This window comes from Hordeum vulgare, chromosome 3H, assembly GCF_904849725.1.
Source record: "Hordeum vulgare subsp. vulgare chromosome 3H, MorexV3_pseudomolecules_assembly, whole genome shotgun sequence".
NCBI lineage: Eukaryota > Viridiplantae > Streptophyta > Magnoliopsida > Poales > Poaceae > Hordeum > Hordeum vulgare.
In genome coordinates this window covers 325484622-325556486 of record NC_058520.1, presented here as the reverse complement: position 1 = coordinate 325556486, position 71865 = coordinate 325484622, and the positions used below count along the sequence as shown (strand labels likewise).

At 45.5% G+C, this 71865-nt stretch overlaps 3 protein-coding genes across 4 annotated transcripts; 2 read left to right on the top strand and 1 right to left on the bottom strand.

Moving 5' to 3' along the window:
* Positions 1-43633: 43633 nt before the first annotated feature.
* LOC123443748 (glyoxylate/succinic semialdehyde reductase 2, chloroplastic) lies at positions 43634-46897 on the top strand. Of its 2 annotated transcripts, none has more exons than XM_045120269.1 (12): positions 43634-43861; positions 43965-44058; positions 44271-44336; positions 45065-45140; positions 45242-45297; positions 45456-45540; positions 45677-45737; positions 45942-45994; positions 46086-46159; positions 46253-46325; positions 46401-46505; positions 46591-46897. In XM_045120269.1, the coding sequence occupies exons 1-12, from the start codon at positions 43756-43758 to the stop codon at positions 46756-46758; spliced, it is 1017 nt and encodes a 338-aa protein (XP_044976204.1). In that variant the 5' UTR covers positions 43634-43755; the 3' UTR covers positions 46759-46897. The 2 variants fall into 2 exon arrangements, with proteins under 2 accessions (XP_044976204.1, XP_044976205.1); XM_045120270.1 differs by having other exon boundaries at positions 43636-43861; positions 46089-46159.
* A 2875-nt stretch (positions 46898-49772) lies between these two features.
* Positions 49773-51631, top strand: LOC123443747 (omega-hydroxypalmitate O-feruloyl transferase-like). Its single transcript, XM_045120268.1, has one exon. The coding sequence runs from the start codon at positions 49916-49918 to the stop codon at positions 51197-51199; it is 1284 nt and encodes a 427-aa protein (XP_044976203.1). The 5' UTR covers positions 49773-49915; the 3' UTR covers positions 51200-51631.
* On the bottom strand, positions 51481-63986 carry LOC123443746 (ATP-dependent zinc metalloprotease FTSH 5, mitochondrial). Its single transcript, XM_045120267.1, has 7 exons — positions 63711-63986; positions 62049-62136; positions 54876-55136; positions 54011-54247; positions 53797-53921; positions 52823-53299; positions 51481-52747 (listed from the first exon to the last, which is right to left on the bottom strand). The coding sequence occupies exons 1-7, from the start codon at positions 63735-63737 to the stop codon at positions 51845-51847; spliced, it is 2118 nt and encodes a 705-aa protein (XP_044976202.1). The 5' UTR covers positions 63738-63986; the 3' UTR covers positions 51481-51844.
* Between the last annotated feature and the right edge of the window lie 7879 nt (positions 63987-71865).

Below are 71865 nucleotides of genomic sequence, written 5' to 3'. Positions count from 1 at the left end.
AGGAACCTGCATGCTAGCAACCCTACTGCTGTTGCACCTCAGAATCCAAACGATGTCTCTGTTTCTAATGCCGAAACACAATCTGGTGATGAACACGAGCCTAGTGATAATATCGATAGTGGTGTTCATGATGATGCTCAACCTAGCAATGATAAGGATGTGGAGATTGATCCTGTTGATCTTGATAACCCACAACCTAAGACTAGGAGATATGATAAGAATGACTTCATTGCTAGGAAGCATGGTAAAGAAAGAGAACCATGGGTTCAGAAACCCATGCCCTTTCCTCCCAAACCATCCAAGAAAAAGGATGATGAAGACTTTGAGCGCTTTGTTGAAATGATTAGACTTGTCTTTCTGCAAATGCGTTTGACAGATATGCTCAAAATGTCTCCCTATGCTAAGTACATGAAAGATATTGTGACCAATAAGAGGAGGATACCTGAGGGTGAGATTTCATCCATGCTCGCTAATTACACCTTCAAGGGTGGAACTCCTAAGAAACTAGGTGATCCCGGAGTGCCCACTATACCTTGCTCCATTAAAGGAAATTATGTTAGAACTGCTTTATGCGACCTTGGAGCCGGTGTTAGTGTTATTCCTCTCTCTCTTTATCATAGACTTGAATTGGACAAGTTGACACCCACTGAAATCTCTCTGTAAATGGCCGACAAATCAACTACTTTCCCTATCGTCATTTGCGATGATGTGCCAGTTGTGGTTGCCAACGTTACTATCTGAACAGACTTTGTTATTCTGGATATTCCCGAGGATGACGCCATGGCAGTCATTCTTGGAAGACCCTTTTTAAACACTACAGGGGTTGTTATTGATTGCAACAAAGGCAATGTCACTTTCTATGTTAAGGTAATGAGCATACGGTGCACTTTCCGAAGAAACAATATCGAGTACATTGCATCAATGCTATCGAAAAAACTTCATCGATTCTTATTGGGAGCTTTGAATGCCCTATACCTACTATTAAGATGAAGTATGATTTGCTTGTTGGGGATATGCACATCCCCATTGAGGTAACCTAGTGACTATTCGAAAATTCTCCGTCTTTACGCGATTCGAAAAAAGTTTGTCAAGGAGACTTGATCAACCTCATTGACGGATTTCTTTTGATGACCATGATGGATGAATCTGAGAGTCACAGCCCTGTGTTCCAAACCTTTACCTTCAGTTGCTTAGAAGAAAAATGATAGATTTAGCTTTAGTTTTTCCTGTTTTCTGCTTTTTGCGTCCCGTAGAAAAGTGTCCCGAAAATAAAAGTTCTTCAAATGCCGTGAAAATCAAGTATGATTTTTTCTGGAATTTTTGAAAAATTCTGAGATGGAGAACTAGTCAGGGGGATGCACCACTGGGCCACAAGCCCTGGAGGCTGGGGCACTGCTAGCAGTCCCCGGCAATGGCGCCAGAAAAGAGCTGCTTCCAGTTGCTCAACAATTAGCAATTGTCTTGCAATGGCCCACCAGCGTGTGGGATCGCGGCAGTTTTCGAGGTTAGACTATTCAACCCAAATTTGTTGGTTTGACACGATGGGAGTGAAAGGATATTCTCCAGTATTAGCAGTTGAGTTGTCGGCTCAACCACACCTGAAAGATTAGTATCTGCAAGCAAGATATAAGCAGCAAAGGTAGTATGATAGCAACGGTGCTAGGAAAGAATCTGTTGACGGCAGATTATTCCTAACTAAAGTATCAATGGCGCCAAAAAAGTATTGTAGCAGGTAGTAGCAGTGTAACGAGTAACAGCAGTGGCAAGGAACAGCAATAGTGACAGCAGTAGCAAGTAGCAACAGTAGCAAGTAATAGTAGCAGCAACAGTAGTAATAGCAGCAGAGTAAAGCAAGTAACAGCAGCAGTGGGACAAACTCGTAGGCAATGGAACAGTGATTTGTTGGATGACATTCATCATGCAACAGTTATAACACGGAGAGATATGTGGCTAGCTCCCGTTCGTCAATGTGATGTAGGTATGCATTCTGTGTGTAGTCATACGTGCTTAGGGAAAAGAACTTGCATGACATCTATTGTCCATCCCTCCCGTGGCAGCGGGGTCCAAATGGATATTGCGGGATATTAAGGTTCTCCTTTTAATAAAGAACCGTACCAACGCATTAGCACCTGGTGAACACATGAACTCCTCAAATTATGGTCATCACCGGGAGTGGTTCCGGTTATTGTCACTCCGGGGTTGCCGGATCATAAGACATAGTAGGTAACTACAACTTGCAAGATCGGATCTAAAACACACATATATTGGTGACAACATAATAATTTCAGATCTGACTTCATGGCACTCGGGCCCTAGTGACAAGCATTAAGCATGGCAAAGTAGTAACAACATCAATCTCAGAACATAGTGGATACTAGGGATCGATCCCCGTCAAAACTAACTCGATTACATGATAGATCTCATCCTACTCATCACCTCCCAGCGAGCCTACGAATAGATTACTCACGAACGATAAAGAGCTTCATGGAATTGGAGTGGGAAGAAGGTTGATGATGACGATGGCGACGATCTCCTTGATCCGGAGCCCAAAACGGACTCCAGATCTGCCCTCTAGGGCAAGAACGGGATGTGGTGGTGCCTCTGGATCGTGAAACGCGATGAACTCTTCTCTCTTGATTTTTTCCGGGACGAAAGGGAATAAATAGCGCTGGAATTGGGGGCGGCAGAGCCACGTGGGCCCCACAAGCCTGGTAGTCGCGGCCAGGGGGAGGTCGCGGCTACAGGGCTTGTGGCCCACTGGTGTGGCCCCCAGTGAGGGAAATAACCAGCTCCGGGATACTCCAGAGCGGCCTGTGGATGCCACTGTTGTGTGAGCTCCTCTGCCTCCCACTGATAAACTAGCGTCTGGTACTCGACTGGCGGCTCGGGCACGGGCACGTGTGGTTGGGCCAAGCCCCAATACGCATAGATGTCCGAGGGCATAATAATGTACCTTCCTGCATAAAGGTTGAACAAAGAAGGAGCAGGCAAAGTAATAGTCTCACGAGTACCCTGACTAAATACCAGGTTATAAATCATCCGTCTACTAGCATCTCTATCCAGAAAATCATGGCGAACCATGCTGTCATAATCCAGATATTTCTCAGGAAGAAGCATTTCTTCTTCCTCTCCCAGTCTAATGGGTATCTCAAAGTGTCTGGCAAGACGGGTAGCATAGATACCTCCATAGACGACACCTTTGGAATGGTTTGTGTTCAACCGCTGAGCTACTATAGCACCTAGGCTATAAGTCTTATTGTTATAAAGGCCTTCACGCAAAACCGCAAGGTCTGGAGAGCTAAGTGATCTAGCCTCCCCACGGCCAATCAAACATTTTCCCACAAATAATGAGAAGTACCGAAGCACAAGAAAATGTATGCTAGCAATTCTAGCACGAGACACTCCTCTCTCCTCTCCAACAGCAATAGTATCTAAGAAAGCCTCCAAGTCCCGTGGACGAGGATCATGAATATCCCCAACATAAGGTAATTTGCACACATTGCAAAAATCCTGTAGTGTCATGCGCTGGGGGATATCGTATAACATGAACTCAACCATAGGAGGATTCTTCCTCGGATAAAAGTTGAAGCTTTGAACGAAAATATTGGTGAGGAGGAGGTATTGTGGGCACTTATCTTCAACGAACGCGGTAAGACCTGCGTTCTCCACCAAGTAAAAAGTCTTCGTAAAGCCCAGCGACGCACAAAAATTCATCACTTGGCCACTCGCACGCTCGAACTTCTGTGACTCAAGGAACCACGTACTTGGGGTCGTTCTTCTCGTCCTCCTTGGGGTTACAGCTTGAAGAGCCTCTCAAGAACCTCCTCATCTTTCCCCTTTTCTAACTCTGAAAAATTCTGAAATTTTTTAGAGACTTCGAAAGAAAAGTGAGTAAGGATTAACCCAACTCGTAGCAACTACTCCTACTAGTGCCTAGAGACCGTATCATGCGCTAAAACTACTTGGGACCAGCTAAAATCAACATTTCAAGCTCAAGAACAGGGTCACCACGGTAGCAAGAATACGCGAAGGATAAAGCACTAGAATAGAAACTAATTGGACCAATGGAGGAGTCACTTACCAAGGAGTAATTTCCCCAAAACGGTTCAGAGAATGGTGCTTTGAACAAGGAGATCGAAAATCACAGCCAAATGAGCAAGAACACGGGTTTGAGCTACGAAACAATTTTTTCTGGAGGTAGAAGAAGAGGATGGGAGCTGGAATGAGTGGAGGGGGTCCCTGTGGGCCCCAAAAGCTTGGTAGCCGCGGCCAGGGGGAGGCCGCGGCTACAGGGCTTGTGGCCCACCGGTGTGGCCCCCAGGCCAGCTCTTAGTCCCAGTATTTTTCAAAAAATCCAGAAAAAATCATATTTTATTTTCAGGACCATCGAAGAACTTTTATTTTCGGGGTACTTTTCTGCGGGATGCTAAAACAAAAAATAGGAAAAAGTAAACTAAATCTATCATTTTCCTTCTAAGCAACAGAAAGTGAAAGCTTAAAACAGAGGTATGTGACTCCTTGATTCATCCATTTCATGGTCATCGAAAGAAATCCGTCAATGAGGTTGATCAAATCCCCTCGACAAAACCTTTTTGAATCGCAAAAGGAAACGAAGAATTGTCAAATAGCCACTAAGTCACCTGAATGGGGACATGAATCTCCCCAACAAGCACATCATACTTCATCTTAACACGAGGAATAGGGGATTCAAAGCTCCTAATAAGAATCGATGAAGTTTTTCCGATAGCATTGATGCAATGTACGTGATATCGTTTCTTCGGAAAGTGCACTGTATGCTCATTACCATTGACATGGAAGGTGACATTGCCTTTGCTGCAATCTATAACAGCCCTTGCGGTGTTTAAGAGCGGTCTTCCAAGAATGATCACCATGGCATCATCCTCAGGAATATCCAGGATAACAAAGTCCATCAAGATAGTAACGTTAGCAACCACACGGGCACATCCTCGGAAATGCCGACAGGGAAAGCAGTTGATTTGTCGGCCATTTGCACAGAAATTTCAGTGGGTGTCAACTTATCCAGTTCAAGTCTACGAGAAAGAGAGAGAAGCATAACACTAACACCGGCTCCAAGGTCACATAAGGCAGTTCTTACGTAGTTTCCTTTAATGGAGCAAGGTATAGTGGGCACTCCGGGATCACCAAGTTTCTTAGGAGTTCCACCTTTGAAAGTGTAATTGGCGAGCATGGTGGAGATCTCAAGATCTGGTATCTTCTGTTTATTAGTCACGATATCTTTCATGTACTTGGCATATGGAGACATTTTGAGCATATCAATTAACCGCATCTGCAGAAAGACCGGTCTCAACATTTCAATAAAGCGCTCAAAATCCTCATCATCCTTTTTCTTGGATGGCTTAGGAGGAAAGGGCATAGGTCTCTGAACCCATGGCTCCCTTTCTTTACCATGCTTCCTAGCAGTGAAGTCATTCTTATCGTATATCTTAGGTTGTGGGTTATCAGGATTAACCGTAGGTTCAATCTCCACATCCTTATCATTGCTAGGTTGAGCATTATTATGAACATCGCTGTCCATATTGTCACCTGGTTCATGTTCATCACCAGATTGTGTTTTTGCATTAGACGCAAAAATATCATTTGGTTCTTCAGGTGTGACAGTATTTGGTGAACTGACATGTAGGTTTCTATCATCCTTCTTCTTATTCTTAGGATGACTGGGTGTATCAGCATTAGTTCCTTGAGAATCTTGATCAATTCTCTTACGATGGCCTTCAGGATACAAAGGTTCTGAGTCATTTTGCCTCCTCTAGTAATGACTCTCACAGAGTTGTCATTTAATTCATTGAGCAAGTCATTCTGAGCTTTAAGAACTTGTTCTACCTGAGTAGTAATCATAGAGGCATGTTTACTCAGAAGCTTCACATCATTGACATTTCTGTCTACACAAGCACTTAAATGACTAAGCATACGAGTACTTTGTTCCAATTTTCTGCTAACATAATCATTGAAACTCTGTTGTTTGGCAACAAAGTTGTCGAATTCATCAAAGCATAGGCTAGCAGGTTTGTCAAAAGGAATAACAGTCTCATTGAATCTACGCAGATAATTCACCTCTACTACTTGTATCGGGTTATCGAGACCATGGATCTCTTCAATAGGCGGTAGATTTTTGACTACTTCAGATCTAATGCCTTTCTCTTGCATAGATTTCTTGGCTTCTTGCATATCTTCGGGACTGAGGAATAGAATACCTCTTTTCTTAGGAGTTGGCTTAGGAGGTGGTTCGGGAATAGTCCAAGCATTATCGTTGATCAAGATGTTATTCAGTAGGATCTCAGCTTGTTCTACAGTTCGTTCCCTAAAAACACAACCGGCACAACTATCTAGGTCGTCTCTAGAAGCATCAGTATCTCGTTCTTCTTAAGAGGGTAATCAGGCAAAGCATTATGTAGCTGGATGAGCCTCCCCCAAGCTTGTGGGAGACTCTCTTCTTTGAGTTGAGCAAAGTTGTATATTTCCTGCAAGGCAGCTTGCTTCTTATGGGCAGGGAAATATTTCTCACAGAAGTAATAGACCATATCTTGGGGACTACTCACACATCCAGGAGCAAGAGAAGTGAACCAGGCTTTAGCGTCATCCTTTAGAGAGAAAGGAAACAGCTTAAGGATATAGTAGTAGCGGATCTTCTCCTCACTAGTGAAAAGGGTGGCTATATCGTGTAGTTTGGTAAGATGGGCTACGACCGTCTCAGACTCATAACCGTGGAAAGGATCAGATTCGACTAGAGAGATTATCTCAGGGTCGACAGAGAATTCATAATCCTCATCGGTGATAAAGATAGGTGAAGTGGCAAACTTTGGGTCGTATTTCATCCTAGCTTTTAGAGATTTTTCCTTCCACTTGAGAAGTAATTTCTCAGCGTCATAGGCATCCTTACACGCAAGAAAATCCTCAGCTATCTCTCCCTCCATAACATAACCCTTAGGTATATCAGGCAATTCATATCTAGGAAAGCTAGATCTAGCACGAGCAAAAGCAGGTTCTATCTCAATAGTATCAGCAGTTTCAGAAGCATCACGAGCATTGGCAGTAACTCTAGCAATATGAGCATCAAGGAATACCCTTAGTGGCATATCAGGCAAAGTAGTATCTCTAGCAGTATCAAGCATAGCATCATCAGGCAAAATAGCATCTCTAGCATCATCAGGCAAGGCAGTATCAGGCATAGCATCTCTAGCAGTATCAGGCATAGCATCTCTAGCAGTATCAGGCATAGCATCTCTAGCAGTATCAGGCATAGTGGCATCATAAGCATCATCTATAGCAGTAGCATCATCTAGCACAGGCGACATATCAAGATTTCTAGCAGGAGGTGGTGTCGCAAACTTACTCATAACTGAAGGTGAATCAAGTGCAGAGCTAAATGGCAGTTCCTTACCTCCCCTCGTAGTTGAGGGCAAAACTTTGGTTCTTGGATCTTTTAGATTCTTCATAGTGATCAGTAGATATAAATCCCAAGTGACTCAGAGAATATAGCTATCCTCCCCGGCAACGGCGCCAGAAAAGAGCTGCTGGCAGTCCCCGACAATGGCGCCAGAAAAGAGTTGCTTCCACTTTCTCAACAATTAGCAATTGTCTTGCAATGGCCCACTAGCGTGTGGGATCGCGGCAGTTTTCGAGGGTAGAGTATTCAACCCAAATTTGTTGGTTCGGCACGATGGGAGTGAAAGGATATTCTCCAGTATTAGCAGTTGAGTTGTCAGCTCAACCACACCTAAAACATTAGTATCTGCAAGCAGGATATAAGCAGCAAAGGTAGTATGATAGCAACGGTGCTAGGAAAGAATCTGTTGACGGTAGATTATTCCTCACTGAAATACCAATGGCGCCAGAAAAGTATTGTAGCAGGTAGTAGCAGTGTAACGAGTAACAGCAGTGGCAAGGAACAGCAATAGTGACAGCAGTAGCAAGTAACGGCAACATCAAGTAATAGTAGCAGCAATAGTAGTAACAGCAGCAGTGGGACAAACTCGTAGGCAATGGATCGGTGATTTGTTGGATGACATTCATCGTGCAACAGTTATAACACGGAGAGATATGTGGCTAGCTCCCATTCGTCAATGTGATGTAGGCATGCATTCTGTGTGTAGTCATACGTGCTTAGGGAAAAGAACTTGCATGCCATCTATTGTCCATCCCTCCCGTGGCAGCGGGGTCCAAATGGATACTACGGGATATTAAGGTTCTCTTTTTAATAAAGAACCGGACCAACGCATTAGCACTTGGTGAACACGTGAACTCCTCAAACTATGGTCATCACCGGGAGTGGTTTCGGTTATTGTCACTCCGGGGTTGCCGGATCATAAGACATAGTAGGTAACTACAACTTGCAAGATCGGATCTAAAACACACATATATTGGTGACAACATAATAATTTCAGATCTGAATTCATGGCACTCGGGCCCTAGTGACAAGCATTAAGCATGGGAAAGTAGTAACAACATCAATCTCAGAACATAGCGGATACTAGGGATCAATCCCCGTCAAAACTAACTCGATTACATGATAGATCTCATCCTACTCATCACCGCTCAGCGAGCCTACGAATAGATTACTCATGAACGATGAAGAGGTTCATGGAATTGGAGAGGGAAGAAGGTTGATGATGACGATGGCGACGATCTCCTTGATCCGGAGCCCAAAACGGACTCCAGATCTGCCCTCCGCGGCAAGAACGGGATGTGGCGGCGCCTCTGGATCGTGAAACGCGATGAACTCTTCTCTCTTGATTTTTTCCAGGGCAAAAGGGAATAAATAGTGCTGGAATTGGGGGCGGTAGAGCCACGTGGGCCCCACAAGCCTGGTAGCCACGGCTACACGGCTTGTGGCCCACTGGCCCGTCCCCTTCGGTGGATCTTTGCGCAGGTATTTTTCATATTTTCTAGAAATATTCTCCGTAAATTTTCAGGACGTTCCGAGAACTTTCATTTCTGCACAAAAACAACACAAAGGCAATTCTACTGAGAATAGCGTCAGTCCAGGTTAGTTCCATTCAAATCATGGAAATTAGAGTCCAAAACAAGGGCAAAAGAGTTTGGAAAAGTAGATACGATGGAGACGTATCAGGCACCTCCCTGGCCGCGCCTACCAGGCTTGTGGGGCCCACGTGTCCCCCTCCACTTATTCCAGCTCCGAGCTCCTTCTCCTACCTCCCGAAAAAAATCATTTTGCAGCTCAAACTCGTGTTCTTGCTCTTCTTGCTGCGATTTTCGTTCTCCTTGTGCAAAGCCCCATTCACCAAACTGTTTTGGGGAAATTGCTCCTAGGTATGTGACTCCTCCATTGGTCCAATTAGTTTTTTCTCTAGTGCCTTATTCGTTGCGTATTTTTGCTGCCTTGGTGACCCTGTTCTTGAGCTTTGCATGCTAATTTTAGCTGGTCCCAAGTAGTTTTGATGCGTGATATGGCCTCTAGGCACTTGTAGGAGTAGTTGCTATGAGTTTAGTTGAGCCTTGTTCACTTTTCCTTTGAAGTCGCTGAAAATTTCAGAAAAGGGAGATTTTCAGGAGAAACTATCATGGTGGTTCCTCAAGCAAGAGGGGTCCCCGTCTCACGATTCGGGAACCCGATCCTTACCAACCGAGGAACGCACAGGTACAACCATGTGAATGGCCTTCTGATGAATTAATGATTGATGCAGGTTTCAAAGACGAGTTTGATACATTTGTTCACAATGTCGGACTCGAAGAATTCATCTCCGATAAATGTGAACAGTATACTACTCTCCCTGCCTGTTTTGTTCGTAGATTCAAATTTTTAGCTGGCTGTGACACATGTGTACTGTTTGATCTCTATGACAAATTGTATACCATGGATTTAGAGGATTTCAATAGAATTTGCAAGATACCTGATTGGGGTAGTCGCAATGATCCTCCTAAGTCTTCAGTTAGAGATTTTATCTCTAGTATAACTGTCGGAGAAACTAGAGATATTACGCAGGCAACCATCGGGAGCATTCATTTTCCTGCCTTGCATTACTTTTCCCTATTCATAGGTAGATGCATTAACGGCAAGATTGAGCATTGTCACCTCTACGCACCCGACCTTAGTATTCTTAAGAGCGCAGTAACGGGTGATAGAAGTTTCAACATGGGAGCTATAATAGCAAGGAGGCTGAATAATAATGCTAATGAAGGGGATTTCTTTGGTGGGATCTATGCCACTCGCATAGAAAGTTTTCTTGGAGTACCCATCCGCGAAGGAGATCCCCCGCTCCATACAGCTTTCCTTGATCATGCCTCTATGACACGATATCAGTTCCTTGAGAGGGATAATGAATCCCTCCTATAGCGGTTAATATTTAACTGACAGCGTGTATTCCATATTACCCTTCCTGCTCCTGCCTTCTTTGACTTTCAGGTAAAACGGAGATATTACATAACCAGAGGAGAGGCAGAGGAGTATGAGAGGGAGGCAAAGGTTGCTCGCCTTCGTGAGGCAGCTATTCAGGCGGCAGTTGCAGCGCTCCCATACAACCCCCATTATGATTTTGGGTATCGCCCGGACCATCCATGGGAGTAGACCAACTTAGGCCAAAAGCCTAAGCTTGGGGGAGTATGTGTTTCTCACCGACCATATATTCATGCTTTCACTTTGATAGTCGGTGTTCACACTTTGACACTGTATCATCCATGCTAGTTTATTTCTTTTTCTTGTTTTCTTCTAGTGTGTTTGTCTAGTTTGAGAAAACCCAAAAAGGTTTCTTGTTCTTCTTTTTCTTGTTGGGAGCTTTCCCGTGTAAATAGTTTTCTTTTTCTTTGGGTCAAGGTACAAGACCATGGTTACAATGTTTAGTGGCTCTCGCATGCATATCTGTTTATCTGTCAAAGAGACATATTACTCTGTCTTCTCCTTTGTGTTTGCTTGCAAATTCCAACGTAGTCCAATGCACGAGCACTCTTATTATTGTTCACATCATTCGGTCGTGCAAGTGAAAGGCAATAATGACGATATACGATGAAGTGACTGGGCCTGGAGAAGCTGGTATGAACCCGATCTATTTTGTTTTTGTAAATATGACTAGCTCATCGTTCCTGAATCAGCTTTGTTGTGAGAGAAACATGTTTGCAATGACAACTTAGAGATCATAGTTTCTGATGCCATGCTTAATTAGCTAGGAGCTTATAATGGTTTTTCTTGGATGCCAACATGAATCTCGAGATGATTATGATGTAGTATGATAGGATGGTATCCTCCTTTGAATGATTCAAGTGGCTTGACTTGGCACATGTTCACGCATGTAGTTGAAACAAAATCAACATAGCCTATATGATATACATGTTTATGGTGATTTATGTCCTACTCATGCTTGCACTCAATGTTGGTTAATTTCAATGCATTTTTATGACTGTTGTCGCTCTCTAGTTGGTCGCTTCCCAGTCTTTTGCTAGCCTTCACTTGTACTAAGCGGGAATACTGCCTGTGCATCCACTTCCATAAACCCAAAGTTGTTCCATATGAGTCCACCATACCTACCTATATGTGGTATCTACCTACCGTTCCAAGTAAATTTGCATGTGCCACTCTCTAAACCTTCAAAAAATAATCTGTTTTGCATGCCCGAACCGCTCATGTGGTGACAAGGGGCGATCAGTATCTTCCATGCTAGGCGTGTTATCCTCGATACGTGTTTATTCACTATAATTCACGAGAAAGGGGCCGATAATTGGAATGCCCAGTTCCATGCTCAAATCAAAAATATAATTGCAAACAAGACTCCCGTCGATTGTTGTTGGTATGGACGGCACCCGAGTATTCGGCTAGTCGTGGAATGTGATTGATCGGTGGTGGGGGATTCAAAACTTTACTTTTGTGTTTGAGAATCGCCTATAGTATGTGTAGCATGGAAGATGGTGAAAACTCTTGGTCATCGCGTCGATAATGAAGGCATGCTACCCAAAATTATTTATCTCTGTCTTCAAAGCTTGAGCTCTAGCACCTGTGCAAATCAATGCTTCCCTCTGCGAAGGGCCTATCTATTTATGTTTCTGTTGAGTCATCCTCTTCTTATAAAAGCACCAATTAGAGAGCACCTCTGTCATTTCTATGCTTTGCTTTTAATTGTTATTGAGTATGACTGTGACTGGATCTTCTTTGCCATGAATTACAATGTTCGGTCAGCCCTTTGTCTTTGAAGGTGCTCTGCATTTATGTTTTGCAGTCTCAGAAAGAGCTAGCGAGATACCATCTATTCATATTGCTTCATGATTGTTTTGATTGAAATGTTGACGTTTGAAACTCATTATTATTGCTCGCTAGTTGGTTATGCCATTGATATGAGTTTACCATGAGACCTAGATGTCATTGCTTATGTGTTTGCTTATGATCTTGCTGAAAATCCGAATATGAGTTACACATAATTGCAACAACAAGATCAAACAGAGTTCGTAGAAGTTTTTCTTTTGTCTCTTTCAGTTTGTCAACTGAATTGCTTGAGGACAAGCAAGGCTTTAAGCTTGGGGGAGTTGATATGTCTCCGTCGTATCTACTTTTCCAAACTCTTTTGCCCTTGTTTTGGACTCTAATTTGCATGATTTGAATGGACCTAACCCGGACTAACGTTGTTTTCAGCAGAATTGCCATGGTGTTGTTTTTGCGCAGAAATAAAAGTTCTCGGAATAACCTGGAAATTTACGAGGATTTTTTGTGGAATATATAAAAAATACTGGCGCAAGAATCAACCGGAGGAGTGGAGCGAGGAGCCCACGAACCCACCAGGCCCCCCTGGCCGTGCCTAGCAGGCTTGTGGGGCCCACGGAGCTCCACCGCCTCCAATTCCAGCTCTATTTAGTCCCTTTTGTCCAGAAAAGATCAAGGAGAAGAGTTCATCGCGTTTTACGATACAGAGGCGCTGCCACCACCTGTTCTTCCTCTGGAGGGCAAATCTGGAGTCCGTTCTGGGCTCCGGAGAGGGGATATTGTCGCCATCGTCATCACCAAGCTTCCTTCATCGCCAATTTCATGATGCTCTTCACCGTTCGTGAGTAATCTCACCGTAGGCTTGCTGGATGATGATGGGTTGGATGAGATCTATCATGTAATCGAGTTAGTTTTGATGGGGATTGATCCCTAGTATCCACTATGTTCTGAGATTGATGTTGCTACTACTTTGCCATGCTTAATGCTTGTCACTAGGGCCCGAGTGCCATGATTTCAGATGTAGCAACCCGACTCAAGATGAGTCAAGCCTCTGTGTATCTGTGCCATCCCTGGATCAGTATGCTGGCACACACTGTACATCAATGTATATATCAAAGTGCAATCACATGGAAATAGCGTAAAACTGATATATACCTTAAATATCTCAGGGGAAGCAGTCAAGGGAGTGGAGTCCCAATAAACACCAACGGCAAGTTGAGTGTAGACCGTAACCCTGAATCGTACTCTTACTCGCCGAAGAAAAATGTCTGCAACATAAAACGTTGCAGCCGTGTAGGTCAGCATATTGAATATGCCGGCAAGTCACATAAGAGAGGGGTGAAAAGTAATCATCTATACTATATGCATATATGGCAGGTGGGGCTATAAGTTTTTAGCGAAAAGCAAGTTTTCTCCTACATCAAGAGAGGCTAAAAGCAAAATATTACTACGCTATTGGTTGTTAATGAGATGGTTCCGCCAACCAGTTCTCATACCCAAGTTATCAATATTACCCTCATCAAGTATTTATAATGGTGTTGAGAATTTCAGATAACTTCGGTTCCTTTGGCTCAAGCTGTCCATGACCGTGGACACGGCTAATCAATTAGGTTTGAGTACTCTGCAGAGTTTTGCACACGTTCCCCACAAGATTTGATCGCCTTCGAGTATGTCCTCGCACTTCAGGGTGTTTGAAGACCGGATGATCAAAACATGGTCTTTCAACGGGTCCCTCTGAATCCCTGCCGGTGCCCATCCATTCCTACCGTTCTTCTACATCTGCTAGCACCGCCTGTCTAGAGTCGCCGCGTTGTCCAACCAAGCCAGAGCCCATAATGACCTGTGGCTGTGCAGGTAAGCCTTGGGTCTTGAAGCCTCCGTCCGTCTCTTCGATCCTGGGTGAAGCTTTCCGCAAGATGTCATGGCCGTATCCAGCATCCCGGGTCATCCACTGGTTTCTCCAGGGAGCCGATCAACCGTCCTTCACCCAGAGTTGCATTGCATCACGAGGTCTTGAAAATCTTGACTTAACCGGTCTTGGTAATTTATTTATCCTCACATCACTCGTGTTATGCACTTAACCAGAATCCCGTCTACTCAAGCATAGCAATATGAAATTTGTCGTCCCGGGCCAAGTATCGGGGTTGTTGTGTGCCTACCACATGATACTACAACCTATACTAAAATTTCCAAGTACCTACGCAGCATGCAAATGGGCAAAGAAAGGTGAAACTACCATGCATAGAAAGACATAGGAGATAGTATGATCAAAATGACTTGCCTGGCGATGTTGACGAAGAAGAATTTCTCGAGAAATAACTTGATAGACTACTCGTCACTCTCCGATGAAATCTATATAACAAACATATCATTCACATAAGCACTCATACTAGCAATCATTCTAGCATTCAAAACAAAAGAGAGAGTGAATAAGAATCCGAAGGAAACTTCAAATAAGACTAGGGAGTCTTCTACTACATCAAACACTAAATAGTTTTTGTCCAACGGAAAATAATAACAGGGAACTAAGATATAAATTTAACTAAGATGGAATAGAGTATTTTTCACAAAACTTTTTGAAAGTATTTCCAAACGGGATTTGAAACAGTGGAGAAACCAATTGCAAGTTATTAGGGAACTAGAATTGATTTCATGATAACATATAAAAATAAAAATCAAAACTTGTTACAAACCTACTGGTAACTAACAGAAACAAAACATAATCTTTCTGAAATATAAAAGAAAATAATTTAAAAACAATTATAGAAGAGGAAATAGCCATAATCCTAAAAGAGGTGAAACAGAAATTGTTTCACAAGAAACAATGAGCTAAAATACTCATATAATTCTGTAATTTTTACCACTGATAACTAAGATCACTAGTGATCAGTAGCAAAACGAATCAAATTAAAACCTACTTTTAAACTCCTGGAATAAGCAAAACAAGGTTTAAACTAAATCTGATCTAATTCAAATTTGCCAATTTCAAACATAGACAAATTATATGTTTTTAAAAACTACAGAAACATTGTGATCTACTGGAACAAGTTTCAACTCCACTGGAATTTGGGATCAAAAGCTATGATTAAAACAAGATTGGAACTTTCTCTGTTTTGGAATTAAAACAGAAAAAGAAAAACTGATTTCTAATTGGACAGGGTACACGTGGCAGCTTCTGGTTGGCCTAGGTGGTGTGTGCTGCGGGGCTTTCTAGCAAACGGCCGCTATGTAAGTAACACCTCTCGGCTAAATAGTAAGTGAAGTAAAACCGGCTCAGTTCTTAACTAAAAACCGAAGGGGTATTGTGCTTCTAATCACATGCGTTGGTTCAGATCTAACGGCTACCAGGGGGTGGGGGGTGCTCACCGTGGGGTGTTGCTGGAGCTCCTTCTCCGGCGAGGCAGAGAAGGTGGCTGTCGACGGGGAGGGCCCTCCGGCGGTCTCCGGCGACGACTGAGGTGACGGGGATGTTGCGGAGGAGCTCCGGCATCCTTGGGGAGCGACGGCGAGGCGGGAGAGGGTCGGGGGCGTCGTGCTCGAGCTCCTCAAGTTCCTGGTGGCGGCCTAACTCCGGCGAGGTTGGGGGTGAGGCGTGGCGGCGTCGAAACTCGGGCCTTGGGTGAAAAATGGGTTGGGGGCGAGGTGGTGCTCGTGGCGGCGTCGGTTGGGGCGGGGAGGCGCGGTGGTGATGCGGCAGTGTAGCGGGGAGGAGGCTCCAGGAGGTTTTCTCCGGCGAGGCTCTGTAGGGGCGGGGCGGCGTGGGGGAAGGGGGCCGAGGGGGGCTCGGGGTGCGGCTTATATAGGGGGGCGAGGGGGCGTGGGGAAAGGAAGGGGGAGGCGAGATCGGGGAGATGATCCCGTGATCCAGGGGGTGGCGCCATGGAAAGGGGAGGCGCGCTGGGGAAGGAAGGGGCACGGGAGAAAGAAGGAAAGAGGAAGAAGAAGGAAGGAAAGAAAATAAAAGAAGAAGAAAAAAGAGGGGGTGGGTGCGCTGGGTGGAAGGATCGGCGAGGGGATCTGGCCGAGAAAAACAAACGCCCTAGGGCGGTTCCCTATTAAAAGGAAAAAAGATTTCCTGATTTTGTTTTTTTTCTTTTAAAACAGCAAGGAAAAAATAATAAAAGGAAACAAAATAAAAAGATTTATATGGGGTATTATATACCAAATCGATCAGAAAAATATTTCCTAATTGATTATCATTTTTCCAAAACCAAAATAAAAACTTTTAAAATATGTTTTTTTTCAAAAAAATCCCTAAGGCTTTATTTTCTTTTTGGCAATTAATTTCCCCATAAAACTTTGGTTTTCTTGGCTCAAAATATATCAAAAGTGCCCCTGGTCATTTTGGAGGGTCATATTCCTCCTCTCTTTCTTGCTTGCAAGAAATTATTTTTCGGGGTATTTCTGGGGGAAGAAAGATAAAGAAGCAAGGGCAAATGTTTGAAAGAATTCAAATGCAAAACTCCGTTCAAATTCTTTATAATTGACGAAGTCATGTCATCTTCTCTCATTGCTTTTACTTGGGTGAATTTGAATTTACCGGAGAAGGGGAAAGTCATTTTATTCCCTCTCATTCAAAAGTTTTGAAAAGTTTCAATTTTCACTCAAGCTTCAATCACTCAATCAAACAAACAATCATTCTAATAATTATTTTAACATTCCGAAATTTGGGATGTTACATCACATCTGAACCTATTATGTTCTCGTCAATATATGTGTGTTCTTGATCCTACCTTCCAAGTTGTAGTCACCTACTATGTGTTATGACCCGGCAATCCCGGAGTGACAATAGCCGGAACCACTCCCGGAGATGACCATAGTATGAGGAGTTCATGTATTCACTAAGTGCTAATGCTTTGTTCCTGTTCTCTATTAAAAGGAGAACCTTAATATCTCGTTGTTTCCATTAGGACCCCGTTTCCACAGGAGGGATGGACAATAGATGGCATACAAGTTCTTTTCCCTAAGCACGTATGACTATATACGGAATGCATGCCTACATTACATTGACGAACTGGAGCTAGTTACATATCTCTCCGTGTTATAACTGTTGCATGATGAATAACATCCGGCATAATTATCCATCACCGATCCAATGCCTACGAGTTTTTCCTACTGGTCCTTGCTTCGTTACTTTGCCGCTACTGTTGTCACTGCTGCTACTGTTACTCTATCGCTACTGATGTCAGTGTTGCTACTGTTACTCTGTCGCTATTGTTGTCACTATTGCTACTGGTTCTGTTGCTACTGTTGCTATCACACTGATACGTCCATTTTGCATCATGCTTTCATATTGATATTTATTGCTTTATGGGTTGTTATATTACTTTGTGGTACCACATTCATGCCTTTTCTCTCTTATTTTGCAAGGTTTATTTGAAGAGGGAGAATTCAGGCAGCTAGAATTCTGGACTGGAAAAGGAGCAAATCTTAGTACTGGACTGGAAAAGGAGCAAATCTCCAAATTCCCTGAAAAGTTACGTGGATTTTTTTGGGATTATAAAAAAATATTGGGCGCAAGAAGTACCAGAGGGGGGCTACCAGGGCGCCACAAGCCCTGCCACCGCCACCCCAGCCCCTGGTGGCACATGTTCATCAGCACCCCTCTTTTGCTATATGAAGGGTTTCGTTCCAGAAAAAATCAATCGGGAGCTTTTTCGTGGTTTCGCCGCCGCCACGAGGCGGAACTTGAGCAAATCCAATCTAGAGCTCCGGCAGGACGATCCTGCCGGGGAAATTTCCCTCCCGGAGGGGGAAATCGTCGCCATCATCATCACCAACACTCCTCTCGTAGGAGGGGAGGCATCTTCATCAACATCTTCATCAGCACCATCTCCTCTCCAATCCCTAGTTCATCTCTTGTAATCAATCTCCGTCTCACAACTCCGATTGGTACTTGTAAGGTTGCTAGTAGTGTTGATTACTCTTTGTAGTTGATGCTAGTTGGATTACTTCGTGGAAGAGTTTATGTTCAGATCCTTGATGCTACTCATTACACCTCTGATCATGATTATGATTATGCATTGTGAGTAGTTACTTTTGTTCCTGAGGACATGGGATAAGTCATGCTGATAATAGTCATGTGAATTTGATATCCGTTCGGTATTTTGATATGTTGTATGTTGTCTTTTCCTCTAGTGGTGTTATGTGAACGTCGACTACATAACACTTCACCATACTTGTGCCTAGAGGAAGGCATTGGGGAGTAGTAAGTAGATGATGGGTTGCTGGAGTGACAGAAGCTTAAACCCCAGTCTATGCGTTGCTTCGTAAGGGGCTGATTTGGATCCACTAGTTTAATGCTATGGTTAGACGTTGTCTTAATTCTTCTTTTGTAGTTGCGGATGCTTGCGAGTGAGGTTAATCATAAGTGGGATGCTTGTCCAAGTAAGGGCAGTACCCAAGCGCCAGTCCACCCACATATCAAACTATCAAAGTAACGAACGTGAATCATATGAACATGATGAAACTAGCATGACAGAAATTCCTGTGTGTCCTCGGGAGCGTTTTTCCTCCTATAAGACTTTGTTTAGGCTTGTCCCTTGCTGCAAAAGGGATTGGGCCACTTGCTGCACCGTTGCTACTACTTGTTACTTGTTACTTTTTGCTTGCTATGTTTCACCTCGCTACACAATCACTTGTTACCGCTACTTTCAGTGCTTGTAGTTATTACCTTGCTGAAATCCATTTATCAAAGCCTTCTGCTCCTCGTTGGGTTCGACACTCTTACTTATCGAAAGGACTACGATTGATCCCCTATACTTGTGGGTCATCAATACTCTTTTCTGGTGCCGTTGCCGGGGAGTGAAGCGCCTTTGGTAACTGGAAATTGGTAAGGAAACATTTTTTTATTGTGCTGAAATTTATTGTCACTTGTCACTATGGAAACTGTTCCTTTGAGAAGTTTGTTCGGGGTATCTTCACCACGAATGGAAGCACGAGGAGTTGTTCCTCAACCTGAGGTACCTACTGAAAATATCTTTTATGAAATTCCTTCGGGTATGCTTGAGAAACTACTGGCTAATCCTTTCAGAGGAGATGTATCTTCACATCCAAACTTGCATCTGATCTATGTAGATGAACTTTGTGGTTTATTTAAGCTTGCAGGTTTGCCTGAGGATGAGGTAAATAAGAAAGTCTTTCCTTTATCTTTGAAGGATAAGGCGTTGACATGGCATAGGCTATGTGATGATACTGGATCATGGGGCTACAATCGGTTGAAATTGGAATTTCATCAAAAGTTTTATCTTATGCATTTAGTACATCATGATCGGAACTTTATTTATAACTTTTGGCCTCGTGACAGGGAAAGCATAGCTCAAGCTTGGGGGAGGCTTAAATCAATGCTATATTCATGCCCCAATCATGAGCTCTCGAGAGAAATCATCACTCAAAACTTTTATGCTCGGCTTTCTCATGAAGATCGTACCATGCTTGACACTTCTTGTACCGGTTCTTTTATGAAGAAGGATATTGATCACAAGTGGAATTTATTGGAGAGAATCAAACGCAACTCTGAAGATTGGGAGCTGGAGGAAGGTAAGGAGTCAGGTATGAATTTCCAGTTTGATTGCGTTAAATCTTTTGTTGAGACAAACACTTTTAGAGATTTTTAGCGCTAAGTATGGACTTGACTCTGAGATAGTAGCTTCTCTATGTGAATCTTTTGCTGCTCATGTTCATCTTCCCAAAGAGAAGTGGTTTAAATATCATCCTCGTGTAGAAAGCAACATAGACAAAACCAATCTAGTTGAGGAGAAAATCATTGCTTTTAGTGATCCTGTTGTTCCTTGTGCTTACACTGAGAAACCACCATACCCTGCTAGGATAAAGGATTATTCTAAATCTCCAATTGTGATACGTAGGGGTTACATTAGACCACTTGCACCCCCTGAGGAGATTAGAGTTGAACCTAGTGTTGCTATTATCAAAGATCTCTTAGCCGAAGACATAGATGAGCATGTTATCAAATTCTGTGAGGACTCCGCTATAATTGCTAAACCTCACGTGAAAGACAAATGCGGACCTGTAGTTGGCCTGCCCGTTGTTTCTGTCAAGATAGGAGATCACTGTTACCATGGTTTATGTGATATGGGAGCTAGTGTTAGTGCAATACCCCATTCTCTATATGATGAAATCAAAGATGAGATTGCACCTGCTGAGTTAGAACCCATTGATGTCACTATTACGCTAGCTAATAGAGACACTATCTGCCCTCTGGGAATTGTGAGATATGTAGAAGTCATGTGTGGTAAGACGAAGTATCCTACTAATTTCCTCGTCCTTGGTACTGCACAAGATAGCTTTTGTCCCATCATATTTGGTAGACCCTTTTTCAACACTGTCAATGCTCACATTGATTGCATTAAGCAGACTATCACAGTTAGTTTCGAGGGTGTGTCTCATGAATTTAACTTCTCCAAGTTTGGAAGACAACCCCATGAAAAAAAGTCGTCTGGTAGGGATGAAATCATTGCTCTTGCCTCTATTGTCGTACCTCCTACGGATCCTTTAGAGCAATATCTGCTTGAGAATGAAAATGATATGCATATGGAGGAGAGAGATGAGATAGATAAAATTTTCTTAGAACAATATCCTATTCTCAAGAATAATCTGCCTGTTGAACTGCTTGGGGATCCTCCCCCACCAAAGGGTGATCTTGTTTTCGAGCTTAAACAGTTGCCTAATACTCTTAAGTATGCCTATCTTGATGAGAAGGAGATATATCCTGTTATTATTAGTGCTCTCCTCTCAGAGCACGAAGAGAAGAAGTTACTAAGAACTTTGAGGAAGCACCGTGCTGCTATTGGATATACTCTTGATGATCTTAAGGGTGTCAGTCCTACTCTATGTCAGCACAAGACTAAAACTGATCCTGACTTTAAACCAGTTGCTGATCATCAAAGGAGATTAAATCCTAAGATGAAAAAGGTCGTTAGAAAAGAAATATTAAAGCTTCTGGAAGCAGGAATCATTTATCATGTTGCTCATAGTGATTAGGTAAGTCCAGTACATTGCATACCTAAGAAGGGAGGTATCACCGTCGTTCCTAATGATAAGGATGAACTAATCCCACAAAGGATTATTACTGGCTATAGGATGGTGATAGACTTCCGGAAACTGAACAAGGCAACCAGGAAAGATCATTATCCTTTGCCGTTTATCGACCAAATGCTAGAAAGGCTATCAAAACACACACACTTCTGCTTTCTAGACGGTTATTCACGTTTCTCGCAAATACCTGTTGCACAATCTGATCAGGAGAAAACCACCTTCACCTGCCCCTTCGGTACCTTTGCTTGTAGACGTATGCCTTTTGGCTTATGCAATGCACCTGCCACCTTTCAAAGATGTATGATGGCTATATTCTCTGACTTTTGTGAAAAGATTGTCGAGGTTTTCATGGATAACTTCTCCGTTTACGGGTCTTCCTTTCATGATTGCCTCAGCAACCTTGATCGAGTCTTACAAAGATGCGAAGATACCAACCTCGTCTTGAATTGGGAGAAGTGCCACTTTATGGTTAATGAAGGCATCGTCTTAGGACACAAAATTTCTGAGAGAGGCATTGAAGTTGATAAGGCTAAGGTTGATGCAATTGAGAAAATGCCTTGCCCCACAGATATCAGAGGTATACGAAGTTTCCTAGGTCATGTTGGTTTCTATAGAAGGTTCATTAAAGACTTCTCTAAGATTTCTAGGCCTCTTACCAACCTCTTGCAGAAGGATGTACCTTTTGTTTTTGATGAGGGTTGTGAGGAAGCTTCCGAAATACTTAAGAAGGCTTTGATAACCGCACCTATTGTTCAACCACCTGACTGGAACTTGCCCTTTGAAATCATGTGTGACGCTAGTGATTATGTTGTTGGTGTTGTTCTAGGACAAAGAGTTGATAAGAAGTTGAATGTTATTCACTATGCTAGTAAAACTCTAGACAGTGCCCAATGAAACTATGCCACTACAGAGAAGGAATTTTTAGCAGTCGTGTTTGCATGTGAAAAGTTCAGATCTTATATAATTGACTCCAAAGTCACTATTCACTCTGATCATGTTTCTATTAAGTACCTTATGGAGAAGAAGGACGCTAAGCCTGGGCTGATCAGATGGGTTCTCCTGCTACAGGAATTTGATTTGCACGTCGTTGACCGAAAGGGTGTTGATAATCCTGTAGCAGATAACTTGTCTAGGCTAGAGAATGTCCTTGATGACCCACTACCTATTGATGACAGCTTTCCTGATGAGCAATTAAGTGTCATCCACACTTCACATAGTGCACCGTGGTATGCCGATTATGCAAATTACATCATAGCCAAATACATACCACCCAGTTTCACCTATCAGCAAAAGAAGAAATTCTTCTTTGATTTGAGACACTACTTTTGGGATGATCCTCACCTTTATAAGGAAGGAGTAGATGGTGTTATTAGACGTTGTGTGCCTGAACATGAACAGGGACAGATCTTGCAAAAGTGCCATTCCAAAGCCTATGGAGGACACCACGCTGGAGATAGAACTGCCCATAAGGTATTGCAATCAGGTTTCTATTGGCCCACTCTCTTCAAGGATGCCCGTAAGTTTGTCTTGTCTTGTGACGAATGCCAAAGAATAGGGAACATCAGTAAGCGTCGGGAAATACCTATGAACTATTCACTTGTCATTGAACCATTTGATGTCTAGGGCTTTGATTATATGGGACCCTTCCCGAGTTTCAATGGGTACACTCACATCTTAGTTGTTGTGGATTACGTCACTAAGTGGGTAGAAGCTATCCCCACTAAAAATGCTGATCACCACACCTCTATTAAGATGCTTAAAGAAGTCATTTTCCCAAGATTTGGAGTCCCTGGATATCTGATGACTGATGGCGGTTCACACTTCATTCATGGTGTTTTCCGCAAGATGCTCGCTAAGTATGATGTCAACCATAGAGTTTCATCTCCTTATCATCCTCAGTCTAGTGGTCAAGTGGAGTTGAGTAATAGGGAGATCAAGTTGATCCTACAAAAGACCGTCAATAGATCTCGAAAGAACTGGTCTAGCAAACTTGACGATGCACTATGGGCCTATAGGACTGTTTATAAGAATTCCATGGGCATGTTACCGTATAAAATGGTTTACGGTAAGGCCTGTCATTTACCTCTTGAGCTGGAACACAAAGCTTATTGGGCAATCCAATAGCTCAACTTCGATTTCAAACTTGCCGGTGAGAAGCGGTTGTTTGATATCAGCTCGTTAGATAAATGGAGGTCCAAGGCATATGAGAATGCCAAGTTGTTCAAGGAAAAGGTTAAGAGATGGCACGATAAACGAATACAGAAATGAGAGTTCAATGTAGGTGATTATGTCCTGCTATACAATTCTCGTTTGAGATTCTTTGCAGGCAAGCTTCTCTCTAAATGGGAAGGTCCCTATGTTATCAAGGAAGTATATCGCTCCGGTGCCATCAAAATCAATAACACGGAAGGAAATTTTCCTAGAGTGGTAAATGGGCAAAGAATCAAGCATTACATCTCTGGTACTCCCATAAATGTTGAGACCAATATCATCAATGTCATAACTCCAGAGGAGTACATAAGGGATGTTTATAAGCCTGTTTCAGACCCTGAAAACGAAGAGGTATTTGTTTCGGTAAGAAATTGGACTCCGACGCTTTCCCAATAGGAAATTTCCTCCATTTTGGAATTTTTGGAAAATTAGAAAAATAAAAAGCAGTCCGGAGAGCGCACGAGGAGGCCACAAGCTTGGACACCGCCCCCTACCCCCTGGTGGCGGAGGGAGGGCTTGTGGGCACCTCGTGTGCCTCCCGGACTCTGTTTTCTTGCGGAGCACTCCTTCTAGTCCAGAAAAAATCAATATATACTCGCCCGAAGGTTTTGATCTCCGTATCGTGCAGTCTTCCTCTGTTTTCGTTTCGAGCCTGTTTCTGCCGCAGATTTAGAGCAAAGATGTCTCAGGAATCTGTTGGGGAGAATGATCTTCACCAAGTTCATGAGGAAGTAGATGTTGATCTGAAAATAGTAGAAGTCACGGAAGCCAGCGACCAAGCTAAGGAGAAAACCCAAGCTAGGGAGGAAGTTCAACCTATGTTCAACATTGAAGACGTTGAAGGAGTAGATTTTCTCCAACCCTTCCTCCACGTGCTGTCTCCATCCTTGATTGAACACTTGAGGTTTTGCGAAACAACTCGTGCTCGCAATATTTCCCTTTCTCGTGAAGTTGTTTTGCTAGAAAACCATGTCACAGATCTCAAAGATATAAATCAAAGATTGATAGCTCTCTTGGAATCAAAGGCGACAACTCCACCACCATCATCACCGAAGGAAGACAACTAAACATTGGTATGGGCAATCCCCTTTGCTTCTGTCAAGCTTGGGGGAGTTGCCCTGGTATCGTATCACCTTTATATCTTTTGCTTTTACCTTTGTTTTAGTTCTTTCCTTTTCAGTTTTTATTTCTTCTTTTAGAGGAATAAGTCTTTAGTGTTTAGTTTGAGTCTTTTGCTTTTGTCTCTCCCCCGGTGTATTCGAGCTTGCGAGCTATATAATAAAGAGTATCTTAGTTAAGGGCTTTGCTTTGTGCCATGATCAATGGTATGAAAAGAACGATGGCATGAAAGATCATGAGACAATCTTATGGAAAGTGATAACTTCACATATGACACGTATGATGATTGAAACTTGTTGAGAATAAATCAACATAGACCTCAGCCATTGTTGCAATTAATAAGAAGTAATAAGGAAAGAGGGTTCACATATAAATATATCATCTTAGAAACTTTTTACAATTGTGAGCACTCACCAGACTATTACATGCTTAGAAGTAGATGTTGGACAAGGAAGACAACATAATGAATTGTGTTTGCTTGGTTCCAAACAATGTTATATGATTAGAGATCCCTTAGCATGTGACGATTGCTTCCACCTCATATTAGCCAAAACTCCTCCACCAAGTGGAGATACTACTTGTGCATCCATAAACCTCCAACCCAGTTTTGCCATGAGAGTCCACCATACCTACCTATGGATTTAATAAGATCCTTCAAGTAAGTTTTCATCGGTGCAAGCAATAAAAATTGCTCTCTAATATGTATGATCTATTAGTGTGTGGAAAATAAGCTTTGTATGAACATGTGATGAGGAAGACATAAAAGCGACACACTGCATAATAAAGTTCTTTATCACAGGAGGCAATATCAAGTGACGTTCCTCCGCCCTAAGAGGACACGCATTCAAACCTCAAAAGCGCATGACAACCTATGCTTCCCTCTGCGAAGGGCCTATCTTGTACCTTTACTTTTTGCCCTTGTAAGAGTCATGGTGATCTTCACCAATTCCCTATTTTGCCTTTGTCTTGGCTACCGTCACATGCTTGGGAAAGATCTATATTCATATATCAATTTGGAGTTGAATACTCTTGCTTTATTATTGTTGACTTTACCCTTGAGGTAAATCGTTGGGAGGCAAAACTATAAGCCCCTATCTTCCTCTGTGTCCAGCTGAAACTTTGACATCATGAGTACCACGTGAGTTGTAACAATTGTGGAAAACAAAAAAGATGATTGAGTATGTGGATTTGCCTTACAAGCTCTTATTTGAGTCTTTCTGATGTTGTGATAAATTGCAATTGCTTCAATGACTTGGGACTGTTGTTGGTTACTTCTCGGTAAGGTTTTGGCTTCATGCTTTGCTTTGTGAAGGAATTGTTACTTTCCAATAAGAATCTTTATGATGTATTATTGTCCTATGTGTGATCATGATGCCCTCATGTCCGTATTATGTTTTATCTACACCTTCGTCCCTCAACATGTGGACATGTTTATGGAACTTGGTTTTCGCATGAGGACAAGCGAGGTCTAAGCTTGGGGGAGTTGATACGTCCATTTTGCATCATGCTTTCATGTTGATATTTATTGCTTTGTGGGCTGCTATATTACTTTGTGGTACCATATTCATGCCTTTTCTCTCTTATTTTGCAAGGTTTATTTGAAGAGGGAGAATTCAGGCAGCTGGATTTCTGGACTGGAAAAGGAGCAAATCTTAGTCCACTATTCTGCACATCTCCAAATGCCCTGAAAAGTTACGTGGATTTTTTTGGGATTATGAAAAAATACTGGGCGAAAGAAGTACCGGAGGGGCTGCCAGGGCGCCACAAGCCCTGCCACCGCCACCCCCTGGTGGCGGAGGGAAAGCTTGTGGGCTTCCTGACGGCCCACTAGCCCCCTCTTTTGCTATATGAAGGGTTTCGTTCCAGAAAAAATCAATCAGGAGCTTTTTTGTGGTTTCGCCGCCGCCACAAGGCGGAACTTGAGCAGATCCAATCTAGAGCTCCGGCAGGACGATCCTGCCGGGGAAATTTCCCTCCCGGAGGGGGAAATCGTCGCCATCATCATGACCAACACTCCTCTCGCGGAGGGGAGGCATCTTCATCAGCACCATCTCCTCTCCAATCCCTAGTTCATCTCTTGTAATCAATCTCCGTCTCACGACTCCGATTGGTACTTGTAAGGTTGCTAGTAGTGTTGATTACTCTTTGTAGTTGATGCTGAAAAGGATCGAGATGGACCTAGAGGGGGGTGAATAGGTACAGTTCCAAATTTTAATAATTACTTCGAAATTTTAGGCAAAAGTGCGGAATATGAGTGTAGGCCTAATAATTGCTACAACAAGGAGTAAGCTATTTAGAGTGAAGTAAGGCAAGCAGTAAACAATAATCAAATACAAGTACGTAATAAGGATTAACACAAGTAGAGAGTTAGGGTTAGGAATAACCGAAACTCCAAGAGAGACAAGGATGCATCCCGATGTTCACTTCCTTGGAGGGAAGCTACGTCACCGTTAGAGGGGCGGATGTTACCACGAAGGCACACCAACGCCACGAAGGCTCACCCTATTCTCCCTTTGAGATAACTCCACGAAGGCGTTTCTCAACCACTAGTGGTAAGCCTTGAGGTGGCTTCCAAACCTTCACAAACTTTCCGGGGGAAATCACAATGGTTTGATTCCTCTCTGAAGACTCCTACCGCCTAGGAGTCTCCAACCTCCAAGAGTAACAAGATCACAGGGATTGCTCGAAACTTGCTCAAATCACAAATCACTTTGGTGGGAAGGAGGAGAGGGAGACGATCTATCTTTTGATTGGAACAACACTCAAAGGGACTCACAAATGCTCTTGGGATCTAAGATTTGGTGTAGACAAGAGTGAGTGAGAAGAAAGGTGTTCTTGGATGTATTCTACTTGTGCTTAACACCCTCTCACGAAGTGGGAGAGGGTATATATAGTGGGGAGTGTAAAACAGCCGTTGGGGACACTTTAAGTCACACACGGTCCGGACGTCCGGCAGTCTCCGGATGTCCGGGCGTCTGCAAGGGGTCGGACGTCCGACGGGAGTCGGTCGTCCGAGGGCTGTAGATGTGACTGGAAACACTGTGAATTGAACAGCGACCGAACGTCCGGAGAAGACCGCAAATCCGAGTTATTCGACTCAACTTCTTCTGGTGGGAGGTTTCGGATTTCCGAAAGGGGACGGACGTCCGGCCCTCGGACATCCAAAGGGAGCCAGAAATCTGAGTTATAGAGCTCATGTTCTTCTGGTGCAGGGCTCCGGATTTCCGAAGCTGGTCGCACGTCCGGCCCTCGGATGTCCGGAGGGAGCCGGAAATCCGAGTTATATGACTCAAATTCTTCTGGTGGAGGGCTCCGGATTTCCGAAGCCTGCCGGTCGTCCGGCCCTCAGACGCCCGGAGGGAGCCGGAAGTCCGAGGCAATAGACATGTTTTGAGATAGGAGCAGAGTAGAGAATATGTGGTATTGGGTAGGATAGTGAAGATGTAGTATGAGCAAGTTCATCGCAAAACCTGTGATCCCCTCTTAATAGTGCGGGATCCCTATACTCAATAATAGTAAACTCAAAAGGATAGTCTACATCATCTTTTCTCAATCCTGAGCCTTCTTGAAAAATAAATCCCGATCTTGTCAGACCACCTTTGGCACATAAATCTCAATCTACTAAAGTACTTACCATCCTGAGATACACTCAACAAATAGGATTAGTTTCCTATGTATGTGTTGTCATTAACACCAAAAGTCGATTAGGGGCAATGCATGCACTTTCAGTCTCCCCCTTTTTGGTAGTTGATGAGAACATATACATAGGTCTCAAAAAGATTTAACATACATTATAGCCTAGGAGATATTTAGTACGGAGCTCCCCCTTAGTATGTGCATGATAAAATATCGGAGCTCCCTTTTAATGTGTTTATCGAACATATAATGGATCATCATGTAAAGATAATAGATCATCATAGAAAGACAATAGATCATCATAGAAGTAGTGGAGCAAAACATAATAGTCTATGATGATATCATAGCAATCCATAGCAATCACAATCATTCATAAGTAGCCATACATGAGTTTATCCATTACTTTAAGTCTCCAAAGACTAAAAACTACGATACATTACTCCCCCTTTAGCACCAAGTACCAAAAAGGGAGGCACCAACAGCACCAACCATGCTCAGAGCTCATCATCAGCATCATCCTCATCGTCAGGCAAGCCACTGCCACTAGCCTCATCAAGGAAATCAGCCCACTCAAGACCAGATGGAAGCCAAAGTCAGAAGGAGGAGCAGCAGGAGGGGCCTCATCATCACTCACATCAAGAGCGCCCGAGGCTCTCAGACGAGCCTTGAGGGCATTCTTGGAGGAGACTAGGCGAGAAACCACATCATGGGTTTGACCACACTGGAAGGAGACGGCCTTCATCATAGCAGAATGTGTCTTGCCAAGGAATTTGGCAATGCGACCGAGAGGAGCGGAGCTAGATGAGGGGGTGGCTGACCGGGCAGCAGTGCGGCGAGTGGATGTGGAGGATGGGGCTTTCTTGGGAGCATAGTTATCTGCCATGTGAGCGGGAATGACCCACTTGCGATGTGTGTGCGTGACAGCAACACAGAAATTAGCAACATGATTAATAAGAGACTGGATGAAGGGGGCATGAGGAAAGGCTCGCTTGTATTCAAAGCTAGCAAGCCGAATCTCATGCCATAGAAAGTGAGGCACATTAATTTTGCTCTTGGGGTGCTCGTATAAGTGAGACATGATGTCAATGCAGTAGCCACTGCAAGAGCCCTTATCACCCATCTTAGGATAGAGGGTGCGGATAAGACATTGAAAGATGATGAAGTAAGGTGAGCGCCAGATGGATACCTGGTTAAGATCCTTCATGCGTTCATCCGCATCAAGCTCGCTGAGTGGTTTGAGAAGATACCCACACGCCTCAATGGACTTAGGTGCATGGTTAGGATCATCCCTATGTATTTTGAAGCCGGAGTTGGGGAAACCAAGTGCGGCAACAAATGTATCATAAGAAGCTGTGAAGTGAACGTCAGAGGTGATCCAGCTAACAGTGTGGTTTGGAGCAAAGAAGCATGTGGCATAGAACTGGTGAATGGCAGCAGCATTAAAATCGCGATGAAAAGCAAACGGGGAGGCAAGCCCCGATATCTCAATAAGCTCAATGGCACCCGGGTATTTCACCAGGTGCATGCGAATATGCTCAAGATCTATGTAGAGATGAACAGATAGACCCTTAGGAACTATGACTGTAATAAAAAATGTTCGCCTGGACGTGTGTGCGGAAACGTGAGTCCGTAGAGTCACGTACGACAGCATATTGATCAATGTCGCGGTGGAAAGTGAGGTATGAAGACTTGGCAAGTGTGGTGAAGTTCGTGATTGCACGACCTAAAGTGGCAGGGGGTTCTAGTGAGATGCGACGAGCTTCACCTGCGGGCTGAGCAGGAGGAGGTGGTGGCATGTAGGACGCCCTGCGAGTCCCGGGCTTTGGCTTGGACCTCCGATCGGCGGGCTGGTCAGCAAGGTCCTCGGCGGCAAGTTCATCCTCGAAGTCGGGGTCATCACCATCAGAAGACGAGGGGAGCTATGGAGACGGAGAACGCCGGGCAGTCCATTTGAAGGGATGACGTGGCCCATCTGAGTCCGACCCCGTGCTAGTAGGGGCGCGAGAGGATGAGCCAGCAACGTTCTTCCGTGCGGCGTTCTTGACCTTGGGCATGATGCACAATAACCTACACGGATGGAAATCCCAAATGAGGAACGAACATGGTCAAACCATAGGAACGAACAGGTGGACTTGGAAGAGAGGGAACCAAACGCGAGGGGAACGGAGGAAATACCTGTAGACGGATCCCGTGGAGGAAGAAGAGGAAGAAGAGAAGGATCCGCGGAGGAGATTGGGCAGATCTCCGGAGTGGCGGCGCTGGCAAGTGCTCCAGAAGCTGGCGGCGGCGGCGGCGGCAGGGGAAAAGGGGGCGCGTGAGGGCTAGGGCAAAGCCCAGCCCCGCGCCCAGCTATTTATAAGCCCCGATGCGTCGGACGTCCGACAGGCGTCGGACGTCCGGAGAGGATTGTGCCGTTGGACGACCGACACTGGTCGGATGACCGGAATGGGATTTGCCGCCGGACGTCCGAGACACGTCGGACGACCAAGAGAGAGGAGGAGGCAGAGGCTGATTCTTGAATTTTTGATGATGAGATGATGATTTTTCATGGTTTCTCACAAAAAAGTACGAACATAGTTGCCTACAAGCATTACATATACTACTTGTGGACAGAAATTGATTTATGCGTACTTTGTAAGCTTAAAAATAGAAAATTAAGACACACTCCCCCTAAATGCATGCCCACATCAAGACGCAAATATAATGTGAGTGTGTGTATGTGTGCAAGGTTTCAAGTTATGTTGTCAAGCTCCAAGATACCAAGTTCACGCCTAAGTTGACAGAACCTAGCTACGCTAAGTGGCTTGGTGAAAATGTCGGCTAGCTGCATGTCGGTACCCACATGGGTAATATCAATGTCACCCTTTTGCACATGGTCTCTCAAGAAATGATACCTAATATCAATATGTTTTGTGCGAGGGTGATCAATGGGGTTCTCGGAGATCTTTATGGCACTTTCATTATCACAGAGAAGAGGAACGTGTCGATACGTGATACCATAATCCTTTAGTGTTTGCCTCATCCATAGCAGTTGGGTTGCACAACTTGCGGCTGCAATATATTTGGCCTCGGCCGTGGAGAGAGAAACACAGTTCTGCTTTTTCGAGGACCAACTTACCAAGGAGCGTCCAAGAAACTGACATGCACCGGAAGTGGATTTCTGTCCCACTTTGTCACTGGCCCAATCCGCATCGGAGTACCCAATAAGATCGAACTTTGCATCCTTAGGGTACCATAAGCCTAACTTTGGGGTGTGAACAAGGTATCTAAGAATATGCTTAACCGCCGTATGATGGCTTTCCCTAGGGGAAGCTTGAAATCTAGCACATATGCCTACACTTAACGTGATGTCCGGTCTAGATGCGCAAAGATAAAGTAGCGAACCAATCATGGAGCGGTAAGTATATGGGTCAAAAGGAATACCGTTTGTGTCTTCATTTAGAACTACATCTGTGGTCATGGGTGTCTTCATTGGTTTAGCATTTGTCATATCAAATTTCTCAAGAATGTCCTTGAGGTACTTAGTTTGAGACAAGAAAATCCCTTCTTGAAATTGTTGTATTTGAAACCCAAGAAAGAACTTCAAGTCCGTGTTGAGTGACATCTCAAAGGTTTTGGTCATGGAGGCTGCAAACTTCTTGCACAAATGGATGTTAGGAGAACCAAAAATGATGTCATCTACATAGATTTGGCATAAGATCAAATCACCATTTTCCCTCTTAGTAAAAAGAGTGGGATCGATCACCCCCACTACAAAACCATCATCGAGTAGGAACTTCTTAAGATGATCGTACCAAGCATGGGGTCCTTGTTTGAGGCCATACAGAGCCTTGTGAAGTTTGTATACATGGTCTTTGTGGTGAGGGTCAACAAACCCAGGTGGTTGTGATAAATATACCTCTTCTTGTAGAGGACCGTTAAGAAAAGCACTTTTCACATCCATTTGATGCAAAGTAAAACCATTGAAGGCATCATAGGCCAATAAAATGTGAATGGATTCAAGACGAGCAACAGGGGCGAAAGTTTCATCAAAGTCCAAACCTTCAACTTGGGAGTACCCCTGTGCTACTAACCTTGCCTTGTTGCGTAGGACAGTCCCATTCTCATCTTCCTTGTTCTTGAAAATCCATTTAGTGCCAATGACATTATGTTCCTCAGTTGGTCGTTCTACCAATGACCATACTTTGTTGCGTGTAAAACTGTTTAACTCCTCTTGCATAGCGAGGAGCCAGTCATTGTCACACAATGCATCCTGAACCCTGTGTGGCACGGTACTAGAGCCAAACGAAAAGTGAGCACAAAAGTTTGTTAATTGTTTACGAGTCACTCTACCTTCCGACACGCCGGTGAGGATTTGATCAATATCAACACGACCGGCCACACGTGGCATGATGGAGGTCAGGGTTTCACGAGGTTCGACTTCATTTCCATCATCAACGTCCTCAACATATGGATCATTTATGTGCGGAGGAAGATATTCCTCTTCGCGTTGCACCTATTGAGGTTCGTCATCAAACATACCCATACTTTGGTCTAGCTCTTGAAGATCAACTTGTTCTTGAGTGTGATCAGAGTGAGAGACATGTTCTCCCACTTGATCCTCAACAACTGGCATGATATGTGTTCTAGTATCTTGTGAAGGTACGGGTAGTGAACTGTCTTGAGGATGAGAAATACTCTCCTCATCTTCATCATCATCATGGGGTCTTTGTTCCATGGGAAGAAGTGCACCTACACCCATGTTTAAGATATCTTGTGAGGAGTCTTTTTCACCTGCATCATTTAGATCAACTTGCTCCCCATGGGAGCGGTTAAATTCATCAAACGTCACGTCACAGGTTTCTATAACACATCCAGTGGATTTGCTGTAGACTCTGTAGGCGTGAGAGTTTGATCCATAGCCAACAAAAATCCCTTCAGTTGTTTTGGATTGAAATTTTCCTAACCGTTCCCGTTTGTTGAGGATGAAACACTTGCATCCAAACACACGAAAGTACTTAACATTGGGCTTGTTCCCAGTTAGGAGCTCATATGGAGTCTTCTCCAATATTGATCGAAGGAAGAGCCGGTTTGATGCATGACATGCTGTGTTGACGGCCTCAGCCCAAAAACTATGTCGTGACTTGTATTCGTCTAACATGGACCTTGCCATTTCCACAAGTGTCCGGTTCTTCCTCTCTGCCACACCATTTTGCTGAGGGGTGTAAGGTGCGGAGTACTGATGTTCATTTCCCTCATCACTAAGAAATTCTTCTAGGGTGTAGTTCTTGAACGCAGAGCCATTATCACTTCTTATTGCCTTGATGTCCTTGTCAAACTTCCGCTGGGCTTGTTTGGCAAAATCAATGAAGGTGATCTTCGTCTCGTCCTTGGACTTGAGAAAGAACACCCATGTATATCTTGAGTAATCATCAACAATGACTAGGCCATACTTTTTCCCTCCAAGACTTGCCCATGAAGGAGGCCCAAACAGATCCACAAGAAGGAGCTCTAACGGCCTCGAAGTGGATACAATGTTCTTGGGTGGATGTTTTGATTGATGTTGTTTCCCAGCTATGCATGCACTGCACACACGATCTTTCTTGAAAGATACATTTGTTAGTCCAAGGATGTGATTACCGTTTAAGAGATTTTGAAGATTTCTCATGCCGACATGGGCGAGCCGGCGATGCCACAACCATCTCATGTCGGCCTTGGCCATTAGACAAGTTGTATGGAAGGTGCTCTCTTTCGAGAAATCAACCGTGTAAAGGTTGCCATCCAACTCTCCAACAAAGGCCACTTCGAGAGTGTCTCTCTTAAAGACTTTCACATCTGTTAGTCCAAATAATGTGTCATAACCAACGGAAGCCAATTGACAAACTGGAAGTAAATGATATTGAAGGGATTGGACAAGCATGACATTTGCAATAGACATGTCATTAGTGATTGCCACCTTGCCCAAACCAATTACCTGCCCTTTCGACCCTCTACCAAATACAATGCTCATGTATGGTCGAATGGCTTGCATGAAGTCATAGAGCAAGTTACTATCTCCGGTCATATGATTGGTGCATCCACTGTCGATCACCCATTTGGCTCCTCCGGAGAAAACAGCCTGTAACGAATTAAGACTTGGTTTGAGGTACCCATTTCGTCATGGGGCCTTTCACATTAGTTACAAGAGTCTTAGGGACCCAAATAGCATAGAATCGGAATGCATTACGGGGACCAACGAATTTAGCATAAACCTCTCCTTCCTTTGATTTGCGTAGTACATAGGATGGAGGCATGAATTCGGTTGTCTTGTTGTGAGTAGGCGAACCCCTAGTGGCCGACCCACTCACAACCTTACCTTTCTCCTTGTGTCCCTCTCGTACAAATATTTCTTTAAGCGGAGTGGTACACTTGAGAGGAGATGCACTTTTCTTGGCGGTGCTTTGGTTGGACCCAAGCCCTTCCTTGGCAAGGCCTCCATTGTGTCGACTTAAGATGTCATTGAGAGTCTTTTGTCCTTGTGCACATGTCATGAGACCTCTGTCTAGCTGTGCCTTTAGCGAACAGTTTTCCTCAAGGATAGATGTCAGTTCACTACTAGAGTTAGTAGTGCGGGTATCAACATTAATAATAGGTGAGGAGTAGGCCTTAGCTAAAGTGTCAAGATAAGTAACCTTGAGTGCCTCAAAGCTCTTTGTAAGAACAGTGAGTTTCTCTTCCTTGTCTTTGAGAGATAAGGATAGACGCTCACAATCCTTAGAAAGGGAAGCATGAGAGTTCACTAGTCGGTTTTTATCATTTAGTAACTCTTTGCACACAGATTCAGCCTTTTTCAAGGAGGCAAGATCATTAGCATGTTTATCAAGGTTTTCACCTACTTTTGAGCATAATGCATCATTTTGTGCTTCCTCATACAGGACTTTCTGCTCAAGGATTTCATTTCTTTCCTTCTCCTCAGTGACGAGGGTTTCGAGTTCCTTGATGGTAGTGGTGTGCTTACTCACCATTTCCATAAGTATGCGAAACATAGTGAGCTTCTTTCCTTTAAGCGAGCACATAAATTTGCTTATTTTAGCAAACATGGGATGATCTAAGTCATTATCCTCATAGTGATCTTCCGCATCAAGATACTCATCAGATGGGGTAGAAGCTAGACTGAAGGAGTTTAACCGTGGAGTTACCTTAACCTTATCATGAGAGCTTTGGTCTTCCTCATCTCCCATGGTAGTCTTTGCCATCAAACACTTGTGAGCGTTGCCCTTGTAGTCCTTCATATAGTTGTAGTGAACAACATCACCACTTTTGTTGACTAGCCTCAAGGTGTTTTGTGTATCCTGAGCTACTCCGGCAACCCCACCAACATCTTCTGGATCTGATTCTTCTTGTGCAACCATTGCTCTTCCATCTGTCCTCTTGAACTTGGAGTTCATAGGGTTTGGCAACTTCTTCTTTACAAAGGTCTTTGGAAACCTTGGTTTGTCTTCTCTCTTCTCATAAGGGCAGTCATTGGAGAAGTGGTTGGTTTCCTCACAGTTGTAGCATTTCCTTACCTTCTTCTTTGGGAATCTTCCCTTGAATTTTCATGCACTGAACTTCTTTACAAAGAGAGCAATGTCCTCATAAGATGGGCTCTCATCAGAGTCAACATCATCACCATCTTCACAGTCATCATCACCCTCTTCTTCTTCACTTTCTTCTTCGTCACATTCATGCTTGGCTTTCAAAGCAAGATTGATCTTTGATGTTTAAGTGCCATGCATGGCAAGGTGCTTTGTTGCATTTGCCTTTGACTCTTCAAATAATTGGAAAGTGGATATGATGTCATATGGAGTCATTTCTTTGAATCCATGGTGTTGCCTCATGTCCCATACCATTTGATGGTGATACGGAGCAAGAGCATGAAGTAACTTATCCACGAGAAATATCTTGGTCAGATTAAACCATCTTGCGTCTTGTCACAGTCACATGACTCAATATCTGCGGTGAGAGTCATGAGCCGTTCTAGTAGTTGCTTGGGAGATTCACCCTTTTCCATACAGAAATTATGTAATTGCCCCTTGGCAATTTCATATTGAGCAAGCCGAAGAGTGGAGGTACCGGTCTTGGTCCTTATAATGCTATCCCACAGTTCCTTGGCACTTGTGATGTGAATGTAAGGTCTCCGTTGCTTGTCATTCATTCCTTTTCTTATGCACATGATCGCGGTGTCATTGATATGCTTGTCATAAGTTTCTCTGGGAGTGATGCACCTTGGATCTACAGGGTTGTACCCATGCTTGAGGATGTCCAACATCTCATCATTGGCATACCTAAGATGATCCTGCATACCAACTCTCCACAAAGCAAAATCGGAATTGTCATCAAGCAAAGGAGGTTTTCCGCCAGGATTGTACTTAGGTTTCTCAATTTGAGATCTAGCATAAAGCCATGGAACACTGGTTTGGTTCCTTTCCGGAGGTTGTTGGCCAAATGAAGAACCATGCACATGTGGCCCTGAGGCCCTCGGGGACGTGGTTGTCCCCGTGGTTAGTGATGTCAGTCTCATTTGGACCATGGCCTCAAGAGAAGCATCATGCTCCTCTTTTTGCTTGGCAAGGGCCCGTTCCAGGTCCTCAGAGGTGAAAGACTTGACTTCCGTGTAAGTCCCGTCCCTCTGCATTGGAGCTACCGTAGTTGGAACCCCGTCCATCTCGCTCTAGGGCGGTTAAGCCACAAGAATAGAGCACGAGGCTCTAATACCAATTGAAAAGGATCGAGATGGACCTAGAGGGGGGTGAATAGGTACAATTCCAAATTTTAATAATTACTTAGCAATTTTAGGCAAAAGTGCGGAATATGAGTGTAGGCCTAATAATTGCTACAACAAGGAGTAAGCTATTTAGAGTGAAGTAAGGCAAGCGGTAAACAATAATCAAATACAAGTACGTAATAAGGATTAACACAACTAGAGAGTTAGGGTTAGGAATAACCGAAACTCCAAGAGAGACAAGGATGCATCCCGATGTTCACTTCCTTGGAGGGAAGCTACGTCACCGTTAGAGGGGCGGATGTTACCACGAAGGCACACCAACGCCACGAAGGCTCACCCTATTCTCCCTTTGAGATAACTCCACGAAGGCGTTTCTCAACCACTAGTGGTAAGCCTTGAGGTGGCTTCCAAACCTTCACAAACTTTCCGGGGGAAATCACAATGGTTTGATTCCTCTCCGAAGACTCCTACCGCCTAGGAGTCTCCAACCTCCAAGAGTAACAAGATCACAGGGATTGCTCGAAACTTGCTCAAATCAGAAATCACTTTGGTGGGAAGGAGGAGAGGGAGACGATCTATCTTTTGATTGGAACAACACTCAAAGGGACTCACAAATGCTCTTGGGATCTAAGATTTGGTGTAGACAAGAGTGAGTGAGAAGAAAGGTGTTCTTGGATGTATTCTACTTGTGCTTAACACCCTCTCACAAAGTGGGAGAGGGTATATATAGTGGGGAGTGTAAAACAGCCGTTGGGGACACTTTAAGTCACACACGGTCCGGACGTCCGGCAGTCTCCGGATGTCCGGGCGTCCGCAAGGGGTCGGACGTCCGACGGGAGTCGGTCGTCCGAGGGCTGTAGATGTGACTGGAAACACTGTGAATTGAACAGCGACCGGACGTCCGGAGAAGACCGCAAATCCGAGTTATTCGACTCAACTTCTTCTGGTGGGAGGTTCCGGATTTCCGAAAGGGGACGGACGTCCGGCCCTCGGACATCCAAAGGGAGCCAGAAATCTGAGTTATAGAGCTCATGTTCTTCTGGTGCAGGGCTCCGGATTTCCGAAGCTGGTCGCACGTCCGGCCCTCGGATGTCCGGAGGGAGCCGGAAATCCGAGTTATATGACTCAAATTCTTCTGGTGGAGGGCTCCGGATTTCCGAAGCCTGCCGGTCGTCCGGCCCTCAGACGCCCGGAGGGAGCCGGAAGTCCGAGGCAATAGACATGTTTTGAGATAGGAGCAGAGTAGAGAATATGTGGTATTGGGTAGGATAGTGAAGATGTAGTATGAGCAAGTTCATCGCAAAACCTGTGATCCCCTCTTAATAGTGCGGGATCCCTATACTCAATAATAGTAAACTCAAAAGGATAGTCTACATCATATTTTCTCAATCCTGAGCCTTCTTGAAAAATAAATCCCGATCTTGTCAGACCACCTTTGGCACATAAATCTCAATCTACTAAAGTACTTGCCATCGTGAGATACACTCAACAAATAGGATTAGTTTCCTATGTATGTGTTGTCATTAACACCAAAAGTCGATTAGGGGCGTAGCATGCACTTTTAGATGCTAGTTGGATTACTTGGTGGAAGAGTTTATGTTCAGATCCTTTATGCTATTCATTACACCTCTGATCATGATTATGATTATGCTTTGTGAGTAGTTACTTTTGTTCCTGAGGACATGGGATAATTCATGCTGATAATAGTCATGTGAATTTGATATCCGTTCGGTATTTTGATATGTTGTATGGTGTCTTTTCCTCTAGTGGTGTTATGTGAACGTCTACTACATAACACTTCACCATACTTGGGCCTAGAGGAAGGCATTGGGGAGTAATAAGTAGATGATGGGTTGCTGGAGTGAGAGAAGCTTAAACCCCAGTCTATGTGTTGCTTCGTAAGGGGCTGATTTGGATCCACTAGTTTAATGCTATGGTTAGATGTTGTCTTAATTCTTGTTTTGTAGTTGCGGATGCTTGCGAGAGAGGTTAATCATAAGTGGGATGCTTGTCCAAGTAAGGGCAGTACCCAAGCGCCGGTCCACCCACATATCAAACAATCAAAGTAACGAACGTGAATCATATGAACATGATGAAACTAGCATGACAGAAATTCCCGTGTGTCCTCGGGAGCGTTTTTCCTCCTATAAGACTTTGTTTAGGCTTGTCCCTTGCTGCAAAAGGGATTGGGCCACTTGCTGCACTATTGCTACTACTTGTTACTTGTTACTTTTTGCTTGCTACGTTTCACCTCGCTACACAATCACTTGTTACCGCTACTTTCAGTGCTTGCAGTTATTACCTTGCTGAAATCCGTTTATCACAGCCTTCTGGTCCTCGTTGGGTTCGACACTCTTACTTATCGAAAGGACTACGATTGATCCCCTATACTTGTGGGTCATCACACACCACCTTGCTACTGATACTTTGCTGCAGATACTAAGTATTTCAGGTGTGGTTGAATTGACAACTCAACTGCTAATACTCGAGAATATTTTTTGGCTTCCCCTTGTGTCGAATCAACAAATTTGGGTTGAATACTCTACCCTCGAAAACTGTTGCGATCCCTCATACTTGTGGGTTATCAGTGGGAGGGAGGCGTGGCGCCCTAGGGAAAAACCCTAGGGTCGGCCGGCGCAAGAGGGAGAGGGAGGAGTCCTCCTCCAACACAACTTGGAAGGAGGAGTCCTCCTTCCCCAATTCGGTTTGCCTCCTCTCCTTTCCTTTTCTCATCCCTTCGGTCGAAGTGGCCTTCTTGGGCTGGTCACCAGCCCACTAAGGTCTGGTGCACCACCCTTTGGGCCTCTTTGGTTCTCTCCCGGGTGGGTGGCCCCTCCCGGTGAAACTCTGGAACCTATTCGTCACTCCCGGTACTTTGCCGGTAATGCCCCAAAATGTTCCCGAAGCCAAATGTATACTTCCTATATATCAATCTTCGTCTCCGGACCATTCCGGAAACCCTCATGACATCCAGGATCTCATCCGCGACTCCGAACAACATTTGGTTACCAACATCTATAATTCAACTATACCGAAACGTCATTGAACCTTAAGTGTGCAGACCCTGCGGGTTCGAGAACTATGTAGACATGACCGAGACACTCTCCGGTCAATATCCAATAGCGGGACCTGGATGCCCATATTGAATCCTACATATTTTACGAAGATCTTATCGGTTGAACCTCTGTGTCAAGGATTCAATTGATCATGTATATCATTCCCTTTGTCCTTCGGTATGTTACTTGCCCGAGATTTGATCGTCGGTATCTCCATACCTATTTCAATCTCGTTACCGGCAAGTCTCTTTACTCGTTTGTAGTACAAGATCCCATGGCTAACTCTTTAGTCACATTGCTTGCAAGGCTTCTTTGTGTTGTTGTATTACCGAGTGGGCCCCGAGATACCTCTCTGTCACACAGAGTGACAAATCCCAGTCTCGATCCATGCTAACTCAATAGACACCTTCGAAGATACCAGTAGAGCATCTTTATAGTCACCCAGTTACATTGCGACGTTTGATACACACAAGGCATTCCTTCGGTGTCAGTGAGTTACATGATCTCATGGTCATAGGAACGTGTACTTGACATGCAGAAAAAATAGCAACAAAATGACAGAATCACATGCTACGTTTATTGTTTGGGTCTTGTCCATCACATCATTCTTCTAATGATGCGATTCCGTTATCAACTGACAGCACTTGTCTATGGCTAGGAAACCCTAACCATCTTTGACCAACGAGCTAGTCAACTAGAGGTTCACTAGGGACATTGTTTTGTCTATATATCCACACATACATTTGTGTTTCCATTTAATACAATTATAGCATGGATAAATAACGATTATCTTGAAATAGGTAATATAATAATAACTATTTTATTATTTCCTCTAGGGCATATTTCCAACAGATTTCTTACGAGTAGACCTATTTTCTGCATCACAAATCCTCGACCAAGCATCTTTTAAACTCCCCCCCCCCCCCTCGTCGTTTAAAATTGAGCACTTCATTTTCAGGGGTAGAAGAAACAAGCGAAGAGCTAGCCATAGCAACAAACAAGGAATGCACACATGATACTTTTGGTATTTTTATTTTTTAACAAAAACAAATAAAGGTAAATAAAAAATAGAGGAAGTAAATGATAAATGTGTGTGAAGGGACATATATTTGTTTCATGAAGTCGCCCCAACAACAACGCGAGAAATTCTTCTGCTACTTGTGATAGTCGTTGGGATTTCCTCGAAAATGAAGGGTGATGTAGTATAGTAGGAGATAGTATTTCCCTCTATTAAGAACCATGGTTTATCGAACCAGTAGGAGACTCATGCAAACGAACGTCGATAGTACTTGCACACACACAAGACAAATATTTGCACCCAATGCGGGCAACCTGAGATTCAACCCCTTCGGACACATTAGAAAAACTCTCTTTCCCCAGATATAAGAAGGAGCTAGAAAGTATGTGGAGAGGGGCATTTGGAGTGCTTCAAACCCGTTTCGTAGTTGTTCATGGACGTGCTAAACAATGGAATCCAAAGATCTTTGTGATAGGTGATGACATATTGTGTGATCATGCACGACATGATCACGAAGGGTGAGGATGAAGATTTTGCTGGAGGTCTGGAATTTGAGAGCATGGATGATCCTATCTAACTTCCACATCTGAATTCGACCACTTTGTTCAAATGAATCAACAAATTTGGGACTATTTTAATATTTTATTTGAAAACTTAGTTGGATTCAAGTTTGAACTATTTTATTTAAAAACTTAGTTGGATTGTAATATTTTAATTAGAACTATTGTGGCATTTGAATATTTTCACTCATCAAAGATTTGATATGTTATTATTTTAAACTTGTGGATTCTAACAAGTAGAGGCAAACGTTTAAGGGACAAGGTGAGATTGTCGACTCCCATACCGTTGTTCACGGGAGAGTCCGGACCAGTCCATGGATAAATACAGTGCTCACTTTGAGGGTCGGTGTTGAAGGTGCCCTAACATATTTGTCCAAATAATAGTGTGTTGTATGTGCTCTTTCTACTAACAAATAAAGTACCAAAGGCAAAGTTGGCTAACTAGGACTAAATTGAAAAATCCACCACAATAACGTTTGAAGTTTGTCGAAACGCTAAAAGTTTGCAAAAACAACCGATCCATAGTACCCCTTTCATCTACTAATAAAAGGTCACTTCATATGTTTATGTCGAATTTTGATCATTAATTTTACCAATGAAATGTGAGTCATATGCCATAAAATGTATACCATTGGATGCACATTTGAAAGAACTTTTCAGTCATATATTTTTTACAAAATACAACCAATGGTTTTTGGTCAAGATTCGACATGAAAAACGAAGTGGCTTTGTTCTATTACAAAAACTGAAAATTGGTCTTTTTTGTAAAATTTTAACATTTGGGTTGTTTTCAGCAAATTACAAAGCAATTGTGGTGGTATTTTTATAACTAGATGATGCCCCGCGCGTTGCTGCAAAAAACATGATAAATAGATATATAAATAGGTGTTGAAAAACAAAATCTATTTGCTAAAAACATATTAGTATTGCTCTCGTTTTATATTTCAAGAATAATAAATCATATGAAGCATTTAACAAAGAGATGCATAAAAAAGTGTAACATGATCTACATATATTTGCTCTAAAGTATACACCGTTTTATTCTCATAACAAAAATTAGTGAAATAATGTGTAGATTAGTGCACACATTATAACTTATGACCACATGTATGACTTGATGATGTCGCATGGTTACATAAAAAAATTATGACTAAATGCATGACTGATAATGTGACATGGTTGCATGAGAAGAAATAATAGGTAGTAGGTTACAACTACTCCGTATTTAAGAATAGAAGATTTAGTCCGTTAATAGTATAGCCAACTGCTGGCTATAAGCAGTTTTATAGCTCATCTTATAGCTAACTTGTACAATAGTTAGCTATAAAAGAGTACTACTTTTATCATATATGGTCCACCTTTCATTCTCACAAAGCACCTAGGAGCACGTGCTAGAGCTGGCTCTTCACGAAGAGTCCGCTTCCCTTCTCTCTTCTTTTCTCTCTCATCCAACTCAGTAAAAATATACTTCCTCCGTTCCTAAATATAAGACATTTTAGAGATTGCACTATAAACTACATACGGATGTACATAGACATATTTCAGAGTATAGATTCATTCATTTTGTTCCTTACGTAGTCTCTTATAAAATTCCTAAAAGGTCTTATATTTTGAAACGAAGGGAGTAGTATTTTAATTCTTACAGTCTGCTGACTGTACCTTATTGTACTTGCTCTTGGTTAATAGTATAGCCAACTGCTGGCTATAAGCAGTCTTATGGCTTATCTTATAGCTAGCTTGTACAATAGTTAGCTATAAAAGAGTACTACTTTTATCATATATGGCTCACGTTTCATTCTCACAAAGCGCCTAGGAGCCCGTGCTAGAGCTGACTCTTCACGAAGAGCCCGCTTCCCTTCTTTCTTCTCTTCTCTCTCATACAACTCAGCAAAAATATACTCCCTCCGTTTCAAAATTATTGTCTCAAGCTTAGTACAAATTTGTACTAGAGCTAGTACAAAGTTAAAACACTTATTTTAGAACGGAGGGAGTAGCATTTTAATCCTTACAGTGTGCAGACTGACCTTGTACTTGCTCTAACCGGAGCGGGGTTCGGATCGGGTGGCGCAGCCGCGTCGCGTTGGGCTCGCACGCTGTCCCAGATCACGCTTTTGCGACCGCGGATCCGCGACCACCAGCAGTTGTAGCTTCGTCGTCGCGGAGCTCGAATCTTATCCCGCTTATTATCTGCATCCATGGCCGCGGCCAGCTTCCTCCTCAGCCCCAGGGTGACGCTGCCCCTGCGCCGAGGATCCCGCCTCCTCGTGTCCTGCTCCGCCTCTTCGTCGTCCTCCTCGTCAGGTGTCGGCTCCCTTCTTCGGTTCAGCAGACGCAGCTGTGTATGTAGTGTAGTTGAAAGATTCAATGTAGTACTAGTACTTATCAGATTCTTCTTGCGTCTCAGATGCTGCTGGAGGGATGGGATTCCAGGGAAGGGTGGGGTTCTTGGGCCTCGGGATCATGGGCGCCCCCATGGCATCAAACCTCATCAAGGCTGGGTGATTCCCTTCTCTTCTACTTCTGTCTCTCTTCCTTCTTTTCCCTTTTGTTGTTACCGGGAAACATACAGTTTTACTTTGGTACCTTGTCTTCTTGTCTTGGATTTTTATACATTTCAAATCAGTATTATGCTTATGCTTTTACTGACTGGTGATCAAAATATCGAATGTATGGTTTTATGCTTATGCTTTTACTGACTGGTGATCTGCAGTTGTGATATTACAGTTTGGAACAGAACCAAGAGCAAGTGCGATCCTCTTCTCAGCCTCGGTGCCAAGTATGCTCCACATCAACTCAATTGTGATCTACAACCATCTTCTACTTATTAAATATGTGCCATTTCCTAAACAACTACCTGAGGGATTGTCTGTAGCTCGTGGATTCGGGCCGAAACCACACCACCTCATAACTGAAACTTGATATAACTATAAAACTCTCACATGTTCACTAGTAAACACAACTACATTTTTCTTCTCTGACTACCTTGTTCTGCTCTACTTTATTTGAAAACATTATATTTTCCTAAAATCTTGTACATCTAGATAGCTAGCCCCCGCTACTATATTAATATCAACATGCAAGCATGCCACCTCATCATGTAACATGCATGGGAAAAGGTCCACCTCAACATCCAAACATGCATAAGAATTTCCATTCTATTATGCTATTTATATTTAATAAAAAATATACAACTACACAGTAATCAAACATAATATATCATTTATATTTTCTTTTTATAGTTATCATATTGTTACTCCAAATACCCATATAACCAAATATATTACAAAACATTCCCGCAACAACGTGCGGGGTATCATCTAGTTCCACTAAAAACTGTTCCCACTTGAAAGAGACCAAAGATTATGGTGTGAATGGATTTAGTCTATTAGATAGTTCATGTTGTTGATGTTGATCAAAGTTAAGAGACAGTATTGCGTGTAACAAAAGATGTAAGCAACACTCCGTTTGATTGACTCTCTCATACAAGAGGATGGCTTCCTACAGGTTCGAATCTTCGCCCGCCAGAGTTTCATCATCCTGTGATGTCACCTTTGCAATGCTTGCTGACCCAGAAAGCGCGGTATAAGTTCCGTTTCAGCATTCCAATGGCCATTTCTTTTATTCATGAAGTCTCGGCATGATAACATACCTAATCATGTCCATAAACGATTTGTTTCAAAGTTTGAGGTTGCATGTGGGGCTAATGGAGCCGCAGAAGGGATGGCCCCAGGGAAAGGGTAAGTGCTAACTAATTGCTCTCAAGAAAAAGGGTTAAAAATTCCAGAGCATTTGCAGAACAGCAGAAGTAGACCTTAAAAACATCATATTTTCTCTTGCTTGTCCGTCATAGGTATGTCGATGTTTCGATCATATTTGTCTTGCTTGTCTGCCGTAGGTATGTCGATGTGTCAACAGTCGATGATGCAACATCTAAGCTAATTGGCAAACGTATTACAAGTACTGGGGCATCTTTTCTCGAGGTAGTTTTTGGTCCATATCATTGGTTGTACTGTTCCTGTATGTAATTGTTGATTTTGTTGTGTGGATGTGCAACTAGCAATGTAATTTCAGTGCTTCTACTCTTGGTCCAATGTTTAGTTGATGATTTTTCAGTAGGCTCCAGTTTCAGGCTCAAAAAAGCCAGCAGAAGATGGACTGCTAATCTTTCTTACTGCAGGTAAACTTGTTTCTTCATTCTTGGTCATTGAGGAAATCTAGTACTCCCTCCGATCCATATTACTTATCGCTCAAACGGATGTATCTGAACGTATTTCAGTGCTAGATACATCCGTTTGAGTGACAAGTAATATGGATCGGAGGGAGTAATTAAATCTCCTTTTCTTCTGACACCTTAAATTGTCGATATGATTGATTGCACTAGGTGATGAATCTTTGTACAAGAGAGTGGCGCCCCTACTTGATGTGATGGGCAAGGTTAGCATCTCTAATCAGAAAGAGGCACTTGAATAAGAAAAGCAGTTGGTGTTGATAAGAGAGTGCACTTACGTTTTCCTTACTCTGAAAGCAGTCCAGATTTTATCTTGGGGATGTCGGAAACGGCGCAGTAATGAAGCTCGTGGTTAACATGGTGATGGGGAGGTAAAGTGGAACCTCATTTATGTGAATCCTATGTATGGTGATGGAGATTATCATATATTTGGTTTTACTGATCCTCGCGGTGAAACACTGCAGCATGATGGTCTCATTTGCAGAAGGGCTACTCTTGAGTGAAAAAGTTGGGTTAGACCCGAATACTGTCGTCGAGGTAGCTATACGGAAACAAGTAATAACCTGAAATATGTCAAGAGAGTTTTTCATCTAACCCAGGGTGCTCCAACAGGTTATTTCACAAGGTGCTATCAATGCTCCCATGTTCTCCCTCAAGGGCCCTTCCATGGTTAAGGCTGCATACCCTACTGCCTTTCCCCTGAAACATCAGCAGAAGGTAAACAGAGCACTGAAAAAGAAAGTTGCATGTTGCACCTAGTCTTAATCTGACACTGAGAAGAAACTTTGCTGAAACATGACAGGATCTAAGGCTGGCGCTGGCCCTGGCAGAATCGGTGTCCCAGCCCATTCCTACAGCTGCAGCTGCAAACGAGCTGTACAAGGTTGCCAAATCGTTGGGCCTCGCCGACCAGGACTTCTCCGCGGTCATTGAGGCGCTCAAGGCCAAAGTGCAGAGCTCGCAGCACTAGACTAGACTTCAGCCGGCCAAGTTTGAGTGTGGCATTCAAATCTATTCGCCGATCTTGTCTCTTGTTGCGGACATGCATATGTGCTTGTTTTACAGGCAGAATATACACAGAAATGTAAAATGAGTGTATGAAGAAAGCATACCCCCGCGATCCCCGCGTCGCCTGGGGCGACACTGGCGCCGCCGCCAAAGGCCCTCGCCTCCATGCTCCCCCGCATCGCTGTCACTAGACTAGAGGAGCCGACGACGAAGCCCGCGCATGCCCCGGGGAAGGTAGCGGCGGGGCGTTCCTCTTTCCGCAGCGGTGCGCGTGGTGGCTCTGTCTTCCCGGCGGCGCGGTCGAGCTGCAGGGTTGCAGGGTGTCACCTAGAGAATTACCAGAGAGCTTGAGCTCGGCTGTCAATGGCGAGAGCGAGAGAGAGAGAGTGTTTTGTGCAGCTCACAACTAACTGCTGTTTTTCGGTCTTTCTCTTATTAACTGAAGAACGCAAAGGTGCCGTGATCCCGAGCTCCTACTGAATCGCGCCATCCCACGATCGAGCCTGCAGTCCACGACGCCAACTACTCCCCCGCCGATCGCACAGCCCACGTCTGATGGGCCGGTCGCACAGCCCACGTCTGACGGGGTTTTAGCCACCGGCTAACTAGCTAACTGAACTTGACCTATTACCTAGCTAACTGAAACTAATTGGGAAAGCAAATCCTAACCAACGAACGGCTAGCTAGTCTAGCTTATTGTCCAACACAGGGTTTCGTCTCTCCTGTCTGGGCAGCTCGGCGACAGCGGTTCTTCGGTGGGTTGTAGCTTCGGGATGCATCGCTGGCGCAGTGCGGGATCTGGCCGACGAGGTGGTGCGGGGTGGCAGTCTGTTCGTCCCTGCCCGGAGGCTTGCCGTGGTTTGCTCGATAGAGAAGCGTGGTGGTGGTCCCTGCATGATGATGGTGCGATTGCTGTGCAGGGGTGCACGGGCCAGTGGAGGTGTTGGTTGGCATGGTCAACCACGCGGGAGTGATGTTGTTACTATTTGAGGCAAAAGCTTAGCCGATGCTTGTCGATCGACGGCGGCGGCGTCGCATTCTTCCTTCATTCCTTGAAGGCGTCATTGAAGTGACCTGCGCATCCTCTTCTCTCGGGTCAAGTTCCTCGGACGAAAGTTAAGATCTTGTTTGTGTCAGGCGGCGGTGACGACGTCTTCAACATCGTATTTCCTTTTTCGGGCGCAGTCTTAGAGTTTCTTGGTCCCATTTGTGCTTCTTGAAGGTTGGACGTGTACATCATCGTGGTCGGCAGGTGGCCGGTCGACGGTGAGGTTTGTATGGCATTGCGATGTGTGTCGCAACGACAATGGTAGCGAGCAGAGCTTGGCCGCGGCTTGTCCTTCTGATGTCGAAGGTCTCGTGCGCGAGTGGGTGTCTATGCTGGTTTCTAGCTGTGACACAGAGGTCGGAGTTGCGGGCGACGGGGCCACTGCAGCAACGATGGCTTCAAGGGTGATCTTTAGCATGCGGTGATCTTTGGATGTTGCGTTGGACTCGGTCCGAGGCTTGCAACTTTCTCCTATGAAGCTCGTTGGCAAAATCGGAGGTGTCATGTCCTCGGCGTCGTGGTCGACTATTTGGCGTTGCTTTGTTGCTCGGTGCTTCCTCTCGACAGTTGTGTTGTTAGTTGTATCGTGATCTTGTTTGTGGCCACATCATCGACGGATGCCCCATGGGTTTTGTAATATAGGTTTTCGTCTGATTTTCTTTAATTAACCGACCAACTCTTTTTTTCTTAATCAATAAAAATAGTAAATATTTTGCCTTGTTTACAAAAAGTGAGTGTATGCAGAATATCAACCATGCAAAAGGGGAAAGGGTGTCGATATTTTTGGTATGTTTGTAATTAAGTTTGGTTATGGCAGTCAGCTGTTAGAAATGGTAAAGATAACCTAGCAAATTTAAGGTCCCAAACCAACTATCTGACCAAGGGTGACCACTTCTGGAAGAAAAAGAAAACCAACGGTGTGTATGTGTATATGTCATGTGTATGTAAATATATTTTTTATATAGTGCTGTTTATAAATATAAGATCTTTTAAATATTTTAATACAAAAGACATATAAAGCAAAATCAATGAATGTGTATTTTATACATACGTGTGTGTAGTTCATATCAAAATCTTTAAAAGACCTTATAGCTTTTGGTTTCGTTGCAGCTTAGCTTCTACTCCCTCCTTTTTGGAAGAAAGAAACTACTCGCTTCACTATTATAAGATGTTGTATATAGATGCATTTTAGTGTGTATGTTCACTCATTTTAGTTCATATTTATTTTCTCTATACCTAAATGCTTGTAATTGGGATAACCAAAAAATAATTTATATTAAAAAATATCTTAAGTTAACGGAGGGAGCGCGTGTTTCTCGGTATCAAAATATAAGAGGGTTTTACAGTTGTGCAGATGTAGTATTCTAATACTTTACAACTTTATACAAATGGGGCTGCTACGCATCTACCGACGGATGTTTAGTAAACATCCGCCACCTGGAGGTCCGTCCGATGTACGCGCAGTTGTCCCGATCTGCGCGCGCAGCCGTCCGCCTGAAACAACGGCCGAGTTGCAGAAACTTTCATTCCTGAAACGACGGCCCAGTTGCAGAAACTTTCGCTTTGTTACGAGAAATAAATTTTACACTCGTTAATTCCTGAAACAACGGTTGAATTTCAGAAATAATTTGCTTGTTGCAGAATTTTTCCCTTCGTCTTTGTGTAACATAGGGAGGACGTGGGATAAAGAGATAGTCCAGGCAGCCATTCGATTGACTCGACCGAACGACAGCGCGTCCGACCGATGTCTAGCACGGATCAGCCGGCTGAGGGAAAGGTTTTCCCTTATACAAAGCTAGTACTTCCTCCGTTCCGAAATATAAGACATTTTAGAGTTTTGATTATAGAGTACATACGGAGTAAAATGAATGAATTTACACTCTAAAATATGACTACATACATCTGTATGTAGTATATATAGTGGAATCTTTAAAAGGTCTTATGGTATTTAGTAACGGAGGGAGTATAAAGTTAAAAAACTTATTTTGAAACGGAGGAGAGTACTATATAACATGAGTTCCATCGTAGGCACAAAGGACGTAAGTGCGGATTAGGGTGCGGAACACAGAGAATGAGAATGAGGGTGACGAGGGCTGAGCCGGTGCTCGTGCACGCTGCCGGTGACGTTCCTGCCGCCGACGAGTACTACTTCCTCTCCAACCTCGACCAGAATGTGGCAGTGCTCATGAAAACCGTGCACGTCTTCAGCCCGTCCCGCGCCGGCGAGGACGCGGCCACCGTGATCATGGGCGCCCTGGGCAGGGTGCTGGTGCACTACTATCCATTCCAGGGGAGCCTGGTGGTGAGCGCCGACGACGGGAGGCTCTCGGTGCGGAACGACCGCCGTGGCGTGCCTTTCGTCGTCGCGGACGCCGACTGCGAGCTCAAGGAGGTCGGGGACGTCCTAGTGTCGGCACCCGACGCCGCCGCGGTTCAGGGGCAGCTCGTGTTCGTCGGCCGTAGTAACTCGGAGGAGTCGTCGGGGCTGGGGGCGCCTTTACTGAGCGTGCAGGTCACCAGGTTCAGGTGCGGCGGCTTCGTGCTCGGACTCGCCATGAACCACTGCCTGGCGGACGGCGTCGCGGCGGCGGAGTTCCTCCGCTCCTGGGCCGAAATGGCCCGCGGCGTGCCCCTCTCCTCCCCGCCCTTCCTGGACCGCACCATGCTGCGCGCCAGGACGAGCCCCACGGTCGCCTTCCCGCACGAGGAGTTCGCGGAGATGGAGGACGTGTCCGGCCTCGCCGGCCTCCGCGACGAACCGCGCCTGCACCGAGCCTTCGCCATCGACGCCGGCAAGCTCGCGCGACTGAAGCGGCAGGCGTGCGCGTGCTCCACCTTCGAGGCGCTGACGGCGTTCGTCTGGCGCGCGACGTCGCGCGCCATGAGGATGCGCCCCGAGCAGAAGAGCAAGCTCATGTTCGCCGTCGACGGAAGGCGGCGCGTCGACCCGCCGCTGCCTCGCGGTTTCTGCGGGAACGCCGTCGTCTTCGCCTGCTGCGTGTCCACTGCCGGCGACCTCCTCGGCGGCCCGGTGTCGACTGCAGCCCGGTGGATCCAAGACGCCATCAGGCGCACGGACGGCGCGTTCATCCGTTCGGCCATCGACTACGTGGAAGTCGCCGGTGGCCGGGCGCCGTCGATGACAGCGACGACGCTGGTCACGGCGTGGAACCGTCTTGGGTTCCACACGGCCGATTTCGGGTGGGGCGGGCCCGCACGGTCTGGCCCAGCGGAGCTACCGCGCGGGGAAGTGGTCATGTTCATGCGGGACGTGCGTGACAGCAGCATCGTGGTGCTTCTTGGCCTGCCGCAGTCGTGCATGCACGAGTTCCAGGAGATGGTAGATTTGATCTGAAGCTTTGGCCATTTTAGCCGCTCATTCATAATGCGAACTACTCCCTCCGTGTATGAAAATATAAGACTGTTTTTGTACTTCAATTTGAAGTGCAAAAACATCTTAGAGGTAGTACTCCCTCCGTTTGTAAATATAAGACATTTTAAAGGTTTCACTATGGACTTACATACGAAGCAAAATGTATGAATGTACACTCTAAAATGTATCTATATACATCCCTATGTGGTCCATAGTGAAATCACTACAAGGCCTTATATTTAGGAACAGAGGGAGTAGATGTGTATGCATGGTGTCTCAATATCAGCATTGCGGCTGATGAGCAAAATATTATTGGTAACTTTCATGACCAAACGTGTATCGTACAAATACAAGGCAGATTTTAACGATAACAATTATTGAGATGTGAAGTTATCAACAGCACAAGTAGAAAAATCACTCGAACACTAGCTTACATCTGCCTGCTACTATGTGTGCATTTCTTCCATGTGTTTCTTTCTCTATTCACACCCCAAGCAACATCCATGTGTCCTCGTGGTGATGCAGCAGTGTAGCATATTCTTCCTGGGGGATGCTCATCAGTTGACAGTTTGACGGAACAACCTGCTAATTTGGTGAATTAATATACACAATGCAAACATGTGGATGCTAAGACCCGATACCAGCAACTCCCTTGGCTTGCGCTGCCGCTTGTTGTGCTGCCGCGGCGGCAGCCGCTGCCGCCGCTGCCGCTGGAGATGGGGGTGAAGCTGGCGCCTTCTGTGGGGCTTCAACAGCATGACCCTGCTGCGGCTGTTTGTTATCTACTTGGGCCAACAAGTTCTTTATTTGGGTTCCGCTCATGGTCTCATGCTCAAGAAGTGCATTGGCTAGAGCATGGAGTTCCTTGTTGTGTTTGGTGAGGATAGCCTTTGCATTGTTGTATGCTCTCTCCAAGAAATTCTTCACCTCCTCCTCAATTAGAAGCCTCGTTTCTGAGCTCATAGTCTTTCCGTCATCTTCATAGTTGTACGAAACAAGACCCACCTGCTTGCTCATACCATACTGGGTAACCATTGCCCTTGCCATCAAAGTTGCTTGCTCAAAGTCGGATGAAGCACCAGATGTCACCTCGCTATCCCCAAATATAAGCTCCTCTGCCACCCGTCCTCCCATGCACACATCCAATCTTGCTAGCATCTGTTTCCTTGACACACTAGTCTCGTCTTTGTCAGGGAGTTGAGCCACCATCCCAAGGGCCATCCCCCTGGGCACGATGGTAGCTTTGTGGACAGGGTGCGCACCATCAGTGTGCATGGCAACAAGGGCATGCCCTCCTTCATGGTATGCTGTCAGTTTCCTGCACTCATCAGAGATAACTGCTGACTTGCGCTCACTACCCATCATGATCCGGTCCTTGGCATACTCAAGATCATTCATGCTAACGGATTTTGCACCATCCATGGCAGCCCTAAGAGCAGCCACATTCACCAAGTTAGCAAGGTCGGCACCTGAAAATCCCGGTGTTCCCCTGGCGATGATCATCAAATCCACATCATCACCCTTTAAAACCTGCAATTATGTGCAAAGGGATATGAGATCACATTTTAATACTGATAGCATGCCAACAAAAATTCCCAAAATTACCTTTGACATGTGGGCCTCTAAGATTTGACGTCTGCCCTCAACATCTGGATTGGGAACAACAATATGACGATCAAAGCGCCCAGGTCTGACTAGTGCTTTATCTAATGACTCAGGGAAGTTAGTTGCAGCGATGACGATTATCCCCTCATTCTGCTTAAAGCCATCCAGCTCAACAAGCAACTGATTCAAGGTCATCTTCATATACTGCTGATCCTTTGGATTTCTACTCCCACCAATTGCGTCGATTTCATCAATAAATATGATACAAGGCGATCGTTTTTTTGCTGCAGCAAAAAGATCCCTCACTCTTCTAGCTCCCACGCCTACAAACATCTCCTCAAACTCACTACCACTGCACGAGAAAAAAGGGACGCTGGCTTCCCCAGCAATAGCCCTCGCTAACATGGTCTTGCCAGTGCCAGGAGGGCCAACAAGCAGAACACCTTTTGGCAGTTTTCCCCCAAGACGTGTAAAACGCTGCAAAACATTAAGGCCACTTATGAATATCAAATTAAGCAGATATAATACCAACAATGGAGGACTGGAGATAGCAAGGATACACAAAAACAGTGGCTAACAACTGATTTCTACCCCACAAAATGTGAACTACTCCCTCCGAACCACAATATAAGACGTTTTTGTAAGCTAAACAGCTTACGAAAACGTTTTATATTGTGGGACGGAGGGAGTACATAACTTAGCATTGAGAAAGCCATTCAGCTGAGGACAAACAAATTGGACAGACATAAAGCACAACACTAAGAAGACAACAAGACTATTCAAATGAGTTACAGAACAAAAAACAAAATAGTTCACTTCAAAAGTTGAATGTAATGTGAAGCAGTCCACAATATGACTAGGCAAAAGTTCATCCATAGCACCGGCAATTAAACCTATTCAGTTGTCAATGGCTTATTGCTAAAAAGAGTAGCTGGTAGAAGCACTGCTAAATGGAAAAATAGTAAAGAGTTTACCTTTGGATCTCGAAGGTAGTGAACTATTTCCTCGAGCTCAGCTTTGGCTTCATCAACACCTTTTACATCACTAAATTTCGTACTAGATTCCATGCTTGGTTGAACCTCTTCGTTTAGACCAAGGCCTACAATCATTTTATCAAAAAATATTACTGGGATGAAGTCCAATTTGGAATTAGGAGATTAGTCTTTCAGATCGTTGAGAAAACCAAACCTTTGCTGATTCCTCTATCCTCAATGAGAGCCCCGATGCCCGAAATTAAAAGGAAAGTCAGTGCAATGCTTCGGAAGGTGCGCCAAAGCTGATCCTTAAATTGACCTGTTTCTGCTGTAACCATGTGAATAGGCGCATTCGCAGTGCCAATAATTCCATCTTTTGTCACTTGACCAGCACTCTTTAATGCCGGCACGCTACCAAGGCTTCCTTCTGCCCTTTCTGAAGCAGCAAGACCTAACAGGTATTCCATGCACGATATTTAAGCCAAGTAATAAGAAAATTAGTCATTATGGAATGATGCTCAAGCTCCATCAGATGGAATGTAACTGTAAATTCACTTCCACAGAAAACTGAAACAGCCTTAACCAACGACAGATCAACCTAAACTATAGAAGGTAAAATAAAATAGTAGGGCAAGAATAATGCTTGTTCTAGTTGTTAGTTTCTGTATGGGTTTTTATTATTTCACCTTGCAGATTTGCAGCAAACGCGTCTGCTTCCAATGGAACATTACCAATTTTGTGAAAAACAATATTTTATTAGTAATATATCTCAGTACAGCCCTGAGCTACTAGAGTAATATACAGTGCAACATAATTGTAAACTAGCAACACATAGTACAAGGTTATCATTTATCTAACTGTAGTACAAGTGACTGATAGTCCCCGAGCCATAAAGAAAAACAAATTAAAGTAATCAACAGTTTAGGACTAGGGTACATGATATAATAACATATATATGCTATAGACAAGAAGTATATATGAACAATTACCAATCATGCTTGAACCATGCCCCACAAAGCAGCTAAATTAGAACAACCTATTGAACGCAGCAAAGTAAGGTACTTTGAGGATATAGATACCTCTTTGCAATGTTTTTAGCAAGGTGCTATCATCCAACCTATCAACCTTTACAAGAGCTTTTACATATTCAGATAGTGCTGAAGGATTCGAACGCAACAAAGGCTGGCTTTCAAATATTTTTATCACACGCTCTGGGTCACTTCTGTATATCTCTTTTAGCATAGAAGCTTCACTTTGGGAGCCCAGGTCTCGCATGCTGCGTGAAAGGCCACCAAAATAGCTCGAATGATACCTCTCATGTAAGTTCCTGAGTGCACCACCTGCATTGATCATCCCCAGCACAAAAAAATGGTAAAAGAATTATCCCCCAGAGCAATGGCAACAATAACACTAACTACAGAATAAAAATAAATAAACCATAATGGCCCTCAAGGCCTGCTTTAATGCAACTTCATAAAAGGTAAGAAGGCGCAGACAGCTAAAGATATATGTTTAATACGCAGATACAGACACTCACATTTTTAATAAATTTAAAAGCTGCAAATGCCACGCTGTTAGTGATAGGAATAGAATCCCTACCAGACCTAGATCGCAGGTTATATGGGTGGAAGGGTGGCTGGCGTGGTGATGGGCACGTCTACCGGCGGCGAGGCGCCGTTGTCGCGCGCGAGAGAGAGAATACGGGTGGCTAGGGTTAGGGCGCCGGCTCCTGCTAGGAGCCGATCAAATAGATTGATTCTGCTTAACCTCAAACGGTGTCTCTTACATGAGTATATATCTTCTAGGCTAGGAGATATAATAAACTGGGGTAAGCCCCTAATACCATAAGATAACTGGGCCAGCTTGCTTTAACTGGGCCTTCTCGGGGTATAATGTAAACCGGTTATGCTCCGGGTATAATGTAAACCGGTCATAACATCTCTCCCCGCCTGCGCAAACAGCTCGAGGGCGAGCTGGAAGTCTGGAAAATGCTTGCGGAACTCCTCAAGGGTCTGCCAAGTAGTGTCCTCCTCCGGAAAACCGTGCCACTGGATCAAGAGGCGCCACACACCACGGCTTTGCTGGACCTTCAACACCTGAGCTGGATCTGGAAGTAGACGGCCGTCGGAGGTCGGAGGAAGATCCGGTCCAGTCACCGGCGGCTCCCCATGGAACGGCTTCGACAAGCCCACATGAAAGACATCGTGGATGCGGGCACCAGGTGGAAGCTGAAGGCGGTAGGCGACGCTACCGATGCGTTCCAACATAGCGAGGACCTAGCTTGCGCTTGGCGCAAGGGTCAAGTGACTGTGTAGTATGGTGGAGAAGCCGCAGCCACACCCAATCGCCCACCGCAAACTCGGCCTCGCAATGGTGAGCGTCATGGTACTTCTTGGACAGCTGTTGGGCCTGCAGAAGACGCTGCCGTCTTCAGCAAGGATGACATCGCGGTTGTGAAGAAGGGCCCCCGCCGCCTCAGTCCGGACCGTCCCTAGTTGGAGCGGCAGGATGGGTGGAGGAGGCCGACCATAGACCACCTCAAAGGGGGTGGCATGCAGGGCGGGGTGGTAAGAGGTGTTGTAGCAGTACTCCGCCCACGAAAGCCAGTCCACCCAAGCTCGTGGGCGATCACCTGTAACGCAGCGTAAGTACATAGCAATCACCTTGTTGACGACCTCTGGTTGGCCGTCGGTCTAGGGATGAAAAGTCGTGCTCAAGCGCAACTTGACGCCGGCCAGCTGAAAAAGATCTCGCCAAACATGGCCGGTGAACCACGGTCGCTGACGACCGAAGAAGGAAACCCGTGGAGGCGGACGATGCCATCGAAGAAGGCCCGCGCGTCGGAGGTGGTGGTGTAGGGATGGCCGAGCGCAATAAAATGCGCATACTTGGAGAAACGGTCCACCACCGTGAGGATGACGGACTTGCTGCCCACCTTGGGAAGGCCCTCGATAAAATCCATGGAGATGTCGGCCCACACCTGTGAGGGCACGTCAAGGGGCTGTAGCAGGTCGGTCGGCTGCAATGTCTCCGTCTTGCGCTGGCATGTTACACAAGACCGCACCCAGTCTCGCACCAACGCACGGTCCCCCGGAAGATAGAAATCGGCGCGGAGTCGATGGAGCGTCTTCTGCACCCCCTCGTGGCCCGCTGAGTGAGCCAACAGAATAGCCTGATGACGGAGATCGTCGTGATCGGACACAAAGAGGCGCCGGCCGTGGAGAAGTAACCCGTCATCCGGTCACCACGATGCCGGCAAATCGCCCTCGTCGAGTCGCTGCCGAAGAAGCTGAGCATCAGCGGCCGTCGCAGTGGCTCTATGAATGTCGTTGATGAAGGCGAACGAGGGCCCAGAGCGGATGCAAAGTGCAGTGCCCTCGGTGTCTGTGACGCCCTCGTCGTGCTCGGCGTCGCGGCGGGACAAGGCGTTCGCCACGATGTTGAGGCGGCCAGGCCGGTACTCAATCGTGAAGTCGTGACCGAAGAGCTTGCTGATCCACTGGTGCTGCGGAATGGTGGAGAGGCGCTGATCTGGTAGAAATTTCAGGCTGTAGTGGTCTGTGCGAATCAGGAAGTGTCGTCCCCAGAGATACAGCCGCCAGTAGCGCACAGCCTGTACCAAACCGATGAGCTCCCGCTCGTAGGCCGCAAGCTTGTGGTGACGAGCGGCGAATGGTCGGCTGAAGAAGGCGAGTGGTCCCGTGCCCTGGTGGAGTACAACGCCGAAGCCCATGCCCAAAGCATCGCAGTCAACCATGAACTGTTGCTCAAAATCCGGCATCTGGAGGACCGGTCCTGTGGTAAGAGCCTCCTTAAGCGACTGGAAAGCGGCAGTTGCCTCATCATCCTAGGAGAAAGCGTCGCGGCGCATCAGCCGGGTGAGCGGCGCGGTGAGAAGGCCGAACTCCTGGATGAACTTCCAGTAGTAGCCGGCCAGGCCCAAGAATCCACGGATGGCCCGCGGCAAGTGCGGCGTCGGCCAAGACGCGATAGCCGTGATCTTGTCGGCATCCATGGTAACTCCCTCTGCCGAAATGACGTGGCCGAGATAAGCGACGAATGTCGTGTCAAACGAGCACTTAGGGCGCTTGAGGTGCAATTGATGCGCCCGAAGCTCGTTGAAGATAATGGCGACGTGTTGCAAGTGCTCCGCCCAAGAGGAGTTGTAGATGAGAATATCATCGAAGAAAACAAGCACAAACCGCCGTAAGTAGGGTCGGAGGACGTCGTTCATCAAGGCCTGGAATGTCCCGGTGCATTGGAGAGGCCGAAAGGCATCACCAAAAACTCAAAGTGGCCGTGATGGATGCGAAAGGTCGTCTTCGCGATGTCGTCCGGGTGCATCCGAACCTGGTGATAGCCAGAACGCAAGTCGAGCTTAGTGAAGAAGCGTGCCCCGTGAAGCTCGTCTAGGAGCTCCTCCACTACTGGTATGGGAAATTTGTCCTTCGACGTCTTGGCGTTGAGAGCACGGTAGTCGATGCAAAAACGCCACGAGCCGTCGGCCTTGCGAACAAGGAGCAACGGTGCCGAGAACGGCGAAGTAGAAATCTGGATGATGCCCAAGGTGAGGATGAGTGTGCACTGTCGTTTCAGCTCGTCCTTCTGCAGCTGTGGGTAGCGATATGGTCGTACGGCGACAGGTGTTGTACCCGGAAGGAGGTGAATGCGACGATCGCAGACCCGGGCGGGCGGAATACCCTAGGGCTCGTCGAAAATGTCGTTGTGTTGCTGCAGGATATGAGCCAACAGGGGCGACTCTGGGTCTGCGACCAACAACTGTGGTTGGGGAGCTGTTGGGGCAGCGCCACCCTCGCCCTTCCACTACACTTCGCGGCCCAGACGCCAGAAAGTCATGGTCAGGGCGGCGAAGTCCCAAAGGATAGGACCTAGGGTCCACAAAAAGTCGACGCCGAGGATGAAGTCGAAGCAGCCCAAGTCGATGCCCACGCATGTGATGGCGAAGTGTTCGTCGCCGATGACGATGGGAACCTGCCGCGCAATCCTGTTGCAGTGAAGGCGGTCACCGTTAGCCACGGTAACCCGGAGTTGCTCTCCGCCCGTCGGCTGGAGTGCCAGACGACGCATGGTAGCCTCGAGCAGGAAGTTGTGTGTAGAGCCCGTGTCCAGGAGAGCTAGGAGGCGCTCCCCATTGACCGTCACCGACAGCAGCATAGTTTTCTCCGCTCGTATACCTGCGAGGGCATGGAGGGAGACCACGAGGGCGGTGGCTGAAGCACGGCCTCCTCGACGTAGAAGAGTCGCGGGCAGATGTGGCCCTGTACGTAGGGCTCGTCGCAGTTGAAGCAGGGACCTTGACGGCGACGCTCGAGTTGCTCGGCCGAGGTGAGCCGACGGGACGGTCGAGTCGCGGCCGTGGCAGGGGACCCTGCTGCCGCCTGGGCCGGTCGGCTGGGCGCGGACACGGCCGCCCGAAGGGGTGGGCCAGGGGCCCGGGCCGGGAACGCCTGCTGGCATGGCCACCGCACGACGCTCGAATGCACGGGCGTAGCACATGGCCGTCTGGAGGTCCTGCGGTCCGCGCATCTCGACGTCCACGCGGATGTGGTCGGAGAGGCCACTGACAAATAGTTCGGCTCGTTGGAGAGCCGAGAGGCCGGGGCGTGGCAGGCCAGTGCCTGGAAGCGCTCGGCAAAATCCTACACCAAGGAGAGGAACGAAAGGCGCCTCAGTTCCGCCAGCCGGCTTCCGCGGACGGGTGGCCCGAACCGTAGGAGGCACAGGTCGCGGAAGCATTCCATGGCAGCATCCCGCCCTCGCCTTGTTCGAGGGCGTAGAACCACGTCTGAGCAGCGCCCCGGAGATGGTACGAGGCGATCCAGGTGCGGTCGGACGCGAGCGTGCATTGCCCCTTGAAGAATTGGTCGCACTGGTTGAGCCAATTCAGGGGGTCCCCGGATCCGTCGTAGGTGGCGAACTCCAGCTTGGAGAAACGCAACGGGGGATGGCCGTAGCCCACGGACATGGACGTCTCGTCGGCGCGGAGCAGTGCAGATGACGGGCCAGGAAGGCGCGCTTCAGTGTTCGCCGTGGAACAAGGGCCCGTCCACGTCGGCGTAGGGACCTGCAGTCTCGGAGGGGCCGGCGAGCGGCCCGGTCAGGTGCGCCGCGGCCGGTGGTGGAATAGAGGGCTAACCCGGGCCTGTCGTGTAGACCGGCTCGGCGAGCCATGCAGGCAGTGGTGACGGCGACGAGGGGAACCGCACCTCCTGGATGGGCACGCCCGGAGTCGGCGGCGGCCCGCTTTGCGTCGAGGTCGTCCCCTGATGCGGCGCCGCCGATAGGGACAGAGGAGGCGCCACGTTGGGGAAGAAGGAAGTGGCCGGCTGCGGCGGCGCGTAGGGCCCTGCGAGGAGGGCGCGGATGCCCGCAACAGCATGTCCTAGCTCCAGTAATGTGGCGGTCATCTCCGTCGGGATGAGGACGAAGCCGGCCGAGATCGGCGAAGGCCAGGCGGGCGCGGGAAGCGGCCCGGTCAAGGTCGGCGTGGCGGCCGAGGTGGTCAGCGGTGGCGTGGTGGTGGTGTGCGGCGGAAGGTTGGGAGTGGGCGGAGGTGCAGACATGGTCGATCTTGAGCTAGCAGATACCAAGTTGATAGGAATAGGATCCTTACCAGACCCAGGGCCGGCCCTGAGGGGGGCAAGGGGGGCGGCCGCCCCGGGCCCCCAAATTGGAGGGGCCCCCGTATGTATATCTCTACGCACTAGGCCTCCAATGTATAACACGGTAACAAATATTCACGTACTCATTGGGCGAGATGAAGCACCTGGCGTATATTCCGTAACACACGCATTGACTGGGCGAGATCCACTACCTTGGAGCGAGGCGTCGCGTAGGTATCACCCCTCATTTTCAACTCCCATCCAGACGCGGTGGATGAATCGGGATGCCCGGCCACAAGAGATGCCGCTGCGCGCCGGAGCTCGGCGGCGGACCGATGCTGCGTTCTTCAGTGAAGGCGAGTGTTGCCGGCCGATCGAGTCTTCCGCTGTTTGTATTACTAACCTTCAGTTTCTGTGATTTATAGTGATGTTTTCTTTGTGATGGAGGATTAGTAGTGATGTTGTCATGATTCAGATGTGAAAGAGATCAAGACAAAGAGCGAGGTCTGGATTATCATGGCAGATTTTTTTTCCAATGAACTGAATGATGACAACACAAATGGGGTAAATAACTGTTGATTTACTCATTCACACAACTAGGTAAGAATAAATTTGCACTATGATGGCACTGCTGGTATACTTTTTGAAGATACGAAGGGATTTTTTTACCTCACCCATAAGGCCGATATGTTCTTTTATCATAATTTGTATTCAAAGTAACAAAATCCAAGAACTAAAAATATGCGTTGCAACTCAGCATTTTGAACAGAAATTTCATGTAAGAGTATTCATGGAGTCACATGTCCAGTGGCAGAGTTAGAAAAATCTAAGTGGCCAGCTACTATTTTTCTCTGAATCTATGCCTGTTCAGAAAAAAAAATCTTCACAAATATTTCAAAGTTGACCACCCCCTCCCAAATCAACATAGCTCCGCAGTTGCACATGTCTATGAACCTTTTTCTACCCAATATATACTCCTATAGTTGCAATACAAGCCTCACAATAAGCATCGCTATGCATTTCCAAGAATACACATGCACATTTTTCTACTTCCTTTATACTCCCCCAGTCCGGAATTACTTATCGCAAAAATTGATAAGAATGGATGTATCCAGAACTAAAATACATCTATATACATCCATTTCGCCGACAAGTATTTCCGGACCAAGGGAGTATGCCATTGTTTCGTTGTTTATGTTGAGGGCCTCTGACTTTAGTTTCGCTCCGGGTCCCCGAATTCTCAGGACCGGCCCTGACCAGACCTAGATCGCAGGTTATATGGGTGGAAGGGTGGCTGGCGTGGTGATGGGCGCAGCTGTCGGCGGCGAGGCGCCGTTGTCGCACGAGAGAGAGAATAGGGGTGGCTAGGGTTAGGGCGCCGGCTCCTGCTAGGAGCCGATCAAATAGATTGATTCTGCTTAACCTCACACGGTGTCTCTTACATGAGTATATATAATCTCTTCTAGGCTAGGAGATATAATAAACTGGGCTAAGCCCCTAATACTATAAGATAACTGGGCCAGCTCCGGGTATAATATAAACCGGTCATAACAGTTAGATTATTAAACAATAGAGTAGAGACGGTTACAATTTGAGCCAAGATGGCGTCGTTGTACAAAGACCGTGTACCTGCACTGATGTCACTTCTAAGTAACCTCAGAGGAGAGGAGGCTGCCAACTCATTATAGATTGCATATGCTGATTGGTTCCTTGCAGCCTGCAATAAAAAAATGTATACCTGAATTAAGTCTTGCATACACATAAATACATACGGCAACAAGAACAGCAGAAGACAAAATAGCTGAGCAAATTATTCGAATGGAAGGAACAAATGTGAGCCATTCGGCTTGGTCAGGGATCCAGGAAGTAGAAACTCGGTCATGCCTTCAAATCCCCAATCCATGAACCCTAAACAACTTCCCTGAATTCCCCATCCTACACAGCTGTGTACACGGCAAGCTCAACCACCACCTCCAGCAGCAATGCTACCTGCAAGAGGGGCCCTTGGGCAGCACGGAGCCATCGAGAACTGAGTGAAAAGCAAGATTTAGATCTGGAGAGGCTCACCCTCATCCGCATCCGACACATGGCGAATTGATCAATTGAAGCTGCTGATACTAGATAAGGCCAAGCCAGAGCTGTTGAGCCTCGTTATTGTGTGTGGTTCTTGATTAGCTATCATATTGCGATTTTTTTCTGATGTGATCGAAGGGAATGGGTATTTTGGGCACAGTGGGGGACCTGATTGGGTTTTGCATGAAAAAAATTGTTGGCATATTTGAAGATATCTTGGTAGATTATTATTATCGATGCATGTACATGTTCTTCCTACCCATCATCAACAAAGGTGGCGGAGCAAATCACATTGGTCAAAGACAGAGTTACTCAAGCACGGCAGTGGTAGAGAAAGAAAGAAAGAACAGAGTGCTGCAACATGTGAAACTAAGAGCAAACATAGCTTACCAGGTGGAATTAAGCTATATCAATTATATGTTAATTATGACTTGGTACAAGAGTACTTTCTGGAATAATTACAAGTGCTTAGCTTTTGGCCTGGGGTTTGGTTGAATCCTGGCTCTGCCGCTATTTAGGGCTCCTTTGATTCAAAGGAATTCCATAGGACTTTTGGAGGGTTAGAATCCACAGGATTTTTCCTACGTTTGTCGTTTGATTCACAGGATTGAATCCTATAGAATTTTTTCCTATGGAACCAAGTGTGCTACATTTCATTGGAAATCAAACATCCACTCCAACTATATTTCTTTCTGAAGTCTAAACTATCTCCATGCTCAAGCATATCAATACACGCTAAACTACCTTTTCTGGTCGAATCCTGACTCCACCACTGTCAACCATAAATATTTCTGATACATCTCCATGCTCAAACATAGCAATACATACTACACGACTTTTTCCAGCATACTGATACCGCATACCTAGACAACTGACACAAGCCGGTTCGGACTTAAATTTACCAATACCTACAAATTCGTCAAAGCAATCTGATAAGTTTTGATATAAAAGAGAATTCATTACACTCTTGTACTTTTAACGGATTAACTAACCTGAAATCCACAAGCATCCAAGATAGAAGGGATAACGTTTATAAGGTCACAACTAGAATTAGCAGTCTTATCGTCTAATACAACATGCACACGGAGGCGAAGCTCTGAAGTCTAATGGAACCACGGCTACATCCCTCCCTCCCTCCTATCCCATCACAACCGCGCGCCCCGCGAAAGGAGAAGTAAGGACGAAGAAAAGCAAGAAGAAAGCTAATAGAAAACACACCTGGGAGAGGACGCGCCGCCACGCCATGGCCCCCAAATCCCAAATCCGCCGCCGCCTCTCCCGACGAGATCCCGAGTTCCAAGCAAGCAGAAACGCGGAAGGATTGGATTAGATTGGGTTGTAGTAGAGGTACATAGGAACGGACTAGTGCTAACGCGAGGCTGAGAGGGACGGCGCCGCGGAGGCGAAAGATTCAGCTGCGTCGTGGTATGCCGCGGCGGGCGGGAGGAAGCGGCGCGAGGAAATAGCCCACGTCACGAGGCGCAAGGGAGACAAGTCCTCAGATTTCTCTTTTCTCTTCTTCGCTCATGGGAGGCGGAGGCCGGCAAAATTAAAAAAAATTGACCCCTCGGACCAAAGAACTTATGAAATGAACCCTAACGTAAAATATTTCACTCGTGTGATTCATTTGCGTGGTGCCCGACACCTAGGCGGCACACTACACTGTGTGACGCCTAAGCCGTCGGCGCCACACGCCCTGACCACCTGACAGAGAGGGCCCACCCCCCACCCAGTGTGACACCTAAGCCTCAGGCGTCGCAAATTGTAATGTGTGGCGCCGAATGCTTAGGCGTCACACGTTGATTTATACAGCCACGGGTCAGCCCCCCTCCCCACCCCCTCCTCATTCCCCATTCAAACCGGCGGCGGCTGGCTCATCTCCAAGTCCGAATCCCCTCCCCCACCCCCTTCATATCTGGTGATTTCTTTCGTGGATTGATCCCCCAAGCTTGGCTACGAGGTAATCTCTTTCGTTTCCCATCTCTCTATCCAAATGAATTGGTTTTTGTTTGAAGATGGGTAGATTCATATGAGTAGATGAGTAAATTCATATGAGTAGTTAGGATATGAGTAGATTCATATGAGTACATTCATATGAGTAGTTAGGATATGAGTAGATTCATATGAGTAGTTAGAATATGAGTAATATGTAAATGAGTGGATTAGTAGATGAGTAGATTCATATGAGTATTTTTTTGAATATGAGTACATTCATAAGTTTTTTTGTGATATGTAGGATGGTGTGGCTTTTGAATGATGTTTATGACGTTGAACACTGGACCTATTTGATGTCGGAGAAGAAAATGATAAGTAGATCATATGTTAAAAAATCATGTATTTAATAAGATGAAAATGTAATGATATCACTCACTTCTATCTGTTTGCAGGAGTTTATACCCTTGAAGATCCGGTCTCACGGGGCATCGACTGTAATGCAGTACGATGAGCGGTACACATCATACATCAAGATGACAACACTCCTTTCATTCATTCAGCTTGTGAGTCGGTCAACGTCCAATCTGAACGTTGCGGCAGTCACTGCACTTATTGATCGGTGGAGGCCGGAGACTCATAGTTTTCACCTCCGGACCGGAGAGATGACAGTGACTCTTCAAGATGTTTCCATGATCACCGCACTTCCGATCGAGGGGAAGCCTCTTTACATGAGCACTGATTCCGAGGGATAGCGGCAACAAATGGAGGCCCTTATTGGTATGTCGCCTCCAGAGCCGGAGGTAGAAGATGGAGGGAAGAAAGATAGAGTCCCGGCCGGCGCTCCTTTCACTTGGACTGCCGCCAACTTTGCTCATTGTCCTCAGGACGCAGATGACAAGGTGATCCAGACGTATGCTCGCGTGTACATGTGGTATGTCATCTCTAGGACTATCTTCGCTGACGGCACTGGCAAGAATGCTCCATGGATGTGGCTGAAGGCATTGACTATTTTCGACAACAAGTTCAGTTGGGGCTCGGCCGCACTGGCTTACTTGTATCGGTAGGTAATAAATTGTTAATAGTAAGTACTCTCTGTTATACTTTTCTGCTAAACTGATGCATGTTTGTTGTTACTTGTAGTTGGACGATGCTTGTCGCAGGTCCACAAAGGACGATGGAGTTGGTGGTTGTATGCTCCTACTTTCGATATGGAGCTGGGAACGCCTTTTTGTTGGACGCCCTAAAACTGCAAAGTGGAATACCTGGGATGACCACGACAACCCTGTACGGCTTCCTACGTGGGCTTACAAGTGGGACGTGGTATCGGAGGTGGCAAGCGAAGTGAATCTATTGTATAAGCAATACACCAACGAGATGGATTCGCTTACCGCCGAGCAGGTAAGATGGTTTCAGAGTTGACTCCCAGCTTTTGTTGTGAGTAAAATGAATTGTGCCTTTTATGTTGTGTTGTAGGTGGAATGGCAGCCATATGGTGTCGGGCCAAACTTTGGTGATGCACACACGTTCCAGCTCAATCCAATATGCCTGAGGAAAAACATCTTTGGCTAATGCGTTGTCCCCTTATATGCAATTGGGCGGTTGAGTTTCATCTCCCGCATCGTGTGGTGCATCAATTTGGGTTGTTTCAGCCACACCCGCCGGAGTGGGTGGACACCGACACACAGCTTCACAGGTAACAAAATCATGCACAATAAAGAACTACTGATGGGTTTTGTTTTTAGTGTTGAGCGAGCTACTGATGGGTTTTGTAAAAAGCAGGTTGGATAGGAGGAGGCAGTGAAAGATCAAGGATTGGCATAAGCATCATAAGAATTATGTCATCATGTTCGAGCAAAGTGTGCAGACAGCTACTGATACGTCTCCAACGTATCTATAATTTTTGATGGTTTCATGCTATTATCTTGTCAAACTTTGGATGTTTCGCATGCCTTTTATATATTTTTTGGGACTAACTTATTAACTTAGTGTCAAGTACCAGTTCCTGTATTTTCCATGTTTTTGACCCCTTTCAGAGGGATTTTGAAACGGAGTCCAAACGAAAGAAAATCCCCAAAAAGATTTTTTTGGAACGGAAGAAGATCGGGGAGCTTGGAAGCCAAGGCAGGGCCCCACAAGCCTCCACCCTGCGGCCAGGGGGTGGCCGCGCCATCCAGGCTTGTGGGCCCCCTGGACGCCCTATGCCCTAGGACTTTTGCCTATATATTCCCATAAATTCCAGAAAAAATCAGGAGATCATCTAAATCACTTTTCCGCCGCCGCAAGCTTCTGTCTCCGCAAGATCCCATCTCGGGCACGTTCTGGTGCCTTGCCGGAGGGGGATTCGGACACGGAGGGCTTCTTCATCAACACCATGACCTCTTCGATGATGCGTGAGTAGTTCACCATAGACCTACGGGTCCATGGTTAGTAACTAGATGGCTTCCTCTCTCTCTTGGATCATCAATACATGGTTCTCCATGATCTTCATGGAGATCTATCCGATGTAATCTTCTTTTGCGGTGTGTTTGTCGAGATCCGATGAATTGTGGATTTATGATCAGATTATCTATGAATCTTATTTGAGTTTCTTCTGATCTCTCTTATGCATGATTTCATATCATTGTAATTCTCTTCGAGTTGTGGGTTTTGTCTGGCCAACTAGATATATGATTCTTGCAATGGGAGAAGTGCTTGGTTTTGGGTTCATACCATGCGGTGACCTCACCCAGTGACAGAAGGGGTAGCGAGGCATGCATCGTGTTGTTGCCATCAAGGGTAAAAAGATGGGGTTTTCATCATTGGTTTGAGATTATCCCTCTACATCATGTCATCTTGCTTAAAGCGTTACTCTGTTTGTCATGAACTCAATACACTAGATGCATGCTGGATAACGGTCGATGTGTGGAGTAATAGTAGTTGATGCAGAAAGTATCGGTCTACTTGTCTCGGACGTGATGCATATATGTATGATCATTGCCTTAGATATCGTCATGACTTTGCGCGGTTCTATCAATTGCTTGACAGTAATTTGTTCACCCACCGTAATACTTTCTATTTTGAGAGAAGCCTCTAGTGAACACTATGGCACCCAGGGTCTACTCCACACCATATTTCCAGCCTTACATTTTTTACTTTGTTGCACTTTCCGCCTTCAGATCTCACTTTGCAAACAATCTTGAAGGGATTGACAACCCCTTTGAAGCGTTGGGTGCAAGCTTGTTTGTGTTTGCGGAGGTACTCTGGACTTGACGAGACCCTCCTTCTGGATCGATACCTTGGTTCTCAAACTGAGGGAAATACTTACTGCTCATGTGCTGCATCACCCTTTCCTCTTCAAGGGAAGAACCAATGCAAGCCCAGCCTCTGTCAACGTGTCAATTTCTGGCGCTGTTGTCTGTGGGATAGCAGAAGAATTTCTGGCGCCGTTGCCGGGGAGGAAGATCAAGTGAAGAACTCATCCAACTAGGTGTCGCAAACTCATCTCTTGCATTTACTTTGTTTGCCAGTTGCCTCTCGTTTTCCTCTCCCACACTTCACCAATTTGCCTTTTTAGTTCGCCTTTTCGTTTGCCCTTTTCTCGCCTGCTCTTTGTTTGCTTGTGTGCTTGCTTGCTTGGTGAAGTCACCATGAACGAAAACACCAAACTTTGTGACTTCTCGAATACTAATAATAATGACTTTATTGTTGGGGAACGTCGCATGGGAAACAAAAAATTTCCTACGCGCACGAAGACCTATCATGGTGATGTCCATCTACGAGAGGGGATGTGTGATCTGCGTACCCTTGTAGACCGTACAGCAGAAGCGTTAAGAAACGCGGTTGATGTAGTGGAACGTCCTCACGTCCCTCGATCTGCCCCGCGAACCGTCCCGCGATCAGTCCCACGATCTAGTGCCGAACGGACGACACCTCCGCGTTCAGCACACGTACAACTCGACGATGATCTCAGCCTTCTTGATCCAGCAAGAGAGACGGAGAGGTAGAAGAGTTCTCCGGCAGCGTGACGGCGCTCCGGAGGTTGGTGATGATCTTGTCTCAGCAGGGCTCCACCCGAGCTCCGCAGAAACGCGATCTAGAGGTAAAACCGTGGAGATATGTGGTCGGGCTGCCATGGCAAAGTTGTCTCAAATCAGCCCTAAAACCCCACTATATATAGGAGGAGGAGGGGGAGACTTGCCTTGGGGTCCAAGGACTCCCAAGGGAGTCGACCGAGCCAAGGGGGAAGGTCTCCCCCTCCCAAACCGAAATCTACTTGGTTTGGAAGGTGGAGTCCTTCTTCCCTTTCCCACCTCCTTCCTTTTTTTTCTTTTCTCTTTGATTTTTCTTCTAATGCGCATAGGGCTCTTTTGGGCTGTCCCACCAGCCCACTAAGGGCTGGTGCGCCACCCCAAGGCCTATGGGCTTCCCCGGGGTGGGTTGCCCCCCCCGGTGAACTCCCGGAACCCATTCGTCATTCCCGGTACATTCCTGGTAATTCCGAAAACCTTCCGGTAATCAAATGAGGTCATCCTATATATCAATCTTCGTTTCCGGACCATTCCGTAAACCCTCATGACGTCCGTGATCTCATCCGGGACTCCGAACAACATTCGGTAACCAACCATATAACTCAAATACGCATAAAACAACGTCGAACCTTAAGTGTGCAGACCCTGCGGGTTCGAGAACTATGTAGACATGACCCGAGAGACTCCTCGGTCAATATCCAATAGCGGGACCTGGATGCCCATATTGGATCCTACATATTCTACGAAGATCTTATCGTTTGAACCTCAGTGCCAAGGATTCAGATAATCCCGTATGTCATTCCCTTTGTCCTTCGGTATGTTACTTGCCCGAGATTCGATCGTCAGTATCCGCATACCTATTTCAATCTCGTTTACCGGCAAGTCTCTTTACTCGTTCCGTAATACAAGATCCCGTAACTTACACTAAGTCACATTGCTTGCAAGGCTTGTGTGTGATGTTGTATTATCGAGTGGGCCCCGAGATACCTCTCCGTCACACGGAGTGACAAATCCCAGTCTCGATCCATACTAACTCAACGAACACCTTCGGAGATACCTGTAGAGCATCTTTATAGTCACCCAGTTACGTTGCGACGTTTGATACACACAAAGCATTCCTCCGGTGTCTGTGAGTTATATGATCTCATGGTCATAGGAACAAATACTTGACACGCAGAAAACAGTAGCAACAAAATGACACGATCAATATGCTACGTCTATTAGTTTGCGTCTAGTCCATCACATGATTCTCCTAATGATGTGATCCCGTTATCAAGTGACAACACTTGCCTATGGCCAGGAAACCTTGACCATCTTTGATCAACGAGCTAGTCAACTAGAGGCTTACTAGGGACAGTGTTTTGTCTATGTATCCACACAAGTATTGTGTTTCCAATCAATACAATTATAGCATGGATAATAAACGATTATCATGAACTAAGAAATATAATAATAACTAATTTATTATTGCCTCTAGGGCATATTTCCAACAGTCTCCCACTTGCACTAGAGTCAATAATCTAGTTCATATCACCATGTGATTCCAACGAATCCAACACCCATATAGTTCTGTGGTCTGATCACGTCTTGCTCGTGAGAGAGGTTTTAGTCAAAGGTTCTGAAACTTTCAGATCCGTGCGTTCTTTACAAATCTTTATGTCATCTTATAGATGCTGCTACTACGTGCTATTCGGAAATGCTCCAAATATCTACTCTATTATACGAATTCGTTTCACTACTCATAGTTATTCGGATTAGTGTCAAAGCTTGCAGCGACATAACCCTTTACGACGAACTCTTCAACCACCTCCATAATCGAGAAAAATTCCTTAGTCTATTTAGTTACTAAGGATAACTTTGACCGCTGATCAGTGGTTCAATCCTGGATCACTCTGTGTACCTCTTAACTGACTTGCTGCAAGGCACACATCAGGTGAGGTACTCAGCATGGCATACTTTAGAGTCTACGGCTAAGGCATAGAAGACGACCTTCGTCTATTCTCTTTATTCTGCCGGGGTCGGGTTTTGAGTCTTACTCAAATTCACACCTCACAACGCAACCAAGAACTCCTTCTTTGCTGATCTATTTTGAACTCCTTCAAAAACTTGTCAAGGCATGCATCTTGTCGAAACTTCCATTAAGCGCTTTCGATCTATCTCCATAGATCTTTGATGCTCAACGTTCAAGTAGCGCAATCTAGGTACTCCTTTGAAAACTCCTTTCAAACAACCTTGTATGCTTTACAGAAATTCTACATCACTTCTGATCCACAATATGTCAACCACATATACTTATCAGAAATTCTATAGTGCTCCCACTCACTTCTTTGGAAATACAAGTTTCTCATAAACCTTGTACAAACCCAAAATCTTTGATCATCTCATCAAAGTGCATATTCCAACTCCGAGATGCTTGCACCAGTCCATTAAAGGATCACTGGAGCTTGCATACTTGCTAGTATCTTTAGGATCGACAAAACCTCCTGGTTGTATCTCATACAATGTTTGCTCAAGGAAACCGTCGAGGAAACAATGTTTTGACATCCTACATGCAATATTTCATAAATAATGCAGCAACTACTAACATAATTCTAACAGACTTTTAGCATCGCTACGAGTGAGAAAGTCTCATCATAGTCAACTGTTTGATCTTGTCGGAAACATCTTTGCGACAAGTCGAGCTTTTCTTAATAGTGACTTATCACCATCATCGTCTGTCTTCCTTTCAAAGATCCATCTCTACTCAATAGTCTTATGACCATCAAGTAGTTCTTCCAAAGTCTACACCTTGTTTTCATACATGGATCCCCTCTCGGATTTCATGGCTTCCAGCCATTTGTCGGAATCCGGGCCCACCATTGCTTTCTCCATAACTCGTAGGTTCACTGTTGCTCAACAACATGACCTCCAAGACAGGGTTACCGTACCATTCTGTAGTAGTACGCGACCTTGTCGACCTATGAGGCTTGTAGTAACTTGATCCGATGCTTGATGATCACCATCATCAGCTTTCACTTCAATTGGTGTAGGCGCCACAGGAACAACTTCCTGCGCCCTGCTACACACTGGTCGAAGTGATGGTTCAATAACCTCATCAAGTTCTACCACCCTCCCACTCAATTCTTTCGAGAGAAACCTTTCCTCGAGAAAGGATCCGTTTCTAGAAACAAACACTTTGCTTTCGGATCTGAGATAGGAGATGTACCCAACCGTTTTGGATATCCTATGAAGATGCATTTATCCGCTTTGGGTTCGAGCTTATCTGACTGAAACTTTTTCACATAAGTGTCGAAGCCCCAAACTTTCAAGAAACGACAGTTTAGATTTCTCTAAACCTCAGTCTATACTGTGTCATCTCAACGGAAATACGTGGTGCCCTATTTAAAGTGAATGCGGTTGTCTCTAATGCTTAACCCATAAACGATAGTGGT

Coding starts and splice junctions, on each gene's coding strand:
- LOC123443748 (XM_045120269.1), top strand. CDS start 43,756: ATGGCCGCGGCCAGCTTCCTCCTCAGCCCCAGGGTGACGCTGCCCCTG. Junction 45,738..45,941: donor GCTAATCTTTCTTACTGCAG/GTAAACTTGTTT, acceptor TGATTGCACTAG/GTGATGAATCTTTGTACAAG. Junction 46,160..46,252: donor GTTAACATGGTGATGGGGAG/GTAAAGTGGAAC, acceptor GAAACACTGCAG/CATGATGGTCTCATTTGCAG.
- LOC123443747 (XM_045120268.1), top strand. CDS start 49,916: ATGAGAATGAGGGTGACGAGGGCTGAGCCGGTGCTCGTGCACGCTGCC.
- LOC123443746 (XM_045120267.1), bottom strand. CDS start 63,737: ATGGCGTGGCGGCGCGTCCTCTCCCAG. Junction 62,137..63,710: donor GGCGGCGCGTCCTCTCCCAG/GTGTGTTTTCTA, acceptor TTTTTATTGCAG/GCTGCAAGGAACCAATCAGC. Junction 52,748..52,822: donor TAGAGGCCCACATGTCAAAG/GTAATTTTGGGA, acceptor ACATAATTGCAG/GTTTTAAAGGGTGATGATGT.